Below are 62,050 nucleotides of genomic sequence, written 5' to 3' on the forward strand. Positions count from 1 at the left end.
CATCATTGTTACACCCATGGACGTCCTCATCAACATTACCATAAACAACAACATTGTCATCAACATGGCCATCATTTTAACATATCACACGTCAATCATCCGTGCCAAAACTTTGTTAGACCTCATATGCCAACTATCAATTATTCATATGTTTGTATGTATAGTATGATTACTTGCATGTTCGAAATTTCATCTTCTGAAACTGATAAAACTTACGAAGAAAAGTTAAAACTCATTTGTCTTAAAATAAATAGTTAAACAAACAAAGTTTAAAGGAAATATCTTCATTATTTTTATAGAAATATGATTTCTTATGTCATAAGCCCGATAGGGCATTTTCATGCACCACCCTGTTGATTAGATGGCTACAATTAAGTAAATTATATGAATAATGATCAAAAATACCGTTAACTGCTTAACTATGATAGAAACGTCACATGAAAAATTAAAAGTTTAACACGTATAATTCTTATGATTAATGCTAATTTATAATTAAAGTCCTTATTAATGGAAATTTTAACTTGTGTCAAACAAATTGCACCTACGAATTTTTTTTGATAATTTTCAAAATTTATGTGATACAATAACATAATAATCCCGGATTTTCTTTGAAATATTTACATTTTTCCTTTAAAAAACAGTAACGCTTTCCCGATTTTCATGTGTAATAATAATATGTTTCGGCTATATAGTTTTAATAAAATATATAATAACTTACATTTTTGATTGATACTTAGTTCTTCGACATCCTAAAATAAAAGAAACAATTCCAAACCTCCCATACTTTCGTTACCGTAACATCCATCTCACAAACTTAGCGCAAATGTAGCTACCAGTAAAGTGCATCGAAAATCACTCGACCATGAATCTTGAGCGCTCGGGGACAATCTTATATGTTTAACCACTGATTGATTCTCACCTAAAAAACTTTACTAAAAAAATCCGTTAAAGACGCCAGCAAAACATTTTCGATCTCTTGTCAGTCACATGATTAAATTTGCTATGTAATTACATGAAACTATTGTTCCCCGCCTGGATTATTCAGAATGACCAAAAAGTTAACGTGGTTGGCACATCATCACGTGACATGACATGCGCGAAACAGTTTCTATTCGGCATTTGAGCATTAAAACGCAAGAGCAATTGGAAGTGGTATCAAAATGAAATATTGAAAGAAGCTGGGACCTTCAAGTTAAAAACGGTTTATAATATATAAGTTTGTTAAGGTATTTAATTAAAGGAGCTCCACTGAGGTCCTAACACCTAAACACATAAAAAGTACATTCTTACATAAATAAACTGCATGAACATTTAAAACGGACACATATGCAAAAGATGTTAAAAAATATAGAGGATATTCAATTTTTTTCTGTAAATACATGATATATTTTATACACGGAAAATAGTGTAGCGTGTTAATACATATATCTTGTTTTCAGTCATTTCCAACAAAAAGAGTTATAAACAAAAACATACGTTTTTCGTTCCAAGATGGCGGCGTTTGTTTACATTTTGTAGGATACGACGCAGTTTTGATTCCCAGCCCTGATATACATTTGTCTCTATTTTTAAATTTCAGTTTGGAAGACTAGTCCTTAAATTGTGTGTACTGGCAAAATTTAAACGAAAGTAGTCCGGCAAGACACCAGTGAAAACACGGAAAATATGTTTCACTAAAATACTTTTTTTACAGTGAAAATACGAAAATGAAAATAAGCATTTTATTTCATCAATATTTCTCAATATTTCATTTATAGGTATATAATAAATATATATATACTCAGATTTGATTTAGATATAAACTCTATTTTGTCACGGATCTTAATTACAATGTAATATATAAATCCCGATTTTGTGTAATTCTTGTCCGATTTGGGTTAAAAGCGTTTAACCACTTTTCATTTTTGGGTCATTTTGCACATATACTAGAAAAATTGAGTGAGCGAATAATCTGAAATCTTGCACACAAGTTAGGCCTATGGCTCAGACGTGCATCAAATGAAAAAGATATTACCAGTTTCCAAGGGGGAGAATCACGCCGTTCGATACCCAAACAAACAAGATGGCGGATGCAGCCAAAAAGTAGGGTATCCCTTTTTTTTCTCTGAAATTCGTGATGTTCTTGTGTAAAGGTACATATCACCTTCTCCACAATTTTCCTGGCACACATGATTACATTCATGATGTTTCGTCCCGTAGTTCATATGAAATGCGCGTCACCAGATTCGAAGCGAAAGAATTTTCCACCGGTTTGATCGTGATAACGTACGGCTTCTTATCTCGAATTCACTGTTTCTTTTTACATATATGCATATTTACTGAAACCACTGACTTTAAAAAGTTGTAATATGTTGTCAAGTAAGCATCCATGCCCATTCTGGCTAGAATATGAATGATAACGTACGGCGCATTTTTCTACTTGGTGGATTTCCATTTGCCCAGTCAGCTCATAATGAATTATTTGTATGTAGGAAATGATAGATATCTGAAAAAATGTTTGTCAGGTCAAAAATAAATAATTGAACAATGCTGCACCATCGGGTATAAATATCTTTCTAGCTGGTGGCATAATAGATATTCGTTGTTAATATACCAATTAAAACACACGTGTATAGTTTGAAAATATTTTGTGGAAAGAAAAGCCTCCACTTTCAGGAAACATTTTGTGTATTATTGTCTTCACATTAAATTTCGCCAGTGTTGTGCGATAATTATGGTCTTATTTCCTTATCAGAAAGAAGAAACGCATTCAGCAGAGCAAAAATGTTAAAAAGGCACAGACGGCTTGATATATTTTCTTTTCCAAAGAAAAAGTCTAAAATCATTCCTAACAAATTTCTGATAAGGAAATCTTAATATTTGAAACATAAAAAGTGATTGCGACTAGCTTACATCCAGATGAGATGAGCCTGTGTGTATTCATCTGGTCGCTCATTGAAAGAAAAATACATAACAGAGAATAATGAATGAGTGTAGGTACTTTATTGAATTTATTGAATGAGTTAGAAAATAATGTTATGCGAAAAACATCAATAAAGTTAGTTAATAAGAAATTTCCTGTTTATCGGACGGGCGGTTAATATTGAAACGCTACCATTTAGCGTGACGTTGTGCCACTATGACGTTAGATATATTTGCGCGACATAGCCTTACAGTTTTTTTATTATAGTAGACACGGACATTTTCTTTTATTCCAATAGGCTTTAAAGCCGATGAGGACATTAAACATGCACAATAATGAACAGTGTATGACATAAACATATATACATAATATCAAAATGATCAGATGAAAAAGTAGTCTAATGATACCTTAAACAGGCGACTTTTGTGTGCGCCATTTGACCGTTGGATTATTAGTCCTGCATATTTATTATATCTGTTATAAAATTTAATATCAATTAACTTTTTAAGTACTTACCGCTTTAAGTCATCCCAAAATTACTGTTTTCTGGTTGACATAAAATGGAATCACGACTATTTAAACCTTAAAGTATCATACACTGTTCTCAATTTTACAGCGCTTTTGCCCTTCGCAGAATGCGCATGCGCGAAATGCAATATCGAATCGTATTGTAAAAAGATCTATATAGCACATCTCTTAGTTAACTAGGAAAATTCATATAAATAGTGTAATCTGGTTGGTTATTTATCTCGTGTGCTCGACTTAACTTTCTCGTGGCCACGACTTAGTAACTCGTGGCCACGACATATTATCTAGAATGATAGATAATGATCCAACCGTACACCAATATCTTTAATTCAGTTATTAACCCTGTACAGACGTTTAATACTAAAGAGTCGTTTACGTGATGTGGCGCCAAATATCGCGTGCAAAACAAGACGCAATAAGCGCTGTACAATTGCAGTTGCGTAGCAAGCAGTGGGATTCGTAACCATTCCATATAATATTCCATATTTCACTCAAACGAAAAAATATCCTCTTAATATTTTTCCATTAGCTACTTGAAGTGACATCTATAATATTATTTACATATCCGTGAGTAAAGTGTACTGGTTTGAGAAATTGAGTGCTATAACAAAGAACTAGAATACTTGTATAATGAAACTATGATCGATTCATTATTGTTAAAATCAACTGCCGCTTTTTTACCATTCGCATAATAACATGCCAAAATTACTAGGCAAACAACAGCTCAAACCAATCAATAAGGTCTAGAAATTCAACCACACGTTTAGAAAAGTATGAACATGTATCTGTATAATTATATTATAAAACATAATACATGTGGTAAATGTATCTCCACTGATGATTACATTGTACAATGTTACATGTAAGGAATATATTATATCTTAAAATATAAACAGAAGCACATAAACAGTCAGTCAACAGAAACGAATGGAAAGCACTCTAAGCATTTCCTCATTATAGCGACAATGACTGGTTCCATTGTCCTAACTTCTGCTCATGGACATAAGCCCAGGAATGCCTTTTACTTCCATTCCTTCCTGTGCAAGCGCACAAAGAGGACAGAAAAATATTGTCAGACAATCGTTCAGAGGTGTGCCGATTATTCCACTATTTTCTCGAATTTTTCCACGAATGTTTACCCATTCAATAAGATTTAGAATTGGCACGAAATAAACCAAACCTGAAAAATAGAAAAGTAAATTTCAATAGTTTTACAATTATATTTTACAGGGAGGTATGATTCTCTGTTTATATGTGGAATAAATAATTTTCTTAGAAATAGATAATATAGACAGCAATATTTTATCGTATAGTTTTAAAACAACAACGGCCATGACTAATCAACTTCGATCCAATACTGATCATAGTACAACGGAAATTGCCGCCAACGTTACCCCGACACCCTGACATATTATTCGGTCGGCTTAGAAAGGACAATTTAATTTGGTGTGCGTTCGGACCATTAAGAATTGTGTTCGGCCCAGTATACTGATATACTTATTTTCCCGGTTACATTAATTACTAAATGTTGTGAGAGAAGAGGCCTCTGTGTAATGTATAAGACGATACTTATGATTATAAGAGGGATAAGGACCGGGATTCTGATTTTCTTCGTTTTATCTGTTATGCAATCAGTTTGATAAAAGAAGTGAAGTGTAGTTAGCCCGACGTGTTTATTTTTTCGGAAACACCTTCACTGTCAAAGAGCGTCGACATTGGATATGTGGCCAACATCAGTCAACCGAGAACGCTATAAAGTGGCAACATGCACGACCAGGCTTACACAGCATCTCTCCAGACGGTACCGTGTACTGAGGACTTATTTCAGACATGCGACTTGGGTATATGCATCTGCATGTTGTGACGAACTATGTGTTTAAACTTTGTTTAACTGTCTAAAATATATCAATAGAAGTTATATAAAGCAAACTTAAATTGAATCAAATATTTTACAACCGTTTGTTCAAAATGACTTATTTGACATTACAAAGAAGTCTTATAGTAAGTTTAGCTGACTTCTTATCACTTTACATTATCCTCTCTGGTCGGGACCGTCATACTTATTCCCATTTTTTACAGAACATCTCTCACTTAAATACATATGTATAGTATACAGATGGACATTCAATAGTATCATGTGTCAGATGGAAAGACGACATATAATCCATGTTTTTTGGCGATCGATTTCCAATAAAAAATAAACAAATAAAATATTGCAATGGGTATTAACAAGGAACTAAATTATAACATGTAATATAGGACTACATACCACAGACTAAACAACTTCCTTCTCCTATTTTCTCTGCGTTCTGACCAAATACGACACACGGGACGAAATATGACAGTATACATATGCTAATATCATCAAAGCAGTTGAATAACCCATGAGTCCAGTTACCATCCTTGACAAACAATATAAATTACAACAAATATAACAATTATTACAATTATCTGCAGTTTGACACGTAAGATTACTTAGTGGACATGTAAATACATGTATGTTAAAAATTAAATCTTTAATCAGAGGTTGTCTGTGAAACCTCACATCCGAATGTATGGAGCGCATGCAGATACTAGATAAAAAGTGTCTGCTATTAAACGTTGTGATAATTAGCTTTAAATGTAAAAAAACATGTATACAGATCAAATTACTATGAATATTTAAAGTACATGTACTTCATTTTAATGTACATCATTTTAAAGCACATAATTTTAAAGTACCTCAATCTATAAAAGTATCTATTTAAAGTACAATTATCTTTTTTAAAAGATATTGACATCCCCAGCGATGATATAATATATGTGTTTGGTAAGAACGTTAACGTTTGTACGTGTATAATATAAACCGAAATAAATGTATATAGATTATAGTATATTTTAACTGAGATCATTTACTTACATTAGACATTTTTATCCTTTGAAAAATATCAGTTATATCAATGTTCACTACAAAACTTGAAATGAAATACAAAGTATATTGTTAAATGAAGTTACAGGAAGTTAATATTGTCTTATCACGCGCGTAATCATGAGACGGAAAATCCGTAGTACCCGGATGTTAAATCATTGTCCATGTGATTTTGAACTTTACAAACATATTGATTCGTTAAATAGAATATATATATGCTTAAAAATGTTTAATATATCTAGTATTCAAATCCGCTTACAAGGATCACAATGTCTTTAAAAGGCAAACATAAATGCAGAATATTTAGTTTAAGAACATTTTATTAATAAACAGTATTTAGCATATTTGACAGAAAACTATGAAAACTTATAAATCCCATCTCTCTGCAAAATGATGATATTTTAGCGCCGCTCCAATAAGTAAATAACTGAGTAAAATAACTGAACGCTGTTATTAACCAACTGCTACTTTTCGACTCTTTTAACGTGAGTCATACTTCAGATATGGGTATGGAAATGGACCTCAAAATAAATATTGATTTCTTTTACTTAGATTTTTTTCCGATTTCATCACACTTCTATCATAAACCGATCCGGCTTTGCTGGATAACTAACCAGTAGTGACTGCTGAATCAGCGTGAGAGACAAATAATTTAATGGCCATTAAACTCAATGCTCGGGAGAAATTTTGCCTTGCTTAGCGACTCCTGTCCTAACCCATGTGAGCAAAGTGGGTAAAAAACGTGACTTCTTTTGTTTGCTGCAGATTTCAAATGTTTCCATCAAGATGATCAACAACAATGTTGACTATCTTTTGTATAAAAGTCTTCAGCACTGTTGCGCTATGACAATTATCGTTTCATTATTATCATTATTTATGTCACATTTTTTCCCCAATTTGATAGACTAATGTAAACATACGCTAGACGAGAACCAACTACATGAAAATACAAAAATATACTGATGAATATTTATTTTATCCTTTAAAAGGAACTTCCTTTGGGTCCAAAAGCATTAAAACATTAAATTTGAAATTCCTACAGAGCACTTAAAACAGCAAAATATGCAATCGACATTGAAGAAATATAGTCAGAATGAATTGAAAATCGTATTTTTACTATTTTGAGTGAAAAGCGTTACAACGCTTTTCAATTTTTGATCATTTTTTCACAATTAGAATAATCATTCTGGAAAAAACGGAGTGAGCGAATGATCTGACATTTTACACACATGTTATTGGTCTAGGTCTACATCAAATAGAACATTAAGCTCGAACATACATTTTCAGTCCCGTCATGTCAAAAATCTAAATGGAGTCTTAAATATTTAAATTGCTATACCCACTGAAATCATTCCATGTTGATGGATATGTAGCTTGTCTGTGAGATGTCTGCGACGGGAGATGTAAACAGTATACCACTTTCCTCTGAAAAGTGTGGGGCTGCTACAGTTAATAGAGTGTATCATATTTATTTCAAAGGATTTCTTTCATCTTTACATATATATTTTTCAAGAAGTTACCGTGTTTATGTATAAAGGCAAATATCATTAACTATAGTCTTTTCTTTTCTGGATAACGTACTTGAATATTATTTAGTAACATAGATGACAAAAAAAATCATTTTAGAAGAAAATGTACGCGGTATATACAATTTGTTTCACTTAACCCAAATGAATCCAGTAAGTATTTTATTCTCAATATCACGGAAGACCGTTAAAATGATACGGTGGTTAACAGCAGAATATATGATAATGGACAGTACTTCTTTGAAACTGAACGACTATTATAACTATTTTGAATTTTTTTTTTAAATATGAACTGTTTCCCCAATATTTTTTTCCAAAGTTAACATTTTGTCATAAATTTTGATGCAGTCTTTTTAAGATAAAAATCTCTTACCTGTTTAAAGGCCCATTATGCCCCATACAGTACATGCTTTTACCATTCATTTTTATTTCTCAAAAGCTTTAGTTATAGTACCCTATTAAAATTGTCAAAAAGTAACTCATTGGCTAATTCCCTAATTCTCTGATACATGTTTTCCTTCTGTTGCTTTTTGGCTATTAGCACTGTTACAGTAATTTAGTATTTAATATAGAAGTAAAATTACTGCTCTGTTTATATTTAGCTACAAAGTAATGCACATTCAGCGTTATTTTCTTTAGGTGAAAAGCATCTAACATGTCTGAAAACCATTATCAAAATGTTATAGAAATTATGCATGCACGGAAAATTCATTCATTTGTGAGGCGTAGTTTGCCTTTAAGACTTAGAAAGTTTTGCGTAATTTAGAAATTTTATGTCATTGACAGACGGATAAGGTTATTTTAGTGTAATCAAAATGTTATTGGATATTAATACCAATGTACTATTTTTGCTATGATATAGATTTATAAAAAACTTGCATAAATGTATAATTATGTTAAATGGCTTTGTCATAAATTGTAATGTGTGTAAATGACCAGAAATCAGACATTGATTCTATCAGGGATCCTCTCAAACTCTGATGGAAATGATAAGAGGATGTACTGAAATTGTTTAGAACCGACAATGCACCAAAACATGAAAATGCGGTGAATTGTCCGCTAGTAAAAGAAAACGTGTTCTTAATTACCGAAACCAAGTAAGCCTGCTAAGTGACATAGTACGCTCAGCTTTTTCTACTTGCGTTCTGTTTGATAAATAAGATTTGAGAAGATGGACACTTTTATTTGACAAATGATGAAAAATGATGACATTTACAAAAGCTTTTCTTTGATCTAAAATTCCAACATATATATATATATATCACTCAAATCTATATCTGTTAGCTATGCCTTCTAATAGCCAAATAAGTGCTGTGTGACATTAATGGTACGGACTCAACATTGATCAGATTTTATTAATCATGCCAATAGTTGCTCGGACTCAATTCTTTATTGTCTTGTATACTGTGCTCTCCTGGCTCTAAGTTCACGGTACTTAACGCTTTGAAAAGAGAAAGAAAACAACAAAAGAAACTAATGGTACAAAAATTGTCATAAGCTATAACATATAGGTATTTTCTACTGCATGACACAAGGAAACAACAATATATTCAGTCAAATTTAATGTACCAGATGCAGACCATATGTTGGCCAATTTGAAAACAGTGTGTCATCATTTAAATCGCGCTAATAGTTTTAAATTTCAGTTTTTTCATGTTTCAGTAAAAATTCCTAGATGTTATTTTGCTTAATTTTAAATATTAAAACTATCTTTTCTTTGTAACTAAAATTTATTTTTTTCAACCGACAAGAACATTTAGAAAATCAAGATTATTTTAGACATACGCACACATTTAATGCACGAGTTGCTTTAAGCAGAAATTTGTAAAATTTTGTTCTGTTTTGTGTAAAAATCTAGAGATTTAAAATATTTTGCACAAAAACTTTGTTGTTTAGGGTGTATGAATAAAATATGTCATTTCTAACCAATTCTAACACTGGTCACGTGAAAATATGCTATTACCGTGAAATTAGTGATGACGCAGAATTAATGATGTTGAGTATATATGGAAAACGTAAGCTTCTTTTAGAGAATCAGGGAATAATCAGTTTTTATAAATATTTAAAAATTGCACGTGAAGTCACCTTTTCATATGATTAATGAGTCACTTTCAGAGCAGTGGCACCAGGCTTACATTCCAATCGTATGCAAGGTTGCATGAATATAATTAGCGGTGTTCTACATTCTACATATAGTAATGTTCAACCTTAAACAAAACCGACTTATTCCGAATGTGCGCGTGGCCAAAATGGCGACTAAATTTTATAATTTATGTAGCTGTTTATCTCAACAAATTTAAGCAAATCCACGGCAGTAAAAAGTATGGCATTATCTTTTTTCTTTAGTTTATTTAATTACTTTATGTTTAAATCGGAAGTTGTTTCAGGTATATCGCACTAGTTGTTCCAATTCGTTATTTAAAAAGAACACGCTGTCGTTCTCAAGGGAATCGTTTTCAGCCGTCGACGTCGTGGCCGTGTAAGAAAATTATTTAAAGATATTGAAGAAATGGTATATAATGATAATTACAGCAGTGGGTTTCATTTTGATGAATCCTGATTCAAGGCAGTGCAATGTTTAAAGCAATCTGCGCTTTAATTAATAGACGCTTAAGTTTCCATCTTTTCTGTGTTTTACCAGGTTAGAAGGATTTACAGACAGTTCACCCTAGGCCATTTTTCGCAGACACTGAGCACCTTGGCATGTTTGTAATTCATAAATTTATTGAAGAGTCAATTTTTATAATTCAAGGAAAATGTGTTTTCATATTCTAAAACCAGTAACTCCATACTTTTAAATTGTCATTCAGGGATTATCCTAGCTCAAATTTTCCATGAGAGAATTTCTCCCATTTGCAAAAATATTGTGAGAGATTTCTAATTTCTGTGAGAGAAATTCTCCCATTTATAAAAAAATTATGAGATTTTCAATTTAAGAAATAAGAGTTTATCAAATTCAACCATTTTAATATATAATACCATTTGACTAGAACAATTTTGACTAGTACATGTATATAGTATACTCAAATTTTATTTTCCATTAACTTAAGTTAAAATTATAGCATGATGCATGTTGAGTATTAACAAGCAGGAATTTTCAATGAATGTCATAATTGTCATTGTTTAAGGCAGTGTTGTCAACTAGGCTGCGGGCAGGATTACAATTTACTGGAAGATTTTTCTGGATTTTGCCTTTTGCCATAAACACAAAGCTTCTTTGAAGTCAAACTCTTGCAGCTTTGGACCCTGAATCATGATTCTCATTAGCTGACCACAATGTTCTGGGGTTAGGCGATTTCTCAATGGGGTGGTCACTGAATTTTGGGCAGAAAATGCTCTCTCACAGTCTGCTGTGTGCACAGGGTGTGTAAGTGCAAGAGCTGCCAACTTCAACAGGTTTGGAAACTGTTCATTATGGAATTTTACTATCAATGACCAGAGTTCATGTGTACTGTGTCTTGGATATTGCTGAAGTTTCACAGTCTTCTTCAGAAGTGACCACTCTGTCCTTGTACTGGTGGCATCTATTACTGGGTCTGATGTAACAACCCTTTTCACTCCACTGCTATCCTCATAGCTGTGAGACTGTGTTGCTCCAAAGTGATCTATGAGAACCTCTAGTGAATCCTTTCCCCAGGATTCCAACTCTTCACCATCAAGGAATGTTATGGGCCTGAGACTCAAAGCACAAAAACTGGTCATGATATGCTTGTCTGGGAACCTGAAATAAAATTGCTGATATCAGTTGTACTTAAAGAGTTTTGTTTGATTTTACTAATCTGTCATATGTGCACAAATGGTCAAGCATTCATACTGTTATCTTTATTTTGCATCTTCAACTAACAGTGATGGCATACTTATAAATTTAAAAAAAAGCTTGATCAAGTCAACAAACAGATCTGAATTTGTTCAAATCTTGGTTACCTGGCTGATATGTTGTCAATCAGGGCAGTGATGAACTGCTCTCTGCAGGTCACTGAATTGTACTTTGATTTTGTTATCTGATGTTGCCCTTTGTAGACATTGTCCTTCATATCTTCGGTAAGAGCTTGTAGAAATGGGCAAGATAACTCTTCCTTTTTCAGCATCTTGTTAAGCTCAATAAGGCATGCATCCACTGACAACTGTGAATAAGATTGAGAAAACAAAATAATTTAATATTTAAGTATTATCGTGTAAAAATTGGTCATGACTTTATTTTTATCAAGAGTGCTACCGTTCTGAAAAAAAAATTGTATTCTGTTTTTCAACACAAAGATTCAAATATTACTTCATATGGTAAGCTTCAGCCTTCTAGTAAGTCCTGAAAACTTCAAACCTTACCTGAACACAGCCAATATCTACATCTTTCTTCTGAAAGAATAGATTTAATGCCATAACAGGACGAAGGACATCCATCATGGAGTAGGTTGTATAGACAAAGAAATCTTCACCAAGCTTCTTCTTGAAGCCCATAGCTTTAGCATCATTACAAGTTGAGAATAAGGATAGCAGGGAGTCCATTGTTCGATAGACTGCATCTAACGCCTCATAAAAGGATAGCCATCGCACCTGTAATAAAAAAGCAATATATTGTTTCCAAATAAATGTTGATCTTTAGAAGGAATGCACATGAAACAAAGTACAGAAAATAGAAAACTGAGTTTTATTAAGAATATTTATGGGCAGTATACCCTCTATACATGTAGCTGTACAATTGATTTCAAAGCAAGAAAGGGGTATAAAAGTCTAAGAATAGGTAGGGAGGAGTGTTGTGCAAACACGACAAGTCCTTGCAAAAGCTAACTCAAACTGAAACTTACCTGGTGAACTTCTCTGTATTTCAAACATGGATCATTCAACACTTTTTGCACAACTTCAAGCTTGTCACATCTTTCTGGGCTCTTTTTGAAGTAGTAAAATATAGACTCTAAGATCTGCTGATAATACTTCATTGCTGCAAAAAGGAAAAATAAAACATTTACCATTTAAGTTAGCAAAATGGCAAAAGAATGTATGCGACCTTCCTGTAATTTCAATCTCAACCAAGGATTAAGGACTGGACATGCAGTGTTACATAAGTATATGATTATGTTCAACTTCATAACATTTGAGCTGACCTCTTTTATTGTCCATTGTGATATATTTGTGGCCTAAATTCAAAAACATTTATTACCTGGAATTTTCTCAGCTGCTTGTTCGGTGCAAAGGGCTAGTCTATGAGCTGAACAGTGAGTGTTGATAAGGTGAGGGTTCAACTCCAAGAAACGACCTGTAAGACCTTTTTTCTTCCCTGTCATAACAGCAGCACCATCTGTACCAAGTCCTAAAAAATATACCAAATAATTCAATCAAATTGTTCCTATAATAATAAAATATAATTCAAGATAGAGTGAACTTTTTTATCTCAAAAGACCTGACAGCTTGAAATATTGACATTTGAGTCTTTTATGACTGAGACTCTGAAGATTTATTGTTGAAACTCACCTGACACCTTTGACATCTGTATGTTTCTTTCACCAAGATGCTGTTCAAGCGCAGTGAAGATACCCTCTCCTGTAGCAGAGGTAATTCTCACATCAGACAGGAATAAAGTTGAAGGTTTCAAGTCGACTGGGTCTACCACCCTAGCACTGATGCACAACTTATGATGCACAACAATATCAGTACTTTCATCTGTTAAAATTGTTATGGTTGGTGATTTTTGTAGTTTTTTCGTCACATCATTGTCAATAAGATCAGATAGGGCACACAAAATGTCGCATAGCTGGAGTAATTTACCTTCTCACCAACTTTCAGTGCACTCATATTTGGAGTCTCTAAAAACTGAAGAAGTTCCATTAAACTTGAATATTTTGTAAGAGGAATACACTCTTTTGCTAACCAATATACAACCTTCATAACCAACATTATCGACTTAGACTCCTTGCTATCAGCATTGAGCACAGCTTCCTTAAATTGCTGTCTGTGTGACTTGTTTGATACTGCAGAGAGGTGATCACTGCTTGCAGCATGCCTCTGGAGGGTTGTGGTCTTAAAATTACTGGTTCCCAGGGCCATGGTATTACAATAGTGTAAATTTCTACAAAGATCGCAATACATCTCATTTTTGTTATCGTCAAATTTCAACCAGAAGTAGGACTTTAGCCATTTGTGTTGGAATACTGCTTTTGCTATTTTCGCTTTCTTCGGCGATGATGGTGTTTCGCCATCAAAATTATTATTTACATCTGAATTTGATGATTTTAGGAACGAAAGTAGAGATTTCTGCTTGTCCGGCTTCGCCATATTGATCACAACAGAAAAACGCTTATAAAAGGAAGAGGGCGTATATTAGACGCTTGGCAATCGTCCAGACGACGTTGATTTAAAGCGCTTTAGGTCAGAAAGTACTAAATTAGCGGAATTTCATTCGGCTGGTAACGGTGCGATAAATTCTCCCATTTAAGGATTTTCGATGCGAATTTTGCAGTGTCCGTGCGAAAAATCGCGGATATCGCGCCCTAGGACAATCCCTGGTCATTTAATCAATTTTTTTGTGAAAACCCGTCTAGCCTAGGTGCTTATAATTGCATGAGGGGTGAAGTGTCTTACTGATTTTTTGGGGGTGGGGGTGATGAAGTGTCTTGTTTCCATTTGAACAGGCCCGGTGGAAATTTCCCATCGGGCTTAGACATGAAATATCATATTTCTAGAAAAATAATTAATATGTTTCTTTCTCACTTGTTTTGTTTATTAAGCATTGAGATATGATATAATCAAAATCAAAATATTTTGGTTATCTTTTATTTTCTTAGAATTATTTCCTTTTTTCCCATTTTCCAGAAACAAAATATTTGAAGTTCATAAAAATTATATTGTAATGTAAAATTCTAAATAGAAATGTTTCCAACAACTTCATTTTGCTCTAGATTATTGCGCCAATTGATACCTTTATTCTATAATTTGGGATTAAATATTCTGTTTCTGACATTTATATTTTGACAATTCTTTGACACTGAACATTATACTTTGAAGTTTTCTCTTAAACCTGATGGAAATGTATGCTGACAGAGGTTGGCGCAATGAACTAGAGTATAAAGAAGTTATTTAACCTATTTTGTTTTACACTTTCATTGACTTTGCATACGTAACATTCTTGTGACAAAAGTGACAGTACTTAGCCAAATATTTTTCTTTCCGTATATGTCAAATATTATTCTCATTAAACAAACAAAGTTTAAAAGAAATATCTTTATTTCTTTTCTAGAAATATCATTTTTTTAGCTCGACTATTCGATAAGAATAAGTAGAGCTATGTAGACACCCTAGCGTCAGCGTCGGCGTAACTACTTATGTTAAAGTTTTTGTAATACCTCAAATATTTTCAAAGTCCATTGAAATATGGCTTTGAAACTTTGCACACTTGTTCACCATCATGACCCCAATGCAGTGTTCAGCATCATGATCCCAACCTGTAGACAGGAGGAGGTAACTCTATCAAGCATTTTGACAGAATAATGCCCCTTTTTCGACTTGGAATTTACGTTACAGTTTTTGTAATACCTCAAATATTTTCACAGTCCATTGACATATGGCTTTGAACCATTGCACACTTGTTCACCATCATGACCCCAACCTGTAAAAAGGAGGAGGTAACTCTATCAAGCATTTTGACAGAATTATGCCCCTTTTTCGACTTAAAATTTACATTAAAGTTTCTGTAATACCTCAAATATTTTCAAAGTTCTTAAGGCTTTGAAACATGTTGAAATTTTATACTCTTCTTTGATAGCATAATAGGACTCTCTCCACTGCCTATAACTGTAATATGGATTTAAAGAAAAATTTAGCCTTTTTCTTACTGAGAAAATTTTACCTTTTAATCAAGGCTTTTTTTACTATCAAGGCTGCACTAAGAATAGTCTAGCGTTGCTGTCCTACCGACAGCTCTTGTTTAAGACATTTATAAGCCCGACCGGGCATTTTCACCAGTCTGTTGTTGAAGGACCCTGGTGTTGCAGAAAATTATTTAAAATAGTTTAAGAGTAAATCAGATATTAAATGAACAGGATTCAATTAAGAAAAAACAAAGAATCAAAGGGTGTGTTTATAATAAAGTTATTTCAGATGATGTTACAGAGCAAGCAACAAGTGTAGAATGTGATCAGAAGACAGATGGCTGTGTGAGATGTGATTTTCACGGTGTTAACGATTGAAATGATGACTTTTATTAGGCATTTGTTTTTGTTTTTCAGATAATATAACAGGCATGTGTTGTTAACGACAGTATTAATGTTCTAATGCAGTGTTTAGTACATGTTTACAGAATCTTAGATACTTGGATGTTCAAGCAGATACCACGGTAGGTCAAATGATGCTCAAGCTTACATGTCATGTAAATGGAAATAAAATATCTTCTGTTCTGCATACATGTACATTTTGGTAACATTTTGGTGACATTCTTACACAGGTTGGGTTTTCAAACTCTAATAACAAATTTATATAGAAAACATTTTTGAAAAGACAATATGAAATTCAATATTTATCAGATAGTATTTTGTCACTTATTTATACATTGACAAAACTATTTTGTCACCTATATTCATTGACACAACTTTTAATCAGATTGAAAAAGATGGAAATCCTGGAGTTTTTCTATATAAACATATATTGAATTTGACAATGTGTTCATTAAATATCCTAAAGTATTTAAATATGCCAATATGAAAGCAAGTTAAGTGGGCGTATAAATGTCATATATGGACATATGCTAGTATTTTGTTGATAACATATAACATAAAAAAGTAAAATAATTGTCATGTCATGTGAAATGCAAGAAACAGAAGATATTTCATTTTTGGTCATGACTTTTGCATAAATTTTGTTGGTCAAATTGCAGTTTCTCAGACAACAAAATTTGACCGATCAGTTGCAAAATTTTCTTTGAGTGTGTGTTTGTCTGAGTCAAACATGCAGCATGAATTATACATTTAATAGAATTAGAGTTCAACTCATTTCCATTATATATTATAGAATTCACACTGGTGTGCAAATTAAAATTATTTCTGAAATTGGGGATATTTTTTGTCAACTTGAGAAATCATCCAAACAGTGTTTTAAGTTAAAATGATAAATAATTGTCTATATTGTTGGAAAATGGCTTTGGGTACACCACCAGAACTGGAATTTATTCAGGTTCTAGTGGGCACCAACTCCATGCAGTATAGCGAGTTGGTGGCTTATACGAAAACATGAAACATGAAGATTCAGTAACTTGACTAAAATTTCATATATTCTGCTGAAGAGTTGATCTTTACATACATTAAAATAATACAATCATATAAAGGATCATTTAGGAATTAGATGTATTAACATTATGGAGATGTTGACATAACCGGATATGAGTAAGATGTAGTATCTAGTAGCCTCAAGTATTTGAACAATGCTTGATTTTTCATGCCAGACAAAAACAAGGATGGTTGTCATAAATTTAAAAAGGTAAGTCTTTCTTTATGTCACTTTCATACTTTCAGTTTATTAGGTTTAGTCTTTTCAATAATGTTTATTTAAATAAGTTGTAAGGAAAATTGCATCGAAAAAAGTTTTTGCCACATAAAAACTGAGGTGTATTTATTTTGTTAATACTAATTTTCAGAGGAAATATGTTTGGAGATATGTGTCAGTTGACAACAGTGAATATTCATAGATATGTCTGCCTGAAAAAGACCTCCATGTTGATGTATCAGACACATTTGTTGTTGTTGTTCTCTCTAAAGGCTTTGGTATGGCACTTAATCACTACTGCAGTCAAATGCAATGTTTATAGATAATATATAGTAATTTGTGATAGTCATATAGACAACTTGAGATGTGATAAATGTATATAGATGTGTTGGTTGTAAGTGTCTGGAATTAATAATAGATCTTTCAATTATCTTTTCTAATGTTTACTGAAAAAGTTGTAATGAGGTGATTTTAATCTTGTTACTGACTTTAAACTATATTGTAATCAGTACAACTTCTTTACATGAGACAAATGGAAATATACACAATTGTATACATATGTTTATGTCCAGGAAAAGCATATGAATATAATTACTATACAAAAGGGCCTCACTGGCTGAGTAGTTATAGTGGCTGACCTATGAACACTTGTCAAAGACTTGCTATTGTTGATTTAGCTATCCATGTTGCTTGTGGAAGATCTGTGGTTATACTTAATTGGTAATATGCCTTAAAAACAATCCAAAGAAATCTATTATGTAGTCTTAGACATAAAAAGTGAACATGTGACAACATTGGTCTCCTTTGCTTAATAGCTTAACTGCTAATGTAGTGTTTGAAGAATGGTCTCTCTTACACACCACAAGGTCAGAGTAACACTTGGTTAACTGGCTGCATGTGTATTTGAGGTCCCTGTCCAGGAACCACGAATTTTCTTTTGTGAACATTAAATATTTCTGCAGTATGTAGACTCTTTACTATCTAGCACTCATACTAGTCGAGCACATGGTCTAACTAGCAGTGTTTTTGTAAGTTTTGATTTTCAGACACTTTAAGACCAATACATTATGTACCAAATTATCAATACACTCAACATTTAATAAATAGCATAAAACTTAATTCATTATTTTTTTAGAAGAATACTTGTTCTTCAAAAACACTAAATTTCGATATTGAGTATTTACAAATTTACATCATCCTAGATTAATTACTTGCTTTTTCAATGCTTGTAAGTCAGAAGAAAATGTGACCTGTTGGGGTTTGAACCACTGTGTGAAGGTTTTTTTTTTGAAGAGAGAGAATATCAAGCATTCAACCTGATCATTGCTTAAAATTTTTGATGGCTTTTACATAAAAAAAGGACTTCACCAGCTTGCTTTTGATTATTCATGTTTCAAAATAAAAAAACAATTGAAATATTTACTAATTGTAAAAGAGGTAAAAGTAAGGTAAAAGTAATAAGTAGGTTATCAGGGTCTTAACTGGTCCCAAAATGTGACCTGTTGCCTACCTTGATTATTTTGTTTACATTTAATTCAAAATAAAATGGATTGATTATCATAATGTTGTGCTTTGTATCACATTTTTGTAAATCTCTTGAAAAAGGTTATAGTAAATGTTAAACACATTGTACATTCTGAAATGAGAACAACTTACAGAAGACAGGTAGGTTCTGTCATGCTGACAACTTATTTGTATTGACATTCATGGTTTTATTATAATTTAAGATTTGGCAGGTTTGTAAGATTTCTATTTTCTATGTTGTATTGTATACCAGTATATGTATGTAATATGTTCTGTCTATATGGCTTATCTATTCATTTCTCTTAAAAAAGAGAAAAAGGGCAATTACTCCCAATTAGGTTAGTGATTCTACTCAAATCCTGTTATAAGTTTCCTTCACCCTCTGTTACAGTAAACTATGTAAAGTTTCAGTTGTACCTAAAGACAAGTTTAAAGATCAAATTTGTTTGACTATGTTCAATTGTATGTGTTACCTGAGGTCATGTTTTGGAACAAGGTAGGTTTTTATGATGACTCAAAAGTAAAGTACATTGAACTTTTGAAGTTGCATACTTATTTTATAAATTTTAACATTGATTTCTATGTCCCCATGGGTGGGCAAATAGTGATTGCTTCGTCTGTATGTAAGTCTAGTTTTGCAATGTCTTAGAGTTAATTTAAGGCATTGCCCTTAATTCAAGAAATGAAAATAAAATAAATAGCTACAACATATATTTTGGTAGGACGCTTGTCCTAAAATGGTGTCCATATCATAATTTAGTCATTCTTTGATGTATTTTTTCTTTAAACTTGGCACAAATGCTCACCATCAAGAGAGTAAGTACTTTGCAAGGCTCAAAGGTCAAGGCCACACATAGAGATCTAAGACCAATTAAGTCTTAATTTTCTTAATTGTTCTATAACATTGTAATTTGAAATTACTACATGAAGATGTATGTAAAAATGTTCACCAGCAAGACACATTTGTTGGGGATAAGACACCTGTTTGTAGCATAAAGGTAAAAAAGTTTTGTTTTTGATTGTTCTTGAATTCTTTATTTTGATCTAATAGAATAAGGACCATAACACATCATGAAGCTTGATAAAACTTTAAAACAAATGTATTTCATACAAGATACAGGGATTGATAGAATACAATTCTACCTGGCTTTGTAATGATTGTTGTCATAGTTAGAAAGTCTGTGGGCTGGCTTAGATAAATAGGGAGAGTATCAGATTTGTCATCCAGGGGTGAAATTTCTTCATGACGATTGATCTGGAACATATGAGTCTAATGGTTATTTGTCTCTCACTACTGATCCAGTAATAATGAGAGGTGAGTAGTTACTCTGCTGGTGAGAATTTGGTAATACATGTAACTGGTTAGTTATCCAGGAAGCTGGTTAGGTGGACCAAGCACCAAGATAGGACTAAAATGTGTTAAAATTGGCATTAAAACCAACCAAATAAACATGAAATATTTGTATTTCAGTGCATACTGACAGTCATGTATACACATGACAATGTCTTACTTTTCACACTGTACATTAGATAATCATATACTGAATTCAGTATTTTGACATATGATTGAAGTCACAATCTCGAAACCTGAGATTCAAGACCAGAGATGAGTTTTAAGCGACATTAAGGTGATGTGTTCCTTATGGGTAATAAACTGAACAAAGCTTAAAGAGAACTATTTTCAATTTTCTTAATAGAATTATTTGTAATTATTTTTTGTAGAACTTAAAAGGTTTTATTTTTGAAGGTTTAAATTTACATACTGATGTAGACTGATTTTAGTCATACAGGTGAGAAGGTTAGACTGGGAATGCTGGGAACTATTCTATAGCTTTGTATACTTGTTGTAAAGGTAAGTTATGCGATAAGTGTTTGTATTATATAATCATACACAAGTTTTTGGTAAAGTTTAAAAACTGCAACTTATAAAAGACGCGTTTGGCATTGATTTAGCAAAGCACTGGATTGATATGCTTAACAGCTTTTGAAGTTGATGATTTTTTACTACTTTATCAAAAACAGTGTAATATTTGCCTTTACTGGACATAGTTCTAGTATATTTTATTTTTAAAAGACTTCGCACATAATTTCCATTTGTAATCATAAAAATGGTACTGTTTAATTATAGACAGACCAGGTTTGATTTGGCAATCATTGTCTTTGTTTAGTGTGGAAAATTAAGATATTTTTGAATAAATATATAAATAGATAATTTAAGATATAATTGAATGAAAAATTTAAATAAAAAAATTGAGATATTATTGAAAAGAGATTCAAACAGAAAATTGGTTAAATTGAAAAAGATATAAATGGAAAATTTGAGATATTATTGAATAAAAATAAGTATTTAAAAATGGGATACTCACTACCAGTAGTAAAGATGGCCATGGAGTTCTCAAACACATGCTGACAAGTTAGCCGTGGAATTTTCAAATACATGCTGTCAAGGTTTGTAAATGCAATTACTCAGTATAGAAATTTATTGTTTTTGTTTTAAAAGAAGTGAACATAATGTATTTTGTTTATTTTTTTACTGTAAAAGAGATTAGTAAACATTAAGTGTTGGAGTAGGGGCCAGTGGAGAAATACAGGTATGCTCTTAATTCTTGTAATCAGTAACTCATTTACCTTCATAAATGTTGTAATCATACTATAATATCAGCTAACTGTAATGTCAAATAGATAAGTAAAGACATAAGTATTTGATAACAGTTATTTTCAGCATATTTGTATAAATTGAGCCATATTTTACAATATCTTGATGTTGTAAACAACTAATCCTCTCTTCTTTTGTAGGATGTAAGTGATTTAAGATACTGTTACTTTATTTCCAGATTTATCCAGTCTTTTAATGCATGAATTTTGTAACTTCTTATGACTAATATTGCAAATGAATATCAGTTTAATTTTATGAACCTCTTGAATAATGGTTATAAATGCCATGTTATGATGAATAATTTGGTTATAAAATATGTTTTTATACCCAGGCACAACCAAGTTGTAAGGGGGTATACTGGAATCAGCTTGTCTGTTCGGCCGTCAGGCATCCGTCAGTTTTTCCTTGTCTGCCATATACCTTAAGAATCCTTTGACCCAAAGTCTTCATATTTGGCATGGAGGTTAGTCATGACCATTAGATGACCTCTGTAGATTTTGGGGTCACCAAGTCAAAGGTCAAGGTCACGGGGCCTTGATTAAAAAAATTGTCTGTCTGCCCAATTACTTAAGAATCCTTTGATTCACAGTCTTCATATTTGGCATGAAGGGTAGTCATGATTATTAAGAATGCAGTGTATAAATTTTGACATTTTCACAGTAGGTCAAAGGTAAAGGTCATTTTGATCTTTGCCACTACACATAACTTAGCAATGCACTGGCTTACTAACCTCAGATTTGGCTGGGAGGTTGTCCTTGAGCTCTAAATGACCACTGTTGATTCTGACAAAGTGGTATGCAGGGGTATTCAAGCCATGACAGTGGCATTTCTAGTTATGTTTAGCAGGACAGCAGAACATTTTATATAGGTTTTGATTATATGTCTAGCAAGTTATATATCTCTGTAGAGTTGTATTGATTTTTTATCATATAGATTAATGTTAATATATCAGAATTCTATACAAATTTATAAATTGAATGTAGGGTGAAGTTTTAACAAAATGTGTACCAAACTTTAACAGCTTAAGATTTTAAGTTACTTAATGTTAATTTTGACAAAAATATGTTGATATGGGATAGGCCAGTTAAAAATAGAAGTTGGCTTGCCAGTTTATTGTTAAGGTGGTATTTGAAAAGCCCCTTGGATGTGTAATAAAGGTCATGAAGATTGGTGTTACAAGTTTTGTTCTGGACTGTCATATAAGCAATGGTTTGGAACTATGTATTTCAGGTAAGGTTAGAGTATAAAGAGCGTTGTAATGGCGAGCCCGGGTGAGGATGGAGCGATGGAGGTGGATGAACCATGTAGTGAGTTTACCTCAACTGAAGATGTAAAATCTGAAGAAAAACCTGAGTCTAAAGATGGTCAGTCTCAATCCTACATTTATTATAATACTTTCATAAAAAGTGAATCTCCAAGAACTATAACTCATGATTTACATAAGTTTTCAATTATTATTATTTTTCATATTTTTAAATTTTGTCTTGAGAATAACTAAGAATATATTGGAGGTATCAATTTGAAACTGAATAGATCTCATTGGGGAAGAAGAGATGTAACTCACATTTGCGGTTATTGTCCTTTGTAATTTTACATACTATACACCTGAAAAATTTCGGCATATATTGTAATGTATCTGGTCGTCCGTCTGTTTGTTAGCAATTTTGTGTCAGGGTTATTTCTTTTGGACAGATCAAAAGAGATTGAAACTAATTGGCAGAATTGTGAACCATAATAAGAATTATTCAAATTGAAAGGAAACTTGTCATGACTGTTTTTATTTATGAATAAAGAACTAGCAGCTTATAAATTATGATTTCCTTTCCTGGGTGTATCTTTATTTTATATGCTTATAAAATGTGAAGGGAAAAGCTTTAAATGATTTTAACTTGTTATAGTGTTTTTGATGTTTATAAAAGTTGTTTGTTATTACAGAGACATCAGCACAAGCAGCTGCAACTAATGCTGCTATACACTTGATGTTAGGAAGTGCATTTGGTATGAAGGTTCCACCACCTGAGTACTCTGGTATTCCACAAATAACACCAGAAAAATCACCTGAAAGTACTGAGGGTATTTAATATTTCATAGATTTTCTCTTGTTTGGCCAATTAGGTAACCCAGGCGTCGCTTATTTGATCCTTGGCCGTGTCAAATTACTTGGTAACAACTGATCTTGGACTTGAGTCTAGTGGTCATTTTTACAACTTTACAGAAATGTTGCTCAGCTTTTGTAGTAGTGTACCTGGGAGTTTGCTTGCACATTTACTCAGTATTTTTCATTCAGCGTTTTTTACTCGACTTAGTAAAATTTGCAATTTTCAACTTGGGTTGTGCGTAGTCCAAAAAGTATTTGGCCTTGAGTCATGAAACTTTACAGAAATATTTGGCAGCATGTGTATTTGTGCACCTAGGGGTTTGTTGCATATTTTTCAGTCTTTGCAGAGAAATTGCCTTTGACTTAGTAAAAACTGTTCCAAAATGTTGTGTTACATGTACCTCTAAAAAACCTTGATCTAGTCAACAACCTTTACAGGAATATTATTCATCATTTGAAGTTATGCATCTGGGGTTTTGTAAGTTATTGCCCTTGTCATAGTAAAAATTTGCAATTTTCAACTTGTATATTGTGTAGCTCAAAAATAATTTAACCAGTATTCATGAAACTTTACAAGAATATTGGTCAGCATGTGTAGATGTGCAGGGATTTTTGTCAGCATGGTTAGTTCTGCATCTTGGGGTTTTGCTTGTTTATTTTTGTGAAGCCTGCTTGCGGCGAGTTTGATTTAGTTGTCACTTTTGGCTTTAAATTTGGTGTATGTGCATCTGTGCGTCTGTTCTTGCATCCAGATTTGTCCAGTCTATATCTTGCTCATTCTTTAAAAGATTTCAAAATAATTTGGTACAAATGTTCATTATGATAGGGTGTTACACAAAAAGCCAGGTCGGCCGCTGAAAGGTCAAGGTCACACTTTGGGGTCAGCACAAAACCCATGTCTTTACTTCCACTGTACTAAGGGGTCAAAGCCTCAAAGGTCAAGTAACAAAATAAAACATTCAAAAATTCATTTTCGAGTATAACTTCTATACATGGATGGATTTTAATATAACTTAATACAAATGTTCTCCATATTGAGTCAAGTTGTCTCGCGCAAAATGAAGGTTAAGGTCACAAGAGGTCAAATAAAAATATTAATTTTTTTGTTTGCGCTGTATCTTGCTCGTTCGGATTATAAAATACTTTGGTACATGATGGGATGGTGTGTTGCACACAAAACCCAGGTCCACACCTTAAAGGTCAAGGTCACACTTGGAGGTCAGTGCAAAATCCATGTCCAGAGTGCAGCTTCCACATGCATGGAGGGATTTTCATATACAGGAGACAAATTCTCTCCATAGTAAGGCAGTGTCATGCAAAAAATTCAGATGTCTGTGGTTAACATTAAGGTCACACTTAGAGATCAAACACATTCATTTGCGAGTATAACTATTATCTACATAGATGGATTTTAATATAACTTAGCACAAATGTTCTCTGTGTTGAGTTGAGTTGTCTCGCACAAAATGATAGTCAAGGTCAGAAGAGGTCAAAGGTCAGATAACAATATTAAAATTTGTTGGTGCTGTATCTTGCTAATGCTTAGTGGTCAGAGGATTTTTAAATTGTTCAGGCCGATTGTTGCCACTTTTAACTTTTGGCGGTTTGGTGTATGTGCATCCATCAGTTGTCAAGATTTGTCTGGTCTACATCTTGCTCAATCTTTGAAGGAGTACAAAATCTTTGGTTTGATACAAATGTTCACCATGTTTGGGTGGTATGTCACACGCAAAATTCAGGTCCATGGTCAAGGTCTTTCTTCCGGGTCAAAGATCAGTTTACAAATTAAAATATTTATTTGTGAGTATAACTTTTATATACTTGCATGGATTTTAATATAACCGAGTGAGTCGAGTTGTCTTTCGCAAAATTAGTCGAGGTCACAAGAGGTCAAAGTTCAAATGAAAATATAAAATTTTGGTTGTCAACACTGTATCTTGCTTATTCTTTGAAATATTATGCTTAGTTGTCAGAGGATTTTTGTCAAGCCAGCTTGCGCTAAGCTTGATATAGTTGTCATAATGGCTGTTCAGTGTTTGTGTGTGCGTGCGTGCATCCAAACTTGTCCATGCCATAACTTCTTTGTGCATGGAGGAATTTTCAAATAACATGAATTGAGTTTTTTGAGGCACAAATGTTTATCATGAGACTTATTTATGAAAACTTATTTGTAAAGGTAAATTTCTGAAATGTATCAACTTGGAATTCCTGCTCTCTTTATAAATTGGAAAGAACTTTTAAGCAGACTACCCTGAAAGTCTGTCTTTTACTTTGCTTTTATTATAATATAAAAAAGAAAAAAAGAAAAGTGATGTTGGCTGCTCCTCAGACAGCTCTTGTTACTATACTTATTTATTTATTATATTTATTTTGTCAGTTAAACTAGAAGAAGGACAAGGTGATAGCATGATTGAAATTGCTGTTGAAAAGGAACCACCTCTACCCTATGAAACAAAACCTCCAAAAAATAAAAGTAAAAGAAAGAAGAATCGAGCTCAGGGAGATATAAAAGATGATTCAACAATTATGCCTCTTATCTCTGCCCCTCCATCAATTGTTTCCAATCCTCCAAGCAGAATTACTGGACCAATAGAGCTTGATGAGGATGATTTTAATAAGAATGATAGAGAAAAGAATATGGGGAGATATTCTGGTGGCAGGAGTAGGGGTCGCATGGATGACAGAGGACATTCTGAAGATAGAGGACGTTTGGCAGATGATCGCAGAATAGGTGATGATAGAAGAAGGGGAGAAGAAATGGATGACGATGATCATAGTCCTGGTAGAGGACCATGGCGTAGACCAAGACATGGCAAATATAAATATCCTGATGATTTTGATGAGGAGGATTTTGAGGATGATTTTGGTGATCGTGACCGTGATTATGGACGAGATTATGATGATGGATTTGGTCCACCCTATGACAGAGGAAGACCAGGTCCACCTGGGAGAGACTTTGGGCCAGGCCCTAGACCTTATGGACAGAGGCCAAATTTTCCTGGGCCTCCACATGGGCACCATGGTCCACCAGGGCCACCAGGATATGGACCTAGAAATTTTGGACCAGATGGACCATATGGACCAGAAGGTCATGGAAATTATGGACCCCATGGTTATGGGCCTGGGCCAATGATGGGACCCAGGGGTCCACCACCCATGGGTCCTGTAGGACCTCCAATGGGACCTGGGGGTCCTCCGATGGGACCTGGTGGACCACCACTTGGTCCAGGTGGACCACCTATGGGACCTGGAAATTTTCCTCCACATGGATATGGAATGGGACCAGGGCCACCACAGGGACCTGGTTATCAAGGACCACCTGGACCTCCAGGGCCTGGGTTTCCTCCACCACCACAAGGACCATGGCAAGGTGAAGGGTTTCCACCACCACCTCAAACAAATTTTAATATGCCTAATATACCACAGCCTCCGCAGACTTTTTCAGGTGAAGTGTTTCATGGTGAGGGATTCAATCCAGCATTTCAAGGTATTCCTCCACCTGAGGCTGCTGCTGCTAAACCACAAATAGCCCAAGAATCTGCAGAAAAGCTCATTGCCATGGGTATGAATCCAGATTTAGCAAAAATTTTGGATGCTGATAATAAAAGCAGACCTAGGTCTGAATCTAGTGGAGGAACACCAAAAAAGAAATCCAAAAAGAAAAAAAAGAAAGGAGATTCTGAGAGGGTATCAGATGAGCAAAGCTTTGAATTTGATGAAGTACCATTGCCAATGTCAATTCCTTTACCAGATGATGTCCCTCTACCACCTGAACCTAAGAAAAAAAAGAAGAAAAAGCGTGACAAAGATCTTGAAAACGTCATGTTTCCACCACCTCCAGATGCTGTGCAAATAGTTGGACCAGCTCCTAAACCTGCTACTCCACCGATTCCTGTGCTGCAACCTGAACAACCTGTGTCTTCAACAGTTATAGGCTCTGCTGATATGCCACAACTTCCAGCTGAAGCATCATCAGCTTCTTCCCTATTTCAGCAGCAACCTACACAGAGTAATACACAACCACAACATCCACAATTACAGTCATATTCATCAAGCCAAATAAAAGCATTTGAAGATCAGCCCCCATTACCAGTTTCTTCCTCCTTACATCAAATGACAGCAATTTCCCCAGCTGTTTCACAAGGCTTTAGTGGACAACCAATGACAGAGGTAGCTCAGACACTACCTATTTCAACTCATCAGCAGTTGACTGAAGATGGAATTTCAGGGCTTCCAGGAGCGAAGTCTCTTGGACAGTTTGTTCAGGGAACAACTCAAGTAACTGGACAGCAGGCTCAACTGCAACAGGTTTCTCAAGGTCAGGTACTGGGAGTTGCAGCTACAACTCCACAACAGCAGGTTGTCCAGATTACACCACCAACAGGAAACCAACAAATTGTACAAAGTGTTTCTGTTGTGCAAATACCAATTCAGACTGTGACACAACCTTCTCAATCTGCAAGGAGATCCAGGTTTGATCCTAATTGGACACCTCAACCTGTAGCACCACCAGCAGTAGTTTCAATAACTCCTTTAAAGCAAACTAATCAGGTGCCTGTTGTTTCCCAGCAAGAGACGGCTTCTTTAGCGCAGGTTTCTAAGATACAGCAGCAGCAAGTCACAGTTCTAACACAAGCTGTTCAGAATACAGCAGTTATTCAGCAACAAGAAGTTCCAGTTTCGAACATTTTGCAGGCACCATCTGATCAACAAGTCCAGCACTTGAGCAGCACCATACCACCAAACACTATGAAGTCAGAAGAAGATGTACCTTATATTGAAGACAATCAACCTATGCCAACTAAAGATGATGCTGGAAAAGATGAATCAGCGGCAATGGAAACAGATGAATCCGAAACGTTAATTGAATCAGAGTTGAAATTTTCTGAGGACCAAGTTACTGATGGTGAAGGATATCTGTACTATGAGAATAAGTCATCAGTTAAGGAGGAAAGTGCTTTGGAATCACAAACTCCAAAAGAACCTGTGACAGCTTCCCAATTGCTGGAAAAATTTAAGCAAAAGCGACAGCTAAAAAAGACAGATAGCAAAACTGAATTCACAAAATTTCCAGTTGTTTTGCCAACTCCACTTTCACAGCAAACATCTGTGAAAGATGAAGCGAAAGCCCAAGACAAAGGCCAGGGTAAATTCACATTTGCTATCAGGAAGCTTAAACAATTAGAAGCAGAAAAGGAGGAGGAAGAGAAACAAGTCTTAACAGCCTTATCAACCGAAGAGGAGCAAAAGAAAGAATTGTCATACAGAGAGATACAAAAAGAAAGTAGTTCAGAAAAGAGGGAAAAACATTCAAAAGAGAAAGACTTGGAGGGAAAATCAAAATCACTTTTTAAAGAGAGAAGAAAGAAATCAAAATCTGTATCTCCAGATCAAAGATCTCTATCAAGATCAGATTCAAGAGAAAGAAAGAAGTATAAGAAACAAAGAAGCATTTCCCATGAAAGGAGCAAATCAAGAGAAAGGAAAAAATCAACCGAGAGAAGCAGATCTAGAGGAAGAAGGAGTAAGTCAAGAGAGAGGAGCATTTCAAAAGACCAATCTAAAAGGAGAGATAGGTCACTCTCTCCATGGAGAAAAGATAGAGAATTTTTTAAACGCTATGGGCGTTTTCCTAGACCTGGAGAAGCAGATAGTATAAAACATGAAAGCAACACATCAAGAGAAAGAGGAAGATTCAATGATAGAAGTAACGAAAGAGTTAGACCTGGTAGAAACCAGGGTTCTAGAAGAAGCCGAGAACGCAGTATAGAAAAGAGCTGGGAGTATAAGTCTAGAGAAAGGGAAAGGGAAAGTAGGGATAGAAAGTCAAGGGAAAGAGATGCTAAAGATGAGGTTTATAGAGAAAGAGATAGTAAAGATAGGAGGTCAAGAGAAAAGAGCAGAGAAAGAATATCTAAAGAAAGGGGCAGTACTGAAAGAGACAGAAGAGGTGGTGCAAAAAAAGATAGAAAACATATAAGAGACAGTGAAGATAAAGAAGTTAAACAAAGCAGAGACAGAAAAAGTAAAGAGAAAGATCGAAAGAAGAAGAAGCAGAAACATAGAAAAGATGAGAGTAGTTCTAGAAGTGACTCAAGCAGCAGTAATAGTGATTCAGAAGAGGAAAAAAGGAAATCTAGGAAGAAAAAAAAGGAACGGAATTCAAGAAGTTCAAGTGAAGGATTTCAGAGAAAAGAAAAAGACAGAAATTTATCAGTTGATAAAAAGAAAAGTAGAAGCAGAGATAAAAGCTTTACTTTAGATATTGAAAAAGAATCAGTAGTTGTTAAGACAGAGCCAACAGAGGAAATGGAAACTGATGTTAAAGACAATTTATTCATAGAAACTGCAGACAAGAAAGGAAGGGGTATATTTGAAGATTATGACAGAGATAAGCAGAGATTTTCTGAGATTTCAGGAGACAATGATAATAATGTAGAAATGGAAACAAGTGATTATCTGACAAAAGAAAAAAGAAGTGAGAAACAAAAAATCAGTCATTCTTCATCTTCAGAAGATGAAAAATTAATGTCTAAAAATTCTTGGCAGAAAAGAGCTTTGACACCAGAAGAAAAAGACAAATTAAGTCGGCGGTATAGTGAAGACAAGGAAATATCGAGGCAGTATGAGAAAGAGAAATACAAGGATAAAGATAGGGGAAAAGAAAGGATCACAGATGATTCAGATGGAAGATTGAAATCCTATAAAGATGACAGAAGAGCTGTAAGAGATGATACAAGTGATTTTTCTAGAAATGAAAGAAGCAGACATAGAGATGAAGAAGACAGGTCAAGTTATAAAAGGGGTAGAAATGCTCGAGAAGACAGGTATAGAGAAACAAAAGAAGAAAAATACAAGAGAGATTATGAACAGGATAAGGACAAAGAAGGTAAAAGGTATGATAGAAGAGATGAAGGCGATTTTGAAAAGGAACGTGAGGGGAGAAGAAAGTATAAGGATTATGACAGTGATAGTGGAGACAATTACAAAAGCAGTAGAAAAGATGACAGTAGACAAAAAAGACATGAAGATAGGCCAAGTCGAGCTGAACTTGTTGAGCATTCAGTTGCTAAATCAAAATGGGACAGTGGAAGTGAAAGTGGTGATGATTATGAAAAGACTCACAATGAAGAATTGCTGCCTGCTAGAAGTAGCTCAGGTACACGCTCAAGAAAAGAGGATGCTTCATCAAAAAATTTATCCGGAACTGTGAAGTTAGAAATAGATATAAGTAAGATCAATCAATTGAAATTGCTGAATAAGATGATGAAAGCTAAACAACAAAGGGAATCAGTAAGTGATCAAAGTAGTGATAGTAGTGATGAAAATGATTCCAAGTCTAAGAGAAAACAGAAAAAAGACAAATCATCTAAAAAGAAAACTAAGAAAGAAAGGAGACATGCAGATTCTGAAAGTGAGAATGATGATTCACCAATAAAGCAAAAGAAGAAAAAGAAATCCAAGAAAAAGAAAAAAAATGATGACTATGATAGTGATGAGGATGGTAGTCAGAAAAAAGATAAAAGGAAACACTCTGGCAAACATGCTAGTTCAGATTCTGATTCCAGTGACGATGAAACAAAGTTAAGGAAGAGATACAAGGAATCAAAAAAATTAAAGAAATATGAATCTGAAAGTGATGAGTCTCTAACAAGATCAAAGAAATCAAAAGATAAATTGAAAAAAGTCAAGGAAAAACGATATGAAAGTTCAGATGACTATGAATATAAAAAGAAAGGCAGCGATAAGAGAACCAAAAAGTCACAATATCAAAGTGACAGTGAAGAAGAAAAAATAGCAAGAAGAATTAAAGATAAACCGAAGGAATATAAAGAAACCGAAAAGAAAACTAGAGATAAATATACTAAGCAAGACATTTTTCAGCAAAGTGAAGATGAAACTAGATACCATAAGGAAAGAGAAAAACAAAAAAGACGACCGTCTAGAGAAAGTGAAAGTATGGATGATGATAAAGATTATTCTAGACAAAGATACAGGTCTAAAGAGAAGCAAAAGAAAGAAATTAAAGGAAACAAAAAATCAAAAAAAGGCAAACGACATTCAGAAGAAAGTGAATTGAGCGATGATGATGTTCAGAGAAGAAAAAGAAACAGGAAACCCAAAGCAATAGAACAAAATGATAGTGAATCTAATGAAGATAACAGTAGAAAGAAAAGAAAAGATAGAAGTGATTCAGATGATGATTACAGGAGAAAGAAAGGAAAAAGCAAAGAAAGACAAAAATACAACAGTGATGACAGTGATGATAAATTAACTGAGGTCACGAAAGGAATTAAGAAGTACAAGGAACATCATATTGATAAGGATTCTGATGTGAGGAAAAAGAAACGTAGCACAAGTAATGAAAAGGAAGAAAAGGGATACTCTGGTAGGAAACAACAGAGAAGTGATCCAGAAAGTGATACTAATATTAAAGGTTCAGTTAGTTCGTCTAAAGAAAGAAAATTGTTTTTAAAGGAAAAAATTCTTGTAGAAGAGAAGCGTAGTTTGAGTAAAGAGAAAAGGAATTTGAATGATTTTGACACAGGAAAGCTGAGAAAAAGAAGTAGGAGCCCTGACTCACAAAGCAAAAGTAGGAGTAGATCCCGAAGTAAAGTTTTTAAATTAGAAAAGAAGAGGGAAAGGAATCCTAGTGATAGTGATTCAGGGGAAGATCAAAGTCCCAGACATAGAGATGACTCTTCAAGTGATGAAAAACGATCAAGGCGGAAATACGAAGAGAGACAAAGAAGCAGAGATAGAGAGAGTAGAAAAAGAAGTGAGAAAAAAAGTGTATCACCAAGAACTGATGATAGATATGCAAGAGAAAGTCGAAGCTCAAATTGGCAAGAAAAAGAAGTAAATGTGAAGGATAGAAGGAACAAAGATAGGGATGAAAGCTATGATGAAGATTATAGGTCAAGAAAGAAAAGAGAAGTAGATAAGGAAAAACGCAGGTACAGTTCAAGTAAAAGTGGTGACTCTTCCAGTTCTAGCTCTAGTTCTGAAAGTGACATTGAAAAGAGGAGAAAACATTCAAAACAGACCGGTCAAAAAAACGTGAAAGCTGGGACAGGTTCCAAAATGGGGCCTGTCCCAGGTACTCCCCAGACAGTAGAAAATACAGACATTGAAGAGGCAAATATTTCAAACAATAATTTGAATGAAGAAGGAAAGATTGATAAAGAAGAATTTGAAACTATTTCTGATGCAAATGTATGTGCATCATCTCGAGGGAAATTAAATTCTGAAATACCTTCAGTACCAAGTGATAATAGTGAAAGTGAGACTGATATATTTAGTAAAGATGAAAAGTTATCCAAAAAGCATTCAAAGAAAAAGGATAAGAAGGAAAAAGAAAAGAAAAAACACAAGAAAAAGAAGAAAAAAAAGAAGAAAAAATCTGGGAACAATGCAGATAAAACTGACAAACTGAATTCTAGTACAGACAGTTTTCGTTCCGTAAATAAAGAAGATAAGGATTCTGCAGTATTTAAAGATAGTGAAAAGCCTCCTGAAGAGAAGGAGAAGTCAGACTTTGGACAGGAATCAAGAAAATCAAACCTTAATCAATCCAGACATAAAAGTCTGCTTGTAGACTATGCATCAGATATTGACTCATCCTCACCTAAAGAAGTGAGTAAAGAAAAAGTAAACAAAAATATACCTGAATTGTTAGACAACCATAAAGAAGAGCCAATGGAAACTGATCAGTGTCGAAATCCAGGAGAAACAATGGCACAGTCACAAAAAGCAAAAGCAAGAATCAGTTTTAGGCTTAGTGGTGATACTGATACAAGCACAAACTTGAACATGTCAGAAGATGAAGTAAAAACTGATATTGAGAAGAAAAATGTATCCGAAGATAATGGAAATAGTGCAGAACAAAAAAAGCAAGAAACTTGTAAGGCTGACTTATATGACCCTTTTGAACATTTGAATAACAGTTCTGAATCAGATTCTGAAGAACATAATAACAAATCTGATTTGTTTGAAAATGTTGCTAGATCAAAATCAGAAAAACCTTTAGTTGTCTCTTCTCAGTCATCCATGTTTTCATCTAAAACTCTACCAGATATAGGAATTAATACATCTGTGTCAAATTTAAATGTTCAGCCTGTTGTTTATCCATTTCAAGCACTACATTCAGTAATTGCTCCAGTGCCTGCACCAGTTGGGGTACCTGCTCCCTCCAACCACCAACAGTCCATAATTCAGAATGTTGTTAATCCACCATCAACTATTGCACAACAAGTTTTACCTTCATCACATGCATTGAATATTCCACCACCTACAGTTACTATACCAAACCTCGGAGTAATTCAAAGAAGTATTGACTCCAGTACTAAAGAACAGACAAATACTTCAAGTGTTACATCTGATAAGCTTGACTTAAAATATTCAGGATCTGATGCAAAGATTGTACCTAAATTGAAGCAAGTTCAAATAAAGACATTTATTCCAAATGAAAAAGATAAACTTAAAACAAAAATTAAATCAAGATGGGATACTGATGATCAGAAAAAAGCAGAGCAGGAAAATAATCCTGATAATGATGATTTATACGATCCATTTTCTGTAGATTCAGACTCAACACCATTATCAAGTCCTAAAGTTGAGAAGCATAGAGACATTGAAAGAGAAACAACTTCTGTGAAAGGAAAAGATGCAGATTTAGATAGTACTGACCTTGTTATAGAGAAAATTCCAATACCAGATGAGATTGGTGAATCAGTTAATCAGCAAGCATTTTCGTTTGTTCCAAACGTAGCTGCTGTAAGTAATCTCCATAGTTCTTCTCAAAGGACAGAAGGGCAGAAGATAACGATGAAATTTACCACTGGTAGGAAAATTATTGGAAAGTCTGCAATAATGGTGGAAGATGTAGAAGAAACAGATGAACTATCTCAAATGCCTAAACTAAAACTCAGTACTCATGCTGAGGAGATAACAGTTTCTGAAAATCAACCAGCAAAGAAAAGTTTTTACGAAACAAAAAAGGCTTTGAAGAAATCCATACAAGCTGCAGAAGTTATAGAGAAACAGTTAGAGAAGACTGATACAGATATTGAAATGAATAAAGATGAAGAGTGTGAAGATAAAAAAATTATACATCCAATAAAACATATGTCGAAAGTGAGAAGCAATAGTATGTCAAAGGAAAAAAGTAAGAGCCGTTCAAGGGAAAGGCACAGGAGTTTGTCTAAAGAAAGGGATAAATCAAAAACTAGAGAAGCAAATGTAGGTTATAATTACAAAAGAAGTGTATCAAAAGAAAGAGGAAGAAGTGGTTCAAGAGACATAAAGGGAAAAGCTCACCATAATAGAAGTGTTTCAAAAGACCGTGAAAGAAGTTTATCTCATGAACGCTTTCAAAGTACATACAGAGAAAAAACGAGGGACAGAAGAAGAAGAAGTTATTCTAGAGATAAACAGAAAGGGAAAAGATCATCTCGGGATAGAAGTTTGTCCAGGGAACACAAGTGCAGGAGTGAAACAAGGGAGAGAAGAACTAGAAGAAGCTCTTCACATGGGAGAACAAGGCACAGGAGTAATTCTAGAGAAAGAAGGAAAGCGAAAAGTAAAACTCCAGATAAACATTCTAATAGAAATAGGAGATCCCTCGATGATAGACATGAAAGAAATGCTTCTTCAAAAAATAGAAGAAAGAAAGTAAGTAAATCTAGAAGTAAGTCTTCAAGCACTGATAGAGACAAGAAACGCCCAAGAAAGAGAACAAAACAAAGAAAAGGAAGCTCTTCTGGAAATGAATCTAGTGACAGTTCTGATGTTGAGTCTAGTTCAAGTGCATCTGATGATGAAGACAGTGTTGTAAGGATGAAAAGGCATAATGACAGAACATCTTTGGATGAGATTTCAGTAGTGGAAAAAGGAAATAAAAAGAAATCAGAAAATTTTAATTTTGAAAAAGTTGCATTAATAAGGTCAGATTCTGTAGATGGTTCAGAGCAAAAGAATTTACTTAAAAAATCTGATATTGACATTAACAAGTCATTAGCTGAAGTAGGACTTCTAGAATCAGAATCATCAGAAAAAATTACCAGAATATCTCCCCATCGGGATGAGAAAAATGATTTTATCGATGTTGATGCTGAAATTAGTTTTAAACTTTCAACCAGTATATCAACTGTAAAGTCAAATCTGGATTCACCTGCTGAACAAGAAGCAAAATTAACTTCTCCCACAGCTGAACAGTCTGAAAGGTCAAATTTGTTTGAACAATTTTCTCCAGTGAAGATTCATGGACAATTAACCAATGTCAAAGCTTCTGATGATTTTAAAGATAATGATAAAGGTATATGTGATGACTTAGAAGGTTCTTGGGGACAAACACCAACAGGATTATTTAAATATTCCCCAAAGAAAAAAGATTTAAAAGAGGAAGAAACGGTGTCTGTTGAAAAGTTATATGATTTGTCTAAAACAAATGTAAGAAGTGAGTCATCGTCATTTTTTAAAGAAAAAGAACAGTTGCTCAAATATAATAGTGATGAGGATGAAAATGAAAATGTCCAATCGGGTAGGGAGGAAGCTCAACAAGAACCAGAACCCATTAATGTAGAGACTAAGAGATTGACTAGAAAACAAGCTGCTGCTCAGAATGTCTCTTTGCCACCAGTAATGAGCAGAGATATGCCCAGCAGAGGGAGAAAAGAACGAAAACTTTCTTTGGATGATAAGCTGGGCTCTGAATCACCTGTTCTAAATGAATCAGAAAAAAACTTAAACAGTTTTGATCAAATTAAAACTATCAATCCAAAAAAGGGACGCATCAGCCAAAATGATAAAAAACAAGATTCGGTTCAGGATGTACCAACCAAACATATTCTTACAGAAGAGATTTTAGGTCAAAAACAAAAGTCAAAGACTTCAACATTGTCCACTGAAGTTGAAACTCCACTTGTGCCTGTGCCTCAATATCAAACAGAGATAGTTGGTGACAGAATTGAGGACATACCAATTCCAACTTCAAGCATTGATGAAAATGAGAATACGGTTGGATCAAAAACGAGCAAATCTAGTGGTAAGCTCGGGGAAACTAGTAAAGAAACAATTGAGACAGTGGACATGGAACTAGATGAACCTGAAGAGACACCCCAAAAGATAGAAATTGTTCAGATGCCTACAGACAAAGATTTGAAACATGATATTAAAGTTCTTGTGTTAACGGATAAGAAACCATCTGAAGAGTTACGTAAAGAAGAGGCAAAAAGATTACTCCAAGAAACATTCCTGAAAGATTCTGTTAAGGGTTTTTCGCTTAAGTTACAACCAAATGTATTGAAAAAACCTAAGAAAAAGTTGACAAGTCAGATGTTGGAAGATGTTTTTGACACTGAAAGCTCACTTTCTGTTAAACCAAAAATGAGTTTTAAATTGTCTGATGACCCAATTAAACCTCTTTCATTTGGACCTCCTGAATTTCATATTTTACCTAAACCACCTATACTTACAACAGCTGTTGCATCATTCAAGCCCTTGTCTGAAGAAAGAAATTCATCATCCAACAGCCAACATTCTGAAAATGTCATTGAGGTAATAGGCCCAACAAATTTAAGTGCAAGTTCAAGTCAAAGTGACAACAAGTCAGATGATAAAAAGAAAGAAGAAGTTTCTTCAGACGAAAATGTATATATTTCACAGCATTCAGCACCTAGCACTTCAAATGTGCAAATTATTTCTGAATCTGCAGAAGCTGGGGAAGCCTTACAAGCTCCTCATTCTGAAGAAGTAAGAAAAGCTGAAAATATTTTAAAAACTTCTCAAATCAGTCCAGAACAGATTGGAAAAGCAATCCAGGTTATAGGGCAAGAAAACTTACGAAGACTTGAAGTGTTACAAAGAAGTGCAAAATTACTTCAAGGTAAAAAGATTGAGGTTGTTGGTCAGAGAGTGGATACAACAAAAGTAACAGCTTCAACTCATGTATCTGGAAGTGTTTTGATACATTCAGGATCTCATGAAAATCCTAGTTTTGAGAGGAGTTATGATGAGGCAGATCTTGGACAGCTTGAACAAGAAAAGCAAGAACTATTAAAGAAGCTTCATACTCAGGACACAAATCCTGGTTTGGATCTTAGCAGTTCCTTCAGTGAAAGTCCAGTATTTCATGGACAGATAGCTAATAGTCAAAGTTCTGATGGTCAAGAAACAGAAAGCAGTATAGCAAATTTACAAAGGGATTTTGAAAGAAGTGCTGACAAAAAGTACAGAAGAGATGATGATTTTGAAGACAGAAGGGACAATAAAGGTCACAGAGATAGGAGGAAAAGTCGTGATAGTAGGAGTAGAGAAAGAAGCAGGGATCGAGACACTTACAGGGGAAGAGATAGAGGAAGAAGTAGAGATAGGAGCCGGGAACGTGATAGAAGTAGAGAGAGGAGGCGTAAAAAGAGATTCAGAGAAGAGGATAGGCATAGACCTAGGAGAAGATCACGAAGTTGGTCAAAAGATAGAAGAAGTCGCAGTAGGGACAGAAGAAGTAGGAGTCGAGACAGAAGAAGTAGAAGCCGTGATAGGCGTAGTAGGAGTAGAGGAAGGGACAGAAGGAGCAGATCAAGAGATCGTAGAAGTAGAAGTAGAGATAGAAGAAGTAGATCTAAAGATCGCCGTAAAAGCAGAAGAAGCAGATCTCGGAGTAGAAACAGAAGAAGTAGGAGTCACAGTAGAGATAGGGACAAGAGAAGGGACAAACCTAAAAGTGAAAAACCAAAAAAGGAGTCTGCTCTAGAAAAATTTGAAAAGGAACTTGCAGAAAAAAAGAAAGTCTTGTTACAACCTGTAGGGTCCTCCCCTGTTTTGAGTTCTGTGTCACATCCAATAGCAACTCCGGCTTCTCAACAACATCATTCATTACCAGATGCAAGTAATCAATTCATGGAAACCCATGGTCAGTATGTACAAGCAGATCTTAGCTCTGCTCCTCATTTTTTGCCACAGCCATTTCCAGTTCACCAACAGAATATGCCTATGTTTCCATCAATGCCAGAGCAGCCATATTCAGGGTTTCCGGCAGACCCAAACATATTCCAGCCCCAACTCATGGGTCCACAACAACAACCAACAATGGGACCCCATTTTTATCCTGAAGGTATTCCTCCACACATGATGCAAGCACCAATGCCTCCTGGACCACCACAACCATTTCCTTTAGGTCCTGGATTTGGTCCAGGAATATTTCCACCAGGACCTCATCAAATAGATCCAAACATGATGCCAATTCATCATTCAATGTCTTTAGATCATGGCCAGGCTCAAATGGGTCAAAATTCTCAAATGGAAGGCAGTTCAGGTCCACCTCATCATCTTGTTGGACCTCCTTTAGGACAGTGTGAAGATGGAATGCACCAAAAGTCTTTTGGATTTCAACCATCTGGGTATCATCAATCAGGACAGGATTCTAGACCTTCATTTGAACATCAGAGACATCTAGAAGTAAAACCTACAGAACCTGAAGAAGAGTATAATCGTACCCCAATACCAGATTTTAATGAAGATGATGAAGAGCAACTTGAATTTAAGCATGGATTTGGGGGACCTGGCATACCAGGACATCCAAATTTGAGACAAGTGTCTAAAAATGAGGACAATGAAAATGCATCAAAAGAGAATAAAAGGAGGAAAAAACGAGTAAGTAGGTTTGAACCAAGGCAAGAGGATCTTGTAACTATTGAACCTGAGAAGGAAGCTGAACTTGATATTAAGAAACCTGAGTTTGAAGAAAAACTGGAAGAGACGAAGAAATTTGATGAAGTATCCATTGCAGAGAAAAGTTTAGAGGTTGAAGATCATACTGGTTTTGGAAAATGGGAGCCTGTCATTCCTGTTAAAAGTGCCACAATTAGTAAATTTGAAGATGGTTCAGAACTTTCTGAAGGGCAGAATGTAGAATCAGAAAAACATAAAGCAGAATTTGTTTGTAAGCCTGATGAAGGGGCATATGATGAAGGCACTCCACAAAGTCAGTCAGAGGACATGTCAGATTCGGATGTTGGTGTAGGTAAACCAATCAAGGTGAAGTCTCGGTGGCGCAGGGCAAGTGAAGCTGAAACGCCACCTCCACCACCACCTCCTAGTAAAAAATTTGGAAATGAGCTGGTAAAAGCTGAAAAGGCAGAGGATGATGAGGCTATTCCAATTGATTTTGAACTGATTGATGAAAACATATACTTAGCTGAAAGGTGAGTTTATTATAAAACATTAGTTATTTTCATGCCTGGCTGAAAAGTTAGAATTTGTTTTTCATATTTAAGATATCTGTTTTTGTAAGATGTCTGATGACATTCTATATTTATATGTTTTTCAATTAAGAGAAATAAAATGAAAATATTATAAAAATGGCAAGTTTCCTTCTGCTTTTATTTTGGCAATAAATTATTTTGTGTACATTTAGGAAAAGATCTAAACAGATGCGTGAGGTAAGGAGGATGGTGTGTGACTGTACAACATGTAAAGAAGATCGAGAGATGGGATACGATGCCTGTGGTGAAGATTGTCTCAACAGAATGCTCTTCATTGAGTGGTAATTACTATCATCATCGATTTTGACTTCCAATTTCACATCATTAAATTTAAGTGAAATGTAACTGTTGTAAATGAATAACATTTTGTATCACCTATACTAATGTTTTCCTTGAAGTTTGTTTTCTTTGTTAGACCAGCTTTTTCAACTTATGCAAATTGTAAGTTATATTGAATATATTTATATGTATATATTTCAGTGGTTCAAAATGCCCTTGTGGGGAGTACTGTACAAATAAAAGATTCCAGAAAGTAAGACTTTATTTTGTATAATTAAGTTGACTTGTATTGTAGACTTCAATAAAATTGGTTAAACAAAACCCTAGTATAGATTTCATGTGTGTTAACTCTTCCGAATATGGAAACAGCATAAATTTAACGTTTTTTAATTTTATAAAAAATATTTCATAGAGATAGCTTTATACCCTTTAAGTTGGCAGATTAACTGATGATAAATTTGGTATTTAGGAGATGAAAAAAAACCCCAACAAGTTTCTGCTTAAACTTCGGGTGAAAAACTCTCAAAGGTCCATCATTGTGGCATCTTGAATACTTGATCTGTAAACAATATTATTTGGCTGTTATTTTTATTATACATTGTTTTATCTCTGCCTTTGAATTGTTTTAACAATCTGTATTTCAAGTTGTCTTCTCATTGATAAATCATAAGTACAAAATCATGTTAAAATTTTGATTTTAGAAGTTAATGCAGTTAATTCTAATGTTGTATCTAACAGCTATATTAGTTAAATAGAATTTTAATGTAACTTTGTGATTTAGGTAATCAAATTATAGCATTGTTTGATAATGTAGATGGTATTTACATTGTAAGGAAATATTTATTTACAGAGACAAAATGCGACTGTTACACCATTCAGAACTGACTGGAAAGGATATGGTTTGAAAGCTCTGGAAGACCTAGAACCGTAAGTTCTTATTTACACTATAGAGTGAACTGCATTAATTTTTATTTGTGTTGTTGAGTTTATACTAGATTTTGACAAGCAGTATATATGAACACATATTATTCGAACTTAGAGGTTTTCCAATTAATAAATAGTTAGTTAGATTTTTATAACAAAAAATTATTGTAGGATAAACAACTATATATTTCGAGTGGTGTGGTACTGTAGCTGTTATTGTATCAGCCTCTCATACAAGACAGCATGGGTATAATCCTTACTGTTATCAATCATGATCATGTTCCCTTATATAACAGTTCTGTTCTAGAATGTGGATTCAATAGTGATTCAGTTTAGTTACATCAGAATCAAGCTAAAATCACAAGCACTGAAGTTGATATATAGATTTTTGTTTAAAAACAGCTACATACATATATATATTACATCAGGGGTGAGTTTGTAATGGAATATGTTGGAGAGGTACTAGATTATCAGCTGTTTAAGAAACGATCCAAACAATACTCTAAAGCAGGCCAGCAACATTTCTACTTCATGGCCATCAATCCAGAGGAGATTGTTGATGCTACAGTAAAAGGGAACATTTCTAGGTTTATAAATCACAGTTGTGATCCCAACTGTGAAACACAGAAGGTATGTTGGTTTGTTTTTCCATTTGTGAAGATGTTTATAATGTTGCTACACAAATCCTTCTAAATCTGAAAGTAATAAGCCTTTGCTATTAGTATAGAACCAGGTCATTCTGTACATCCTTGCAGTCTTACCAGGCTCTTTATTGTTAGCTGACTCACTCATGTAAATTTTTAGTCTGATATCTCAGGCCTTTTAACTCCTACGATTCTCTGAAAATATGGCTGAAATATACACTAGGAATCACTAAATTCTGTGACAAAAAATGGCTGTTTTTAGTGTCTTCGCTGAATAATATGCTTTCTTCACATATGTGTACTTGCTGCTAGTTATTTAAACATTTATATTTAGTAGACCTTACTTTTAAATATAATTTTAAAAGCATGTAGATACTTTTAATTATAATTTTAAAAGCATCTAGATAAGCATTTTATTTGTGTTCAGAAAACTGGTACTTAGATGTTATCTATGGGACAATTCTTCATATTTTTCTTTGTTTTGATGAGTGGAAAAAAGTCAACCGATGGTTAAGAATGTTCTATATCCTAAAAGTAATCAAGCTTATTACTTCATCTACGTATTGTAAACTATGGTTCAGTTTACAGCCTTCTGTAAAGGCTGCCACTTCATCAAAAAGTTTGTTAACTGCGAGTCATAATTAAATAATCTAATTATGATTTGTCATATAAACCTGTGGAAAAATACGGTTGCAAAATATGATTGCATATTAACAATGAACGAAGAATATGTCTATCCTAAGTCAGAATAGATGTAACAGAAAGATATTCTATAACTTTGTTTTAATGATTACAGTGGACAGTGAATGGAACACTTAGGGTTGGGTTTTTTGTGAGAAAACCTATAAAGAAAGGTGAAGAGATCACATTTGATTACAAATATGAAGTTTATGGGTAAGTTTTGTATTGTTGATGCATGTCATAATTATTGAAAGTTATCTTTTTAACATAACACATAAAAGATGGTTAAGTAACAAATTTATCACATTTAACTGTGGCTATTTTCTCGGATTGATGAAAATGGATATATTAGTATATAGTATATATAGTATTGGTTTCATTTAGATATGAAATTCGGCTAAGAATGTTGAAAAACTCCACAAATCACTAAACAAATGTATTATGCGGCAAATTTTTATTCTTTTTTTCTTTTCATATTTTTGGGGGGCTATTGAGAAAGTCTATTTCTATTATAAAGTATAAAGATAATGTGATATTTCAGTAAAGAAGCACAGAAATGTTTCTGTGGTACAGACATATGTAGAGGTTGGCTGGGCGGAGATAAAAGAATGGAACTACGATCTACACGAAGATCTATCTCCGTAGATGAGTCAGAGAAGAAAAAGAAAGAACTTTTTGATGATAGTGATAAGGTATAATATAACTGAACATGTTTGTTTCTTCTTGTTTTTCATGATGCTTTGTCTGGTGTCTGTCTTTGGTCAACATGTTAGCCATCACAACTTCATTATATAACCTCGAGAGACTTTTTGTGATCAATAGTTAACTTCAATGGTGTCACTTGATTTATTAACAATTCTTTATTAAATACTTTTCATGCAGAGCATAGAAGAATCTTTCTAATAAAATTTATAATCATATCAAACAGTATGAAAAATATTAATTGATTTGGGTCCCAAGTTCTGAGGAATGCCATTCATTTGTGTGACATGTGATATGATGATAAATAATTGCAGCTGGAAGAAGAGATAGAGAGAATGTCTGAGCTTCACCAGGGTTTGAGAAACAAGGATGATGTATTAAATATGTGCCGTCTGATGGTGAGAGCAGAAGATCCCGAACATAGACTACAAATTCTCCGTGTACTAGAGGTATCACCATCATTCTCTTAAATCATTTAGTTTAGTTATTCTAGGTAGTTAAAACAGCATTGTTAGTATTAATATATGTCAATATTGTCTGCAGAAAAGTATCAAATTTTATATCAGAATATAAAATGGCTCACACTAATTGTAAATAGTGTCTTTTTACTGGCCCTTAAGGCAGATTGGTTACGGTTATGACTTTGAAGCACTTGCTTCTGACAGATGTGCACAGGAATCTTGTTTGAATGTTGAATTATATTATGAGGAAAGTTGCACAACTGCCATATGGAAGGTTTGTTGTTTTACCCAAGTGTTCATCAATGGATTATGCTGGAAGTTACATACAGATGGGGGACTTGAGGTTTTCCTCCACAAGTAGTTAGAAAGTAGCTATATGATCTTAACATTGATGTTGTAATTTTGATTCAAACAGAGTGAAAAAAATATGTTTGATGTTTTTTACTCAAAGTTGTTAAATGTAGAAAGTTTTATGAAGTGTACTTTGTATGTTACAGAACACTGAACAACAGGGTTGTCTTCGACTGTTCTTAGATTATCATGGTTTACCTTTAGTGTGGTGCTGGATGGCTGATGCTAAACTACAAGTCTCAGATCTTAAACATATAGTAAGTATCAAATATTACATAGAATGTGTTTTTCTTATTTATTGTAAGTGATGCTCACATTTTCTTATTGTTCATACCTTCAGCACAGTAGAAGAATTAACATGACAACATGGAACTTGTAAAAGGTTTTCATGTTGGTGATATAATGATAAGTTAAGTTTTATATAACGCTGATAAACAGTAATTTAAGAAATTATATATCTACATTGTAAATTATAACAAGGTGACTTAAGTTCTTAATCAAATATCTTACTAGACAGGGGAACTTGGTTGTATTGAATATAATTAACAATATGCTTACTAACGAAACATGCCATTATTGAATATTATTATTTTTTCAGATGTTAAAAGTATTAAAGAAACTTCCTATCACAAACAAGACTATATTAGAGGACAGTAAAATCTTAGATATTGTAAAGAAATGGTCAGAACCTGAAGACACTTTAGACATATGTGAGGGGTCTGATGTACTAGAAACTAGTCAAGAAATTACTGACACTGACAATACAGAAAATGACGAGGAATCCATGTCCACTCCACCTGTTACCTCGAATAAAAACCCTGTTTCTATACTTGCTTCTATTAGAGATAAAAAGTCTGTGAAAAAATCTGTCAAGTTTGCTGAAGTAGAATCGTCATCTGACAGTGAATCTCGTGCTAGTGCGTCAGAGAGTGATCTCCCTGGAGACAGTGTAGAAGGGGATGTAACTAGTTCCTCTCAGTCTGCTTCATCTAGTGTTAAAACAAGGAGACAACTTAGAGAACTGAGGAGAAGAGTGTTAGAGAAAGATTCACCTGACATTAAACCAGAGTCTGTGTCACATGTAACACAGTCTACTGATGCTGATAGTTCATCAGAGAACCAGTCAACATCTAGCCCAAAGGATGAAAATATAGAGGAAAGTGAAAAACCATTGGAAGAAAGCAGTGAGGAAAAGCCTGTAGAATTAAGCGAAGATAAGACAATAGAGTTAAGTGAAGAGTCTGAACCAGAAAGTAAATCAAGTGCTGGCATTTCTGAAAAGGAATCTGAGGAATTAGAGCAGATAGTAAGAGCGGCTGAAATAAAGAATCTAGCTACTGACTTATTGGAACATTGGTCAACATTAAAGGTAAACCTAAATGCTTTAAGTTTTTAGATACTAATAAAAAATACAACACTGCCTAAACTTTGTTATGAACTTTCCTGAATTGATATCTAAATTATTTGTTAACTTAAGGTAATGAGATATTTAAATACTAAAATTGAGAAGCCAACAGTAAATTAAGTCTGCAAGGATGTACAAGCTGGCCTTGGTAGCATAAGTTCCCTGTTTTTACCATTACTGCTCAAAATGTTCAATTAATTAGATGGCTGTGTATTTTCTTCTGTACTGCCACTTTTGAAAAGACTTAATTCCAGGAACAGAGGAACATAAAACTTGAGAAATTGTAATGATTTTTAGAAAGATGTTATTTATAGAGATACTGTATACTATAGCATATTCAACTTGTCTTTGAAATAACTTTTTTGAGCTTGTTTAAACTTGTTAAGGTCACCATATATTATAATATAAAGTCTGTGTTTTAATGGCAAATCAATTTCTATTTTACTAGTATATCCTATTAATAAACAATACTATTGAAAATCTGTGAATAACCAATACCATTGAACTATATAATTTCAGGAGATATACAAGATTCCTAAGAAACAAGTATTAGAAGAAAGGAAGAAGACTGAAAGAGAACTAGGTAATATATTACAATAATATTTTATAAGTCTCTTAATTAATATTTGGCTATATATATGAAAGTAAAACTTTCAAAGGTAAAATCCTGATTTAACCATACAGTATATGTTCTGAATTTCTTTACTTCCATTCTGGAGCTATACATTATCAATTTTGAGGATATAAAGATGAAAATTTTAAGTAAGTCGGCCCACAGAACAGAATCTGGTCAGATTTATATAAATGTACAGGCTGGCCAGAACTATACTGGTGGCAAATATCCAAGTCATTGGGTTCCAGATGTTACACAAGTTTCTAAAGTTCAGACTACTTTTATGTTTCAGATTCTAACTATGAGAAAATTGCTTTAATTGAAGAACGCAAAAAGAAAGGTAAGACTGTTATACTATCTCTGTTTTATTGAATTACAGTGAGCCCATACAATGTAGGATGCTATCTAGATAAGCTTACAAAATGCTTTACAAAATTTGAACATCACCTTACTAAGTTTTCAATTCTGGTTATCAGATTGGCAAATGGCAGGAGGTCCGGCAGGTGTCAAACAGGTGGTTTCCATTGGTTGCTAGAGTTAGGATAAGATATTGTAATCAAACTTTGTTCAAGATTGATTTTGGGTCAGTGAAGGTGAATGCCCTTTCCTGAAAATAGAAAAATAGTTTCAGGTTTGAAAACCTGGTTTCACGGCATGCCATGTTTCTTGTTCAGAAAATAATTCATGGGGTGTCGGAGACCAAATCAAGGTTCTTGCGCATATTTTTTGTAAAATTTTGTGGGAAAAAAAACCCAGTTTATTTCACTTGCAAGGACCCACCAGTAGTGGTCTATTTGTTATGAAATGTAAAAATATGCATTGGCATCCTAATGGCTATTTGTTCTGTTTAGAAAAGGCTTATTATTGTGAAATTAGCAGAAAAATATTTGTTTTAAACTGTATCATCCTACAGTATTAACTGTAGAATTTAAATCTACGGTTGGCCTATTTCATAAGTATACGTGTTTTGGTTGAACTAAAAATGCTTGAATATTTTATAGTATCAGGCTGGGATACAGTAAAGGGAAGAAAGAGGAAACGAGAGGCTAGTTATAAAGAGGACACTGATGATTCTGATTCTAACAATCCTTCCAGGTTTGTAATTAAGTCTTATATAGTGTTGTTTTTTTTCAAACGCTTTGGACATTATTCTTCAAATCACTTAAAACATTGCGATTTCATAGTTCAGGTCTACAAAACTATCTTAGACCGATAACCCTTTCATGGATTTTCACTTTTTAAACTTAAAAATTGTTTTTTTATGCAACATCAATCAACAACTATTGAAGGTATTCATATTCTTAATTCTTATAATTTACTGTCAAGAACTGACAATTATAGAGCATCCTGTCCTTTCAACAGATCTTATTTGTTAGTGCAATTTTTGCTTTTGTGATTTTTTTATTAAGATATATAGTATAGTTACTCTGGTTTAGCAGTAATTATTTTGTAATTAATTTATTACAGGAAAGCATTGTTACAGACACCACCCAAGATGAGTAAGTCAGAGCGTCGTCAGTTGTTTGAGGCTCAGGTGAAGGCACAGGATGAGTTAGCGGCGGAATACCAGCGTCATCAGGAACAGATGCAGCAGGAGCAGTACGAACAGGAACAGTTAATACAACAACAACATCAACGTCAACTCATGCAGGATCCAGGTTTCTGGTACTATGCTACCCAAGATCCAAACTTCTTACCTTCCATAGGCATAGATCCTCAACAGTTCTTACAACAGTGTATGTATATTATGTTTTAATTATTTACTATAGATACATTAAATGTTCCCACATCTGTATTACAAATAGCTATTTAATATATGATCTTTATTGCTCAACCATATTTTAATAATATCCTTGTTTAAAGTAAAAAAAAAACACCACCAGATATCTGACATTGAAGATTTATATATTCAATGTACAATGTATAAACATTTATATTGATAAAAGCGACTTCTCATTTGACTGATAAAAAAGCTAAATGGCTTTTCCTTAATGAAGGTTATTGTATATAGAAAAGTGATCATACAATTTTCTTTATTGTAATAATAAAATCAAAGTATTAATTGCTTCTCATACAAAAATTTTGGATAGTTTATTTCACCCGGTATAAATGATTTAAGATTATATATCTTTAACCACAAGGTGATGTTAATATTATAGCAATCAACCGTCAAATCTTACCTCTCAATTCAAATAACTTGCCCCCCACCACTGTTGGTTCGAATCCAGACAGGGACTTTGGATTCTTTCATGCAAGGAAGCTATCCAGCTAGCTTACGAAACATCGGTGGTTCTACTCAGGTGCCGGTTTGTGCCTGAAATAATGCACGGAAGGGCACCCGAGGTCTTCCTCCACCAGTAAAGCTGGAACGTCGCAATATGACCAAACAAACTAACTTACCTCTCAAATATATTGATGTTAGACATGTTACAACGTACAATTCCATGTTATGATAAAAGTGAAAAAAAAAACCTTCATAAATTTATTTAGCTTTGTATATAGATGATAGTTGGTGGCTCTACACAGGTATAGAGGGTCACCTGGTGTTTTCCTCCACCAGTATAGCTGGAAAGTCACCATATGACCTTTACTGTGTGGCAAGACGTTAAACCCAATAAAAACAAAATTCAGTATTGTGAAGTGAAAATCCACTTTGAGAACATACAGTATAATAATGTATATAATAAATGTTGATACAAGGAAGAATCTTTGATTATTTGTTTCTTTATTTGTGCAAATAATTATCATAATTTTAATAACATTTATATTAATAATATTTATTATTTTGTCAAAATATTGTAGTGGCAATGGATCCAGTTTTACTTCAACAATTGATGGGGACAATACCTAACTTCCAACAACAGCTAGAACATCTAACATTTATGTACCAGCAGGCTGTACTTCAGGTACATGATGTTTGAAATAATAATTATTTATACTTTTGTGGTTCTTTAATTTGAGGAAACTATCCACCTAATTAACAGAGGGTTGTTGGTTCTACTTGTGCTGTCTCATAAAATAATGCTCAGCAGAGCACATGAGATATTCCTCTACCAGTTACACTAGAGAGTTAACATATCTACCAGTTACACTAGAGAGTTAACATATCTACCAGTTACACTAGAGAGTTAACATATGACATTTGAAGTATTATTATGATGCTTAACCTTACTCAAATGCACGTATGTTTTTCAAAAACTTTGCTACCCTGAAAAATCTGAAAACATAAAGCAGTCAACAATAATGACATTAACCAGAATCCGTACTCTCAGTGCCTGAAAGAGCAGATGGACCCTCATTAAGCATTGACTGCTTAATGACATTAAGAGGTCACAAGTGATAGTAGTATGTATAGGTTAGAGATATATCATAGATTACTGTCAAAAACTCTATTTTAAAACCTTTTTGAAGCTCTTTGAGACTATTGACAACTCTCACACAGGTAAAAGTTGGGTAATATTTAATTTTACTTAACACCTTAAAAGACTGAATTAGAAACTTTTAGAAACAGAAAAATTTTACCCATGGCCGCTGAATTTGTTCTAACAGAGGAATAATTGTTATGTTTATTACTTGTATGATTTCAGGCAAGTCAGTTTGATATGTCAGCACAACCAGAGCCAATGCCTGTACCTGACGAAAATGAGCCAATGACAGAACAACATATGGCCTTCCTTCAACAGGTACAGTTTACAATTTTGACTGTTCACATTGTATATAATGGTGTAAATAGCCTAGTGGTTCAGCATGCTGACTGAGAATCATTAGTCCCTCTCTACTGAGAGTTCAAAACTTCCTAGAGATGTGTAATACTGTAAACTTCACTTGTATATCGTGATATTATGTGTATTGATATATAGGTTATATTGATATGTCTGTATTGTTCCCTGAATCTTATGTAAGGCTCTCTGCATAGATCAATATCACATGTATTGATATTTAGGGTGTATCAATGTCAGTTTTTGTTCTATCTAATATATTTTAACATTTTAAGCAATGATTTTATTGTTAATAAGCATTTATAATGATCAGCCTAATTGCATACAATTGTACCAACATGCATCTAGAACTGTTTAAAAAAAGATCATAAACTTACTAATATTCTCAAGTGTTTTGTATAAAATGTACTTAATATACCCTTATATGCCACTTAAATGTGACATCTTTTGAATACATCAGTTAAGTACAGGTTGTGCACACATTCCAGTTATAACAATACCGTATAAGTACTTTTTTCTGCGGGAACTTTATTTCTGCTATTTCTGCGGTTCATAACGACACCGCAGATTAAAAAACCGCAGAAAATTAAGCCTTTCCCTATTGTATATGTCGGAAAATGTCAACTACCGGTATTGTGTACATTACATATACATTACTATGTACTGTTATCGGCTTTTGTAAATTGGATTTTCCTTTATGTATCATTCGTGAATATATGATTAAAAAAAGTTACTTTGTTTCTTCTTTTTGTTTAAATAAATATCATGTTTACATGATTTTCGTTCACCTTAGATTGACTTTTTTGTAAAATATAACTGCTATAGTTTGACGGGTGCAATAAACATACCCTTTTGTATTTGTACAATATATTGTGTCTTACGTGCGATTTTGCCATTGATTATTTTTTCACCCTTCAAATTGATACACATACAATATTACAATTATTGTCATTGCACGTTTTTTTATTTTTTGTTTTTTTTTTATTATTAACGCGTATATACCGATACAATATGATTATGACAAAAACACTTTATCTGTTGTCTTCATGTTAACTGGAAGTTATGTATATGTAACATCAACAAATCTTGAAATGTTGTTTGTTTGTATCAGTTAATTTTGTAAAAGAAATCTTGATTAAAACGCAGAAATATAAAGCATCAATGCGAGAATGATGACACCGCAGAAATAAGATACGCAGAAATTTAAAACCCCTTATTTCAACAGAAATCGCAGAATTTTAAGCCCGCAGAAATAAGTACTTATACGGTATCCAGATGTATCATATCATATTTTATGTGTCCCCTGAATATCAATATAAGCTGAGATTATTGCACTTACTGTATGAGGAACCTGATCAGACAGTTTGATGGTTCTACACAGATACCGACTTTTACTTTACTTAAATTAATGGTTGGAAGGCAGAAAGAAAGGTCTACCCCAACTAGTAAAGCTGGGATGTCATTGTAACAGTATTGTTGGGACTCTAAACCTAACAATACCACACCCACCTTGTGATCTTAAAATGTTTGTTTATCTCCTTTATTTCTTCCATTTACTGAAAAAATATGTGTTATTATGTCTCCCCCACCTCGGGGGGAGACATATTGTTTTTGCCCTGTCCGTCCGTCAGTCCGTCCGTCCGTCCGTCCATTCTTCGTTTCCGGACGATAACTAGAGTTCCTTTTGACCTACAGCTCTCAAACTTCATAGGATGAATGGTCTTATTGAGCAGATGATCCCTATTGTTTTTGGGGTCAGTAGTTCAAAGGTCAAGGTCACAGTGACCGTTGGTCAATTTCTCGTTTCCGGATGATAACTAGAGTTCCTTTTGACCTACAGCCCTCAAACTTCATAGGATGATTGGTCTTATAGAGCAGATGATCGCTATTGTTTTTGGGGTCAGTAGGTCAAAGGTCAAGGTCACACTGACCGTTGGTCAATTTCTCGTTTCCGGATGATAACTAGAGTTCCTTTTGACCTACAGACCTCAAACTTCATAGGATGATTGGTCTTATTGAGCAGATGATCCCTATTGTTTTTGGGGTCAGTAGTTCAAAGGTCAAGGTCACAGTGACCGTTGGTCAATTTCTCTTTCCGGATGATAACTAGAGTTCCTTTTGACCTACAGCCCTCAAACTTCATAGGATGATTGGTCTTATAGAGCAGATGATCCCTATTGTTTTTGGGGTCAGTAGGTCATAGGTCAAGGTCACAGTGACCGTTGGTCAATTTCTCATTTCCGGATGATAACTAGAGTTCCTTTTGACCTACAACCCTCAAACTTCATAGGATGATTGGTCTTATTAATCAAATGATCCCTATTGTTTTAATGGTCAGTAGGTCAAAGGTCAAGGTCACAGTGACCGTTGGTTAATTTCTCCTTTCCGGATGATAACTAGAGTTCCTTTAGACCTACAACCCTCAAACTTCATAGGATGATTGGTCTTATTGAGCAGATGATCCCTCTTTTAATATGACCATCAAGTGCAATTTCGTTTGACGCCCGCCTGCCATACGCTGATTGAATAACCAGGATTTTCAAAATTGAATACCTGGTTAAAAACAAACAGTTTAGGAAGCATCTTCTCATACAACCTTAACAATAGAAACCATCCATAGACAGCCTTCATTGAAGTGACTACCGGGTATTTACATTATCTTATCTCCATTTCCATTCCTGTTTCCATTCACAGTTATTCTCAGCAGTGGGGGAGACATGCGCTTTTTTACAAAAGCATCCTCTAGTTTTACTTTATTTTCATGTCAGTGGTTACTAAGATTGATTATTATACTAATACAATTGTTACTAAGATTGATTATACAATTCGTTGGCTTAATACTACTAACCCGTATGTCATTTTTTGTCATTTTTAGAAAATCGCATTTGAAAGTTTGAACTGTAATAACTTTTTAATGATAAACCGTATAAAGATAAAATTTTCAGTGAATTTAGAAATCTGTATGTTGTACATATGTACCAAATTTTATCTCTGTGCATACAATATTAAAGCTAAAATATCAAATAATTAATTTCAATTTTTCATAATAAATAAGAAAATACATACAAATTCTGAATTCTAAAACCCCATTCGAGAGATACGTGGTTGTTGACAAAACATTCAGGTCATTTCTACACCATAAAAGCGACATACGGGGTTCTAATTGAAACATTTGAAGCAAATTGACTAAGTGTAATAATTTTCGGCTAGAAACATAGCAAAAATTCAAGTAAAAAATATCATTAACTTCTCCTACTGTGTAAAATATTACACGTCTGTTTGAAAATCAATGCTACTATCAAATGAAATCCTCATTAATTTTTCAAAAGTATGCACTTGTTATGTTACATGTTTATCAACCGTGGGTATTCGACGATGCGTTTCTGTCACATACCTATGTTGCTATTATGTTTCAATTTTTGATTTAGAGTGTACATTAAGTAGATGCTTTTCGTGCTTCAGAAAACAGCGTTGAATCTGAAACAATTTGTCCTGATAGCATATAGATGTAAACAAAGTGGTATTTTGTCTTCCATTCAAGAACATCTAATAACTATAACTTTTATGGATGATCAAAATGCAAATGTAAAAATGGGTTCAGCTATATAGCTAATGAGTACCCTTTCAAAAAGTGTAAAAACGTGAAAATAAGAAGCTTTAGGGAAATTAACAAAAATAGTACTCATCGAGGCCGTCCGAAATAGTTATCATCCGAATAAATGTAGTATTTACATATGTATCTATTCAATACATTTACTATTAATTCAAAATGATGTAAGAGCTATAAAAACTAAATCATCAATATATGTATATTACATTCAGGTAAAAATTACTATAATTATCTTTAAATAAATCACTAAAAGTTTTTAAAATATTTGGTTGCGATAAGTAGGCAGCCATTACAGATGTGTTATGTATCACGTGGTACAAAATCAGAATGTTTGATTGGACGAGAAGTTACTGGGGTCTAGAATTAAAGTTTGATGTAAATAGCGAGTTACGGGTTTGTGGAATTGGTAATAAACATTTTTATGTTAGTTCTACAACTACATAAGTATGTTCACTGTGAAGAGCTCATTTAGGCGAAAAAAATGATATAAAAATCTCAATTTTGCCAAAAATCGAGTTACGGGGTTGTAGAATTAACCCGACGAATTGTTACTAATATTGATGATTATACTAAAATTGGTAATATTGTTTGTTTTACCATCAGGTTGAGGCTTTTAAACAGCAGCATTTAGAACCATCAAAGTCTGCCATGCCTGCTATAGAGGAGGAGGATATACCCCCACCCCCTTCACCACCCAAGGGCAAGGCAATAGTTCTACCCCCTAACTGGAAGACTGCCAAAGATGCTGAGGGCAAACTTTATTATTACCATACTGTTACAAGGTTGGTGATAGATCACTAACTATATGCATACTTACTTATTTCTTACATTATATCATTGTTTGAGCTTATTTTATGTATCATATCAACATCAATTTTATTATACATATGTCCAGCTACATTGTCTTTATTTACTTTATTAAAGTTGGATTAAGTTGGCCATAGTGTTGTATAAGTACTTTAGTAAGCTCAATTACTCATTGTTTTTAAATGCAAGAGTCTGTAGGGAATCATTTGACTTCTAAAATTGTCATTATACTTAAATTACACCATACAGATATAAACATATACAACATTTTATAATACAGACAAACCCAGTGGGATCCACCAAACATAGATACAGGTGAACATGCAGATGATATGGACCTAGGGACACCAACACAAGATGATACTGTATCCAGGGTATGTATATATAGTATAACTATATACCTTATTTGATGTGGGAATCTGCTTGTGTGTGCTCTGAAATAAGCATCAATCTATGTAATATTGTATTATATTTTGATATTTATGGTATGTCTTCTTAATCTCGTGCTAAATTGGATTGATTGACTATTTTCAGATGTAAGTTAGGTGTAAGGTTTATTCTGTTGAAACTATATATTTTATTCAGTCTGCATCTTTTATATTATAGAACTTTGGATAGTTATATTTGGATATTGACATCACTCATCTGTTACAGCTCAAGTTAAAAATTTTGCAAACATATTGCTCTTCATTCTAACATTGAAAACTTAAAGTAGCATCATTGTGCTGCAATATTTACGATTACTTCATTCAGTGTAGAAATAACATATCATCTTAGTGCAAAAACTGGTCATCTCCTTTTAAATTAGAAGGACTTAACCCATTATTGCACTAATATGTAATATGATTCAAGGGTTTAGGGGAAAATTAATTTATTTTGGTAAATTACCAGGGAACTGTATTGCACAGAATTCTATATTATCAGTTACAGTCTCTATTTCATTATCCATTTCCATATCTTTATAGTTTTTTGTTGCATCAAAGTTTGCCTATATGGAGTGTGATCGTGTTGACTCTAACTTGGTGCCGGTAAGCCTAACCATTGTGCTCACCTTGTATGTAATGCATCTGTTATTTGTCTTTCATTTATAGTTAACTGTATAGTTGTTACAGTATTGTTAGTATTGCGATAGATATTGTATGACAATACTTCTCTTTACAGTCACTGATTAGTTGTTGTTGTTGTTGTTTTTAGAACATGATATAGCATGGTTAGGTGTTAAGATAAACAGTAGTAAAATTATGAGAGTTAAGCAAAATAGTAAAAGCTCTGATTTACCAGATTAAAGATCTAATTTTTATATTGTCCGCTCAGATTTACAAGTTTGATGCTAGGATTTGCATGTTTGATGCTAGGTTTTGCATGTTTGATGCTAGGATTTGCAAGTTTGATGCTAGGATTTGCAAGTTTGATGCTAGGATTTGCAAGTTTTGATGCTAGGATTTGCAAGTTTGATGCTAGGATTTACAAGTTTGATGCTAGGATTTGCAAGTTTTGATGCTAGTATTTGCAAGTTTGACGCTAGGATTTACAAGTTAGATACAAGGATTTACAAGTTTGAATGCTAGTATTTGCAAGTTTGATGCTAGGATTTGCAAGTTTTGATGCTAGTATTTGCAAGTTTTGATGCTAGTATTTGCAAGTTTGATGCTAGGATTTGCAAGTTTTGATGCTAGGATTTGCAAGTTTGATGCTAGTATTTGCAAGTTTTATGCTAGGATTTACAAGTTTGATGCTAGGATTTGCAAGTTTCATGCTAGGATTTGCAAGTTTGACGCTAGGATACAAATTTGCAAGCAAGTTTGTTTTCATGCTTGGATTTGCAAGTTTGTTGATGTGAGGATTTGCAAGTTTGTGCCACATTGCTTTTTGTTAAGAACAACATATTTCACATGATTAATTCTCCAAAAAAGTTAATGAGCATGATTATTTGTGGAGATTTTGGCAATTATTTTCAAACTAGAAAATTTATAGACTTATCCAGAAACATCTTTATAGCTTTAAAACACTATGTCATATAATTTTTTAACATTATGTCCATTTACAAATATATGTAGGGAGAATGGAATTAAATAATTTAAATGCTTTTAGCAAAACAGGAATTAACTTAGCTGTTTATTGATGCAATGTTAAAGATTTTTTGTCTGTTCTTCATAAAGGTAGATAATGCACATTTTTAGCTCACTTACAGTTTGATTATTCAATACTAAGAGGCATTGTTTAGTGAGAGGAGTTAAGGTGACATTTCTGATAAAATTGATGTTATAAACAAATGACATTGTGACCCAACTTTGACACTTACTAAGGTAAAGAAGGTAAAAATGTTATTTCTGCTATGTATTTTAAATAGCCTACTACTTATCATAGTCATTGTGATGAAATCTTATACTTAAATAAGTAGATTTGACCGTAACTGAAATAAAACTATAACTGTTAGCTTTTTTTTTACTGAAGATGTTAAATATGCATATTTTTGAGTTATGCATATACAGAAATATTTATCGCGTATCAAAACTGTCACATAAACTTGTCATACATGCTTTTCTTTGAATTGTCTGAACTGCTTCTGTTATACATGTATATACTGTTGTATGTTTTATATACATTCATCATTATTGTTATCTGAAGATTTATTTATTTATATTGTTTGTTGATTATTGCAAGACCACATTCTCTCAAATTATTCAGAAGGAAAATTATATTATTATTTTCCTTACCTTTATCTACTAGGATTTTATTTATACAGTTTGTCTACTCAATAACCATTTAAAGATCAATTTAACCATGATTTAATGATATTTATCACACACCCGTGCCGATTTTGCGACTCCGTAAATATGGTATTGCACGGCCGTGCATGTATTTTGACGTGTCGTCATTAGCGTTATACAAACATTGTGTAAAGACGCGCTAAATGTTAGCGTTATACTATAGGCGCGTCAATGAAAAATGACTCTTAATTCACTTTAAACGGTCTTTATTTTGGGTATGTGATAAATAGAATATTAAATTCGTGTAAGTTCATTACTGAATTTATTGCACTCGTTGAATAAAATAATATTATGCTCGCATAATATAATTTTATTCAACGAGTGCAATAAATTCAGTATTGAACTTACACTCATTCAATATCCTCTATAAACAATGTTTAGCTTAATGAATGTATTTCCCTTGTACTATTTTATATAGTTTGTTCAAGGGTTAGATGGTTTTGTTTTTCTTATGAGAAAAGATAAACATGTACAATAGAATCTCCAGACCTTGTTCATGTACGCAAGTTGATATTTCACCTGAAGAATGTAACATTAAGGTCAATTTCTATTTGTGTGATGATGAACGTTGTGATATGGGGCCTCAATGGCCGAATTGTTTAAGTTGCATCACTTGTCCCTCAGCTCTGCGGGTTCAAATCCCATCAGCGACCTTTGTTTCTTCCATATAAGGAAACTGTGAAGGTTGGTGGTTGTACTCATGCATGAAATAATGCATATAGGGGTAACTGAGGTTTTGCTCAATTAGTACAGTTTTACAGTGTTTGTATGACCTAAAAACAAACAAAACTAACAAGTTATGATATGAAAGATACAATGATGAAAAGCTTATGATAACACTATGTGATATGGTATAAATCTGTAAAGAAAAGTTGGAAAAACCTATTAAAACTTCTTCATTTTTCCATATTTATAACTTAACCATTTTTATTTCATATACATATAGAAAGCAATTTTTTCAAAGGAACACAATAATTATGTTACATTGTATGTATATATAGGTATATTATTTAATATATTACAGGGTGATCAGAAGGAAGAGAAAGAGAAAACCACTACAGCTGCTGCTGATACTTCTAGTGAAACTAATCGTAAATTAAAGGAACAGTTTAAAACTAAGGTAATAAACTATGATAAAAGCTTACTAGGGAAGTGACTTTGATCATAACTCATATTGGTACAGGGCAGATTATTTCCAAACTAAAAAGCATCACACTTCATAGACAATACCGCCTCCGTGGTCGAGGGGTTAGAGTCGATGACTTCTAATCCAGTTACCTCTCTGGCGTGGGTTCGATCCCCGGGAGATGCTTTGGTAGTTTAGCGCGGAGGAAGTTAGTCTAGTACTGGTGTAACTCTCCAGGAACGATGGTTAGGAAACTACCCGCCTATATGACTGAAATACTGTTGAAAAAGGCGTAAAATGAAACAAACAAACAAAATCATAGACAATGCTGGTATTTCTAAAGTTTACACTTGTATTAAATTCTTTTCTGGCTGCAACATCAAACATCTAGTTTCTCTACAGTCCAGATTAAGTCAGATAATAATACACCAAAGTTGTTAATAATTGCACCAATTAGTATAGAATCAGTTCAGTCGGAATGTAATTTGATCAGGTTCTGTACTTACCTGTGCTCAAGGTAGTAAAACTGGTTAATGCATTGCTGTAAGTCAGCATCATGGTGACAGTTTACCAACATGTATAATTGTAATATGATAATTTAAAATTTTAAATGGCATTTATGAAGTATATAAGAAGAAGCAAGATTCTTGTATATATTAAATTTTATATTAAATTCACTGTATGTTTATTTCAGATGTCATCATGGATAGTGTTGTGCCTGAATCCATTCCGTAAACCAGATTGTAAACTTGGACGTGTATCTTCTACAGAAGATTTCAAACATCTAGCTAGAAAGGTGTGTAACATGCTATATTTTCTCCATTTCAAAACTTTGAATACAGCTTTGTACTTGTGTATCACTTTTAACTAGCACTGGTAGAGTGATTAGGATGGCTGACTTCAAAAATTACTTTCCCCTTAATGCTGGATTTAAACGTTTGACAGACAATGATAGATTATTATAAAATTGTCCAGCTATTATATAACTGGTAGTTTTTACCCAGGTGTCAATAATCAGCCACAATTAATGCATTAAAACATTTTCATGATATGATTATAATATTATTCTATTAAGGATGGTGATTGTACTTAATGGGGGATTAAGATATGCTAATGTTGTTGTTTCTCAGTTTCAAGCATGTAATGAATATTGAAATCTATATTAAAACAGTCAAACATTATAGGTGAAGTTGATGAAATATTCAGATGATGAACTATGTTTATGACATGATATACATGTTATTAAACTATTCAGAATAAAATAAGATGATTTGTTTATTCAGTTGACGCACCATGTGATGGCAAAAGAGTTGAAACATTGCAGACATGTCGAAGATCTAGAGGTAAATGAAAATGTGAAATCCAAAGCGAAAGATTTTGTGAAAAAATATATGACCAAATTTGGGGCATCTTACAAAAGATCAGGGAACTCTCCAACTTACGAATGAATATTCTCTACAGACACATGAGTAAATATGGAACAATAGTAATAAGGATAGCACATGAGTAAATGTTAAACTACACATGAGTTAGTGGAACAACACATGAAGAAATGTGATACAATAGTAACTAGGCTGACACATGAGTAAATGGGAAAACACATGAGCAGCTATTACAGTATGTCTGAGGAGTAAATGTTACTGTACATAAATGTATGTGATAACACATGAGTAACTGTTACAAGATAGGTACAGATTATTGAGGGGGTAACAGCTGTTTATACTTCATAGTATGTTTGTCATATATTACATTTATTACATACTTATAAATGAAATATTGAGAAATATTGATGAAATAAAATGCGTATTTTCATTTTCCGTATTTTCACTGTAAAAATTTATTTTTCACTGCAGTGAAACATATTTTCCGTATTTTCACTGGTGTCTTGCCGGACTACTTTCTTTTAAATTCTGCCAGTACACAAAATTTAAGGGAAAGTCTTTCAAATTTTAATGTCAAAAAAGAGAAAAATGTATATAATAAACAGAAAATTCAAGTTTTTTCTATAAATACATGATTAATTTTCATCTTGTGGCATGAAAATTACCATATTTCACTCGTGGCTACCGCCACTCGTGAAATATTTATTTTCATACCACTCGATGAAAATAAATCATGTATTTATAGAAAAAACTTGAATATCCTCTATATATTATAATTGAAGGGTATAGGGGAATAAAATGTGAAGCTAAAATATAGAAAGCTATAGAATTGAATCATCATCCATGGCAGTCATAAATTGTTGACAAAATATTTGGTAGTAAGAAGTGGTATAACATATTATTTGGTTCAGTTTTTGTTTAAGATCATTCAACACAATTCTATATCACTGAAATAAACAAAAACAAAAATCTAGCAATATAGCAAATTTTTAAGTTTTCAAAATATGAATATTTCTGCTCTAACTCAAGATTGACAAACAATAAAATAGTTCACATGCTACTAATAAGAACAAATTTTGGAGTTACAAAGAAAATTTTGGCAGTTATATACCATCTCGTATGAATGCTTTGTGTTATATAACAAAAGTTGAGGGCACATTATATGTTTTATACATATATTGTTTTGTCTCATATTGAAGCACCATCTATGAGAATAGAGAGATTAGAGTATATTGTATATTAAACCATGTAACTGGCATATTAATCCCCAGCATGTAAATGACCTTTGGCCTTTTCTTTTTTTAAACTAACACGAAATCAAAACATTTTTTTTTTTGGTGTTTTATTCTTTTTATTTTGTAACTGGAAACTATTTTAATATCATTTTTGGACTGATACCAGGATTTATGTTGTACATCATTATAAGAAGTATTTTAATGTTTAATTCTGAATTTGAGATCATGTTGTTGAAATTATTGACAAGATTTTTATTAAAGAGTAAATTAGATGTTTTCTTAACATTTTTTTTAGAATCTGTATTTGCTGTAGGTTTTTCTAGAAAAAAGCATTTTTATATTGATCGAATTTGATATGTATAAAATGTAAATAGTATGTGTATTGTAGATATATAAATGATTGTTTTATAATTTGTTATGTGTTTCATTGAATCATGATAGTAATGAATTCATAGTTGTCATCAATTCATGAATTAACTTACATACAAGTTGTACCGTTTATTTTAGTAATTTTTCTTCTCTTTGATTTTTCTTGTTTTACTGATGTAATAAACGGTTAGAAAACTAGTAATAAATGTTGTTGTTATTAAGACATTGATGTTTTGATAGCTGAAGTTCCTAATTAACAATCTAACAGTCAGATATCTTGCCAGTGCTCCTAGATTCTTTGTTTTTTTTTTAGCTAACCTGTCACAAAGTGATATGGTGCGCTTTTGTGATCACTTTTCGTTCCGGCATCTATCTGTCGTCTGTCCCGGTAAACTTTTACTTTAAACGACATCTCCTCATAAACCGCTAAGCCAATTTCATCCAAACTTCACAGGAATGTTCCTTTGGTGGTCACCTTTAAAACTTGTTCCATGGAGAACTCTGGTTGCCATGGCAACCGAAAGAAAAAACTTAATATCTTCTTTTAAAATACCCAAAGAGGTAGAGCTTAGATATTTGGCATCAAACATCTTCTAGTGAGTGTCTATCAAGTTTATACAAATAAAAGCCCTGGGGTCAAAATTTGCCCCACCCCAGAGGGTCATTGCTTTTTTATATGTATATAGTAAAAACTTAAAAAATCTTCTTTTAAAAATCGAAAGAGCTAAAGCTAAAATATTTGGCATGAAACATTGTCTGGTGAGTGTCTACCAAATTTGTTCAAATAAAAGCCCTGGGGTCAAAATTGGCCCCACTCATTATTGATTTTCCTTATATGTATATAGTAAAAACTTAAACAATCTTCTTTAATAAAACCCAAAGAGTTAGAGCTTAGATATTAAGCATAAAACATCTTCTTGTTAGTGTCTACCAAGTTAGTTCAAATAATAGCCCTGGGCCAAAATTGACCCCACCCGGGGTTACAGATTTTCCTTATATGTCTATAGTAGAAACTTAAATAAGCTTCTTTTATATAAATGATGGAGCTAGAGCTTTTAGAAATTAGCATGAAACATCTTCTAGTGAGTGTCTATCAAGTTTA

General features: G+C 33.5%; 2 protein-coding genes and 1 pseudogene across 5 annotated transcripts; 1 reads left to right on the forward strand and 2 right to left on the reverse strand.

The window, feature by feature from the left end:
• Nucleotides 1-4,192: 4,192 nt before the first annotated feature.
• On the reverse strand, nucleotides 4,193-6,489 carry LOC132718078 (uncharacterized). The gene is made up of 3 exons (XM_060701706.1): nucleotides 6,330-6,489; nucleotides 5,700-5,832; nucleotides 4,193-4,610 (listed from the first exon to the last, which is right to left on the reverse strand). Exons 1-3 carry the CDS (start codon nucleotides 6,336-6,338, stop codon nucleotides 4,414-4,416), a joined length of 339 nt encoding a protein of 112 aa, XP_060557689.1. The 5' UTR covers nucleotides 6,339-6,489; the 3' UTR covers nucleotides 4,193-4,413.
• A 3,586-nt stretch (nucleotides 6,490-10,075) lies between these two features.
• LOC132718079 (uncharacterized) lies at nucleotides 10,076-59,703 on the forward strand. Of its 4 annotated transcripts, XM_060701709.1 has the most exons (27): nucleotides 10,076-10,185; nucleotides 16,081-16,187; nucleotides 17,481-17,607; nucleotides 22,740-22,873; nucleotides 23,445-23,582; nucleotides 25,985-39,809; nucleotides 40,022-40,150; nucleotides 40,350-40,401; nucleotides 40,999-41,075; nucleotides 41,501-41,702; nucleotides 42,513-42,610; nucleotides 42,939-43,089; nucleotides 43,414-43,548; nucleotides 44,058-44,168; nucleotides 44,510-45,280; nucleotides 45,836-45,899; nucleotides 46,222-46,269; nucleotides 46,931-47,024; nucleotides 47,397-47,665; nucleotides 48,732-48,835; nucleotides 49,517-49,612; nucleotides 53,862-54,040; nucleotides 54,346-54,439; nucleotides 55,031-55,093; nucleotides 57,861-57,956; nucleotides 58,657-58,758; nucleotides 59,246-59,703. In XM_060701709.1, the coding sequence occupies exons 4-27, from the start codon at nucleotides 22,768-22,770 to the stop codon at nucleotides 59,408-59,410; spliced, it is 17,169 nt and encodes a 5,722-aa protein (XP_060557692.1). In that variant the 5' UTR covers nucleotides 10,076-10,185; nucleotides 16,081-16,187; nucleotides 17,481-17,607; nucleotides 22,740-22,767; the 3' UTR covers nucleotides 59,411-59,703. The 4 variants fall into 4 exon arrangements, with proteins under 4 accessions (XP_060557692.1, XP_060557691.1, XP_060557690.1 ...); XM_060701708.1 differs by lacking the exon at nucleotides 17,481-17,607; XM_060701707.1 differs by lacking the exons at nucleotides 16,081-16,187; nucleotides 17,481-17,607.
• On the reverse strand, nucleotides 10,669-14,360 carry LOC132718081 (zinc finger protein 862-like; annotated as a pseudogene).
• Nucleotides 59,704-62,050: the final 2,347 nt, after the last annotated feature.

This window comes from Ruditapes philippinarum, unplaced genomic scaffold (genome assembly GCF_026571515.1).
Source record: "Ruditapes philippinarum isolate M1 unplaced genomic scaffold, ASM2657151v2 ctg1164_1_1_1_1, whole genome shotgun sequence".
NCBI lineage: Eukaryota > Metazoa > Mollusca > Bivalvia > Venerida > Veneridae > Ruditapes > Ruditapes philippinarum.

What these genes read in the sequence shown, in the direction of transcription:
- LOC132718078 (XM_060701706.1), bottom strand. An exon ending in AGGAAGTTGTTTAGTCTGTG is followed by an intron (nt 4,611 to 5,699) that starts GTATGTAGTCCT and finishes TCTATTTTTCAG; the next exon opens with GTTTGGTTTATTTCGTGCCA.
- LOC132718079 (XM_060701709.1), top strand. Translation starts at nt 22,768, where the DNA reads ATGGCGAGCCCGGGTGAGGATGGAGCGATGGAGGTGGATGAACCATGT. An exon ending in CAAATAAAAGATTCCAGAAA is followed by an intron (nt 40,402 to 40,998) that starts GTAAGACTTTAT and finishes ATTTATTTACAG; the next exon opens with AGACAAAATGCGACTGTTAC. An exon ending in GAAGACTGAAAGAGAACTAG is followed by an intron (nt 45,900 to 46,221) that starts GTAATATATTAC and finishes TTTATGTTTCAG; the next exon opens with ATTCTAACTATGAGAAAATT.